Source organism: Phragmites australis, chromosome 8 (assembly GCF_958298935.1).
Source record: "Phragmites australis chromosome 8, lpPhrAust1.1, whole genome shotgun sequence".
In the NCBI taxonomy this organism is placed as follows: domain Eukaryota; kingdom Viridiplantae; phylum Streptophyta; class Magnoliopsida; order Poales; family Poaceae; genus Phragmites; species Phragmites australis.
In genome coordinates, this window is record NC_084928.1 from 7,174,464 (window position 1) to 7,245,532 (window position 71,069).

Sequence of the window (71,069 nt, forward strand, 5' to 3'; positions counted from 1 at the left end):
TCGTCCATCCACGAGGAATCTTGAGAACATTCAGCAAGTGCAGCGCACTCACCGGACGGCGGCACCCTGACAGGTCCCACTGAGGGCACCGCCGGGGTCCCCTGAATTGAGTTCGAGGTTTCCCCTTCGTCCTGTTCGGCAGGCAGGACGGAAGGCCGTGTGAGTCTTTCTTCAAAGACTCCGGCAGGGACGCGCGCACGGGAGGAGGCCAGGTGGGAGAGCTCGTCGGCCAGAGTGTTGTCGCAGCGAGGGATGTGCCGCAGCTCCAGGCCATTGAAGCGCTTCTCCAGCTTCCTGACTGCTGCCACGTACGCTGCCATTTGAGGATCCGTGCACTGGTACTCTTTGGATACTTGGTTGACCACCAGCTGGGAGTCTCCCTTGACCAGGAGGCGACGAATCTCGAGGCCCACCGTGGCTCGGAGGCCAGTGACGAGACCTTCATATTCCGCCATGTTGTTGGATGCGCGGAACTACAGCTGCACGACGTACCGGAGTTCTTCACCCGTTGGGGAGGTGAGAACCACTCCGGCCCCCGCGCCTTTCAACGAGAGGGAACCGTCGAAGTGCATGATCCAGTACCCGGGCGCATCGTGCCCGGGATATGCAGAAATCCTTTCTGGGACGACCTCGGGGACGGGTGTCCACTCTGCCACGAAGTCAGAGAGCGCCTGGCTTTTGATCGCCTGGCGACTGACAAAGTGCAGGTCAAATTCCGCCAGCTCCACCGCCCACTTGACAACACGCCCGGTGCCTTCTCGGTTCCGGAGGATAGGTCCCAGTGGATATGTGGTAACCACCGAGATCTTGTGCGCTTGGAAGTAGTGGCGCAGCTTCCGGGAAGCGATGAGCACGGTGTAGAGCAGCTTCTGAGCCTGGGGTATCTTGTTTTGGCCTCCCGGAGGACTTCACTGACGAAGTACACCGGTCGTTGTATCCGGCGGGCCCGGACCGCAGTCTCACCCGAGGGGCTGTCGCAGCCCCCAGGCTCGGCGGCGTGGTCGGGGTTGACCTGGTGCTCGGGCTCTACTCCCTGGTCGGGAGGAGCCGAGTGCTCGGGCTCGACCCCCTGCTCGGGGGGAGCCAAGTGCTCGGGCTCGACCCCCTGCTCGGGGGGAGCCGCGAGGACGGGTGAGTGCCCGGGGGCGGCCGGGAGCTGGGACCCAGCACCTGGCCCCGCGCACTCGTTGCGCTCCACCACCAGCACCATGCTTACGACATGAGGAGTGGCCGATATGTAGAGTAGTAGTGGCTCGCCCTCGGATGGAGCCACCAGCACGGGCGGCGAGGTGAGGTACTTCTTCAGATCGTGGAAGGCCTGCTCGGCCTCCGGCGTCCAGTCGAAACGACCAGTCTTCTTCAGAAGCTTGAAGAGGGGGAGCCCCCGCTCCCCAAGTTTGGAGATGAAGCGCCCGAGGGCCGCCATGCAGCCAGCGAGACGCTGGACCTCCTTGAGTCGAGCTGGGGGTCGCATCTGCTCGATGGCCCGGATCTTCTCTGGATTGGCCTCGATTCCTCGGCTAGAAACCAAGAAACCGAGGAGCTTGCCCGTGGGTACCCCGAAGACACACTTCTCGGGATTGAGCTTTAGGCGAGTAGTGCGAAGACTGTTGAAAGTCTCGGCAAGGTTGTCGAGCAGGGTGGCGCGGTCTCGGGACTTGACCACGAGATCGTCGATGTAGGCCTCGACGTTGCGGCCAACCTGCAAATCAAGGGTGATGCGAATAGCGCACTGGAAGGAAGACCCAGCATTGCGCAAACCAAAAGGCATTGACATATAACAATAAGTCCCCACCGGGGTGGTAAAAGCAGTTTTTTCTTCATCCTCTACGACCATGCGAATCTGGTGATATCTAGAGTTTGCATCTAAAAAACACAAAATATCACATCCCGCGGTTGCATCTACAATCTGATCTATGTGGGGCAAGGGAAAAGAATCTTTAGGGTAAGCCTTATTTAGGTCGGTGTAGTCCACGCACATGCGGAGCTTGCCGTTGGCCTTCGGAACGATAACTGGATTCGCCAGCCACTCGGGGTGGAGGACTTCTCGGATAAATCCGGCGTCAAGGAGCTTGCTGACCTGCTCCCGGATGAACTCCTGGCGCTCAGGTGCCTGCCATCGGACCTTCTGCTTCACCAGGCGTGCGTCCGGGCGCACAGCCAAGTGGTGCTCAATCACCTCCCTAGGGATCCCGGGCATGTCGGACGGTTGCCATGCAAACACGTCGGCGTTAGCCCGGAGGAAGGTGACAAGCGCGTTTTCCTATTTGCCGTCCAGGTCGCCACCGATGCGGACGACCTGGGAGGCGTCTTCGCCCACCACGACCTCCTTCGTAGGAACAGAGGCGTCGGCGGCGAGTCGGGGTTTGGATGAAGAGGGTCCCGGGACCCCTGGGCAGCCTTCGATCTCGGCCTGGGCTGAGACCAAAGCCATGTACGACTGCTCGGCGCAGGAAACGGCGCCACCGGAGTCTGCAGTCACGGAGATGGGGCCTGCTGGGCCCGGCATCTTGACCGTGAGATACGCGTAGTGCGCAGCCACCATGAATTTGGTGAGCGCCGGACGCCCGAGGATGGCGTTGTAGGGGAGGGGGAGCTCCACGACGTCGAAGAGGACGTTTTTCGTGTGGAAGTTGTCCCGACTCCCGAAGGTTACGGGTAGCTCGACCTGCCCGAGGGGCAGGGAGTGCCTGGGTGTCACTCCGCAGAATGGAAGCGACGGCTTTAGGCGCCTGGAGGGCACCTGCAGCTTCTCGAAGGCCTCCTTGGAGAGGAGGTTGAGGCCTGCGCCCCCATCGATCAGCACTCTGCCGACCTTGACATTGCAGATGGTGGGGGACACTACCAAAGGTAGTCGCCCCACGCCTGTAGTACTGGAGGGGTGGTCGGCTATACTGAACGTGATCGGAGCGTCCGACCACCTCAGGGGCCTGGCGGCCTCTGCGCTCGGGGTTGCCGAGCATACCTCGCGCCGCATGGTCTTGATGCCACGCCGCGAGGAAGGCGTGTAAGCGCCTCCGTCGATGAAGGCGATGGTATGCTCGGGTTCCTGGAAGCCGAGCTCGGCGTTGCCGGGGGCGGCCTCAGTGTCGCCTCCCCCGCGGGACTCATCGCGCTCCCGCTGGCGCTGCTCGACGAGGCCTTTGACCGTACGACACTCCGTGAGATCATGCCATCTGGTATGGTGGATGGGGCACCATTTGCCTGGCTCGGGCCCCACGGGAGCGGGGCCCCTCGCTGGAGCAGGAGCCCGGGCGGGTGCCGGGGCTCTTGCAGACGCTGGGGCCCTCGCGGGAGCCGGAGCCCTAGGAGGGGCCCTGACCGGGGCTCTCGCGGGCGCAGGCCGTCTGTCGGCGACCGCCCGGCGTTCTTGCCGACGGTCGGGCTCTTGGGCCGGCCTATGGGCGGGGCCCTGGGCCGGTTCGACAGGAGCGGCTTCGCGCTTTCTTCTCTTTTTCTTTTCCCGCCTGTCGGAGCAGGAAGAACTCGGTTGGTCGGCGGCGGGGCACGGAGCATGCCAAGCCCGGGCCTCCGCCGCTTTGGCGCACTTGTCGGCCAGTGTGAAGAGTTCCGTAGTGGTTTCGATTTCGTGCGTGCCTAGCTTCTCGAGCATCCACTCGCCGCGGACGCCCTGCCGAAAGGCGATGATGACAGCGTGGGGGGCTATCCGCGGGATGGTGTTGCGGACCTAGCTGAAACGCTGAATGAAGCGCCACAGCGTCTCCCCCTCCTGCTGCTTGACGGCGTGGAGGTCACACTCCAAGCAGGGGCGCGTGAACGTGCCCTGAAAATTAGCCAAAAACTGGTGGCAAAGGTCATCCCAGGAGCTAATAGATCCTGGGGGTAAGTTCACGAGCCAAGAACGGGCAGTGCCCCTCAAGGCAACATGGAAATAATTTGCCATCACCTTTTCACTGCCACCGGCCGCCTGGACGGCCGTAGTGTATATTTGGAGGAACTCGACGGGGTCGATGGACCCGTCGTACTTCTCCGGCAGCTCAGAGCGAAACTTGGAGGGCCATTTGACCCATCGGAGCTCACTAGAGAAGGCACGGTAGGCGGTGCCGTATCCCGTGGCGCGGGTGGCGCTCCTTGGCGGTTAACGCCGGCGAGCCGGGGAATCCTGGCGATCGTGGGCCAGAAAAGAGGAAGCCTGGTCCTCCGCCTCGGCCTCCTGCCGGGTCTCCCGCTGGCGCTCGAGAGTGACACGCGCATCTTCGTGGCCCCTCCGCTCGTTGAGACGCAAGCGGAGGTCCTGGGCTTCGGACGCGGCCAAGGGGGTGGCGCTCCGCTTGGAGGCCCCCCGGCCTGAGCGAACGTTGCCCGTTGATGGGCCGGTTCTGGCGGCCCCGCGCTGGGTGGTGGAGCGAGAACTCTCGGCCATCACCTGGCGGCGAGCAGTGCCGACCAGGGTAGCGACTTCTTGGATCCAGCGGCCCTCCGGGGTTTCCGGCGTCGCCTGAACAGGCGAATGCCTGAGGAGAGCGTGCGCCACAGGCAGCGCGCTCCCGGGGCCGGCTTCGCTGAAAGCGAGCCTACGCCGGAGAGGCATCCGGCGCTATCCAGAGGCGGACCTGGCGGCCGGAGTTTCGACCATCAGCTGGGGGTCGGATGGTGCACCGGCGGCGGCCCTGCTGGGCCCAGCGCCTTAATCCCCTTGGGAAGGGAACGCCGCGCGTGCAGATCGCGGCTGCTGCTGGGATGCAGCAGCGGCTAGGGCCTCCTGTGCGAGGGGCTACATTTCCTCACTGGAACTGGAGCCGGAACGCTGGAGGCGGTGTCCACCGGCCATTTTTCTTGTGGAAGAAAACAAACAAACAGATTCAGGGATGTTCCCCCCTACCTGGCGCGCCAGTTGTCGAAGGATTAACTCCTGTCACAGGGATCCCGAGAGACCCCTTTTTAGAGATTTGGCCGGGGGGATGATCCTGAATAAGTTCATCGGAGAAATGAATGAGAGTAGATGCAAAGGCCGGTGGTGGGAAGGATGACCTAGTGCAAAAAGAAGTAAATGCACCGGAATTTAGACAGGTTCGGGCAGCACGGGGGCGTAACACCCTACTCCTGTGTGGATGTAATAACTGTCCCGAGGAAGTCCCTCAAGGATGTTGCTGGTTACAAGAATATTGGCCTAACTAAGAGCTTGAGGCTCCTTGTTCTTCGGCAGGGACTGTCCCTTGTGCCTTGTATTCGTTTATGGTTCGGTGCTTGATGCTTGGGTGCTTGCGGTCTCTTGTTGGCTTTTTTTTGGATCCTCTTCTCTTCTGTGCCGCCGGCTCTTTTAAGTACCTGTCGGCCGAGACATGCCCCGAACGGGAAGGAGGGGGGCACAAGTTCCAAGACGCCATGACTGGGAAAGGCGTCATTATGTCTTCTGGGTGAAGTGACCGGAGGTGGAAAAAACGCCGCACGCCCGGTCACCTATCACCATAAATGCACTGGCAACGGGCGCCGCGGAGAGGGCCCACCGGGCAGCCGCAGAGCAACCCGGCGTGCCCGCCCTGTCTTGTTCCCCTGCCACAGCAGGGCGGTAGATGAAACGCCTTGATCCTTGCGATGTTATCTCGAGACAAGCCGGATGATACGGGACGGGACTCGTGCAATTAATAGCCCCACGCCTCTCTGCCAAAACATGGCAGGAACTGATGCTGCGGCGGGGGCAGTTGGATGTGTCAGGCCACGCACGCTCATTAAATGCGGCCTCGGACCTCTGACTGGCGGACACCTCACCGGCGGGCCCCTCGGGGGCCTTTCTGGGTCGTCGGGGCACCGAGTGCTCGGGGGTACTGTTCACCTCCCCGAGCACTCTCTCCCGAGAATGCCTATCCTTGTCCTCGGGGTACCGGGTGCTCGGGGGTACTGTTCACCTTCCCGAGCACTCTTGCACGATCCTTCGGGGAACCGAGTGCTCGGGGGCTGCCACGTGCAGCCCCGAGCACTCTCTCCCGAGCACTCTTGTATGGATCTTCGGGGAACCGAGCGCTCGGGAGCTGCCGCACGCAGTCTCGAGCACTCTCTCTCGGAACTTAGCTCTTCTGATCGTCGAGGGACTAGGGTGCTCGGGGGTGACCGGGCACCTCCCCGAGCACTTTCTTCCTGGTACTTAGACTCTGTGGATCATCGGGGAACTGGGGTGCTCGGGGACCACCGACTGTGGCCCCGAGCACCTTCTCCCGAGACTTGAGCTTTTCTCATCCTTGAGGAGGGACCTCGTGGAATGACGCCATGTGGCAGATGGCTGGCTGGGCCTCGGGACTCAGGGACCCCCGGTTCCTGATACACCGACAGCGGGGCTCGTTGGTCATTAGGGATTCGAACATGGATAGCCCATAAGAAATTAACGGCACCTACCAGAACTCGAAAACGCGCCCCCTACCCGCCGAGCCAAATGTCAAGGGTAAATCCCTGATAATGATTCTGGGGTATGCTTGAGAGTGGGTGCGTGATCGGTGTTCCGAGTGTATCTATGGAATGTGTGTGTGTTTGTTGCTCAAGAACACCAGAGTTATCCAGGTTCAGGCCCCTCGTAAGGTAATAGCCCTACATCCTGTGTATTTTTCTGCATCCTTCTTTTTCATAGAAGATATCCCCCTTTATATTCCAGGAGGGATATCACCTGTCCTAAGAAACGATATAAGCAATCATTACAAGCCTACATTTGTTGTGCCTGCCTTGGGTCCCTGCGTCTGTCGTCCCGTCCATCGGTCGTACCCCCGTTTATTGCGCCTGAAGAGCTTAGCCTGCCCTGTCCTGTCGCAGGCTTCCCACGCGCGCCTGCTGCGCCCCCCCCCCCTGTCACGTCTGCGTACCCATCCCGCAATAATTAATGTCTGTGGGACGGGATAAGGTAACTCTGTGCCAACCCTGCCACCTCAGCCGGAGTGGACTGCTTGGGGAAGGAAAATGATATGAGTAACGGCATTAAATGAGGTTTGACTGGCTTAGACGAGTATCTGCCCAGCGACCAGTAAGGACTGATCGCGCTGGCGTCGACTGGTCGCGCGGGGGTCATGGGTCAAAGATCGAAAGTGGGTAGTACCCATAGCTAACCGTTACGAGTCATCCCGATGGGGAACCCCTATATTCTTTACATCGACACCTACACTAATACCAACATTATTAACTAGGTAGGTGTTTGCATCCAAAGAGCTTTTAAGCTCAGGATGACATACGGACAAACAAACAGATATATTGTCTACATCATACAAACCAGATTTAGCCATATGTAGGCAATTAAACACATCCTTAACAACTCTGGCATTTGCCATTGAACAATTCACTCTTCTTCATGTACCATTTCTTTTCCAAATAATACTCCTCTTTAAGTAGAAGTATTTTGAAACAATGGATTAAATTCAGAATCAATCGCATAAACATCTCAAAGCTAATACACTCTCTTGAAAAACTGGCATGTCTTGATGAAAAATCAGGCAACTTAAAACTAGCAAACCACAAAGACATGACCTTGAAATGGCATTTTATAGCTATTCATATGAAAAATGGACATGCAGTGTACTTCTGCTATTGACTAATGTATTTATCAATTTCATTTTTCTTTACTAATTTTTAATGAAATTCTTTACTATAACCGTATGTGACCTCATAGTTTGCGTACCCATATGATCCCTGAAAACAGGCGCGGATCTCCCTTGATTCAAGGGCATTAAGTTGAATGCCTAATTTTTTTGCAAATAATAAAGTAGATGTATGTGTATTTGGCATATGTATAGGTATGCAATTAATTTGCTACGTATGACCAGTATCATATGTTTAAACTTGCTCAATTTTATCTTATGGACTTCTCAAGCAAATATTTAATATCTCTTAGTTATTAACTTTGACTATTTATTAAAGATAAGTGTATAGATAAAAGTTTTAGAAAAGTAAAAAATCTTGGGAGCTTTCAATTATGCTTGTTAAAAGAGATAAAGAGTATCACTATCCTATTATTTACGACCTTCTTAAGTTGGTGTTAGTTTTTTGTAGTAACTGCTAGTGTTGAGAGGATAATTTTAACAATAAATTATACAAATAATAAGCTAAAAATTAGAATATGAGACTAATGGTTGAATGACTATTTGGTTATATTCATTGAGCTCCAATTTTTCAGATAAGTCATAGACGAGGTTCTAATATTGCACTTGCAATCCATAAAGGGTGCATAGTTAAATCATACTAGTTATTATGTAATTTATATAATTATTTAAGTTTGTATCTAATATGGATAATTTATATTATATTATAGAATTTAATATTATGAATATTTTTTCATTGAATATTTTACATTACCGTCGAAGTTTGAATGCCTAATTAAAAATCCTAAGTCCGCCGCTGTATGGAAACTACTCTTATTCAAACAAAATCAGTGTATGAACTCAATCCACGACCTGCCGAACGGATTACGCAAAGTAACACAATCGTGGAAGCGAAGGTTCAAAAGTTCCATACGCACCACCGTTCCTGCACCTAGCTAGTATTACGTAGACCGCAGTACGGCACAGGAGTTGTTTTAGAACGGGTTTCTCTTTCACACGTGGCTTTAATTAGCATGTGATTAGAAAATATAGATGATCGTGATCTCACCTATCTTTAAACTCTACATTTTTAATCTTTAATATATAAATATTGTGCGAGTATGTATAAATCTACAAATTATACTGGTGTTTCTAAAAACAACTAAACAGAGTATGAAGTAATAAAATGGCAAACAAGACACAACTAATCTAACTAACCAAAATGCACTCCATAGCAAAAACAAGAAACAACAATAAGGCAAAATCAACGAAGAAAAATGCTCTTGTCCTGCAAGTCAATTAGAAGTTCACCAATAGTACGATCCCATCCATCCATATAAAAAAAGGGACGATAAGAACGAGCCTGCCATGCCATACCCATGCGTTCCTCCCCAAGTCCCCAAGCAGTTGTTGGCGTGTCACCATCGGCTAGGCTGTTTCGATTATCATATGCTTCGCATAGCTTTCGTCCACTAACTAACTAACCCCGGCATCACCAATGATTTAAACACTCGAAATTAGATTACCAGCCTACTTTAACCTCCCAAGTCGAAAAGGCGACACTTCTCCAACCCCACCCACCTAGAAGGTACACACACAAAGCAGAGGCCTTTATATACGCGCGCGCCATTGCTTCGTGTCATCCGACTCGCCATTTCGCCGACGACGACTCCTCTGCAAGGCTGGTCCAGTTCTTGGCTGCTAGTTCCCGGAGCCTCGAGCGCCGGCGAGCGTGCAGTGCAGTGCAGCGACGAGGACGAGCCACGCGGTGACTTGATCATGGGGTTGAAGAAGCGCTTGCTGGGGTGCTATGGATGTGGAGACGAGCCGGAGGCGGCGCCGCGGCCGAGCAGGAACGCCGGCGGCGGGAAGCGGGTGCTGCGGCGGTGGAGCACGGCGAACCTGAGGTCGCTGTCGCTGCAGGACCTGTCGCGGAAGCTGGAGACGACGAGCCTGCACGCCTTCACGCTGGACGAGCTCAAGGCCGCCACCAAGAACTTCTCCACCACCAACTTCCTCGGCGAGGGCGGGTTCGGCCCCGTCTACAAGGGCTTCGTCGACGGGAGGCTCCGGCCGGGGATCGAGCCGCAGCACGTCGCCGTCAAGTACCTCGACAGCGACGGCGTCCAGGGGCACCGCGAGTGGCTGGTACGTTCACGTCGATCCCAGCACCACCTGCCTGATGTACGTTAATCGCGTGCCGATTAATCAAGTGTTTTTGTTGGCTTGTCTGTGATCAGGCTGAGGTGGTGTACCTCGGGATGCTGAGCCATCCTCATCTGGTGAAGCTACTGGGCTTCTGCAACCAAGACGACAACAGGATGCTGGTCTACGAGTACATGCCCAGGGGCAGCCTCGAGAACCACCTCTTCAAGAGTAAGTACTACCAGCGCATCATCTCGAGGAGCAATGTTAAAATTGTTGCTACTGATCGATCAGTTGAATAACATCTTGTGTTCATACGGCTGCAGACCTCCTTGCGTCGTTGCCATGGTCGACGCGGCTCAAGATCGCGGTCGGAGCGGCGAAGGGTCTGGCTTTCCTGCACGAGGCAGAGACGCCGGTGATCTACCGCGACTTCAAGGCTTCGAATATTCTTCTCGACTCGGTAAGTTTCATCAAGTCCAATCTCATATTTTCAGCATGAACAGTTACCGTACAGCGCATTCACCTGAAAATTGAACAATATAATGCCGACCTCTTCACTGAGCAATTCAGGGAAGAACGAAATGAATGCAGTGATTGCCTGATTGGGTGTTTAGTCGTTATATCAAGTTAATATATATATATATATATATTACATACAAGGGGACTGAATATGTTATTGTTTCTTACCTACATGCCAACCATGCCAATCGCTCGCACGTTGTCAACTGTTTCGTGTCAAAACCTGCTTGCTTCTTTAAGAATTCAGTAAACGAAGACACTCGTGCTCAAACCTGTTTTGTTTTGCAACTACCGACAAATTACTAGCAAACGTCTGTTTTAGTTATTTCTAGATGCCGGTCGTTAGGAATAGTCTAATTATAATATTGTGGCTAGTTTGGAACCTAAAGTTTGTAGCAGTTTCAAAGTGCAAACTGGTATGTGTGCATTCCAACCACTATTGCAATGTACTAGTAGTACAACATTGATGAAGTCAAATGTACAAAAGCACAGCACTTTTCCTTAAAACAAAGCAGCTAAATGTAACACATACTACTATACTAGTATTTTGGACAAAAAAAAGGTTGATGGATGCTGACCTTAAGATTTGTCACGATGATTTTCAGGATTACACTGCAAAGCTCTCTGATTTTGGCCTGGCGAAGGAGGGGCCGCAGGGGGACGCGACCCACATCACGACGCGCGTCATGGGCACGCACGGGTACGCGGCGCCGGAGTACATCCTGACGGGCCACCTGACGGCGAAGAGCGACGTGTACAGCTTCGGGGTGGTGCTCCTGGAGCTGCTCACGGGCCGTCGCTGCGTCGACAAGCGGCGGCGCGGGCGCGAGCAGAACCTGGTGGACTGGGCGCGCCCTCACCTGCGCCGCGCCAACAACCTGCACCGCATCATGGACCCGAGCCTGGAGCTGCAGTACTCGGCGCGCGCCGCGCAGAAGGCGGCCCAGGTCGCGCACCAGTGCCTGCAGAGCGTGCCCAAGTCGCGGCCGCGCATGCGCGACGTCGTGGACGCGCTCGAGCCGCTGCTCGCGCTCGACGACGACGTGCCCATGAGCCCGTTCGTGTTCACGGTCGGCGCCGAGGCGGCGCCGGCGCAAGTCGAGGCCGGCGCGGCCGATGCCAACTATGACGAGTCGGAGCTGGGCGGCCGGCGGGGCAAGAGGCACGTCATGTCGCCCGTGCACGCGGAGAGCCCGCTGCGCAGCCGGTACGCGAGCGCGGTGAAAAGACCAGAGAGCCCTCCAACCCTGAGCAGGGTATGAGTACATAAAGCAAAGGGATAACGATTGGCAAGTGTAGATAGATGACAATTTGTTCCTGAATTCTTTTGTTATTCTGTTTCTTGGTGATGTTATTCTTTCTCCCAAGAATTTGAAGGGGAGAAATTTTATTTGTTTTTGTTGCGTTATTATACTGCCGAGATTACCTCAACTAGTGAGGTATTTGTATGCCGAAAGTTTTAGGCAACACGTATCGCAAAAGATGTTAAGTAGGATCATTTCCTCTGAATTTTCGTCTACGAATGCGTTAGCTCATGATGATCGGAGGCAGGTATGGGAACACAAAGACTTCCGCTTTGACATAGAAATGAAGTGGTACAAGCAGCGGCGAAGCCAGAAAATTTCGACTACTAGTAGATGTTCATATTTTTATCCCCTTGGTCCAGTTCTTCCTTTTTACAGTATTTTTGTTGAGGACAAAAAGAAGGAGAAAAAAATCATAAAATCCTCACCTATGCATCGCCTCAGCCAGCAATTGCGCACCCATTTTGCTTCTGCGGTTCCGCCCGTTCGCGCTCTCCGCCTTGGGCCCCGGCGGTGCGACAACGTCGGTGGAACTCTTTTGATCCTCCACCACGCTTGTTCTTTGTTACCTTTTCTGCGTGACTCATAACATTCGATGCATCATATGTATTCCGGATTGTATGTATCGTACCCAGAACGATGATTCCCTGTCACATTTTGCCGCTTTTGTGTCACTGTGACATTCCCTTCCGGAGGCAGAGGTGATCCAGCAAAGGTTCAGTATAACGTGCCCTCTGTAGAGAGATTTGGCCTCGCATAAGTATAGCGCTCGCAGAGCCATGATAATGTCTCTTAGAATGATCATTGCACACGGGGCTGCCTAGGAAACTTGCTGCCACCCCTTCCCTGTATCGCCGATTCCTAAGGGGCTCACTGTCTTCCTGTACTCCACGGATCTTCGCTTCCCGGGAGGATCTTGCGGTCCGAATGTTCGTGATCCGCCCTCGTCACGTCGCCCCCCCTGCATCCTAACGTTCATTGATGCTAGGAAAAAGCGTTGGTCCTCCTTCCTCCCCTCTGTCCACCCTTCCATTCCCTGCTCCGAGATCCATGCAAAGCTCTTTCATGTTGTATTTTGTACACTTTGAAGAAAAAAAACTCAAAACAATTTGTATATGTATATATTTGTAAGTAACGTATCATATGGATTGAAATGGAATGGTTAGGGGTGTCCACCATCCACCACTAGGGGTGTGGTAGTGCCCTGCTCAAGATTCCACGCAAAAAGCCCCAGCATTTCGCGGTGTCTCCGCGCGCCTGTGATGCGTCGGGCGCATGTCCACGTCGGCGTCCCCTGCCGCCGGTTGCCCGCGGCCCGCACACTCCGATGCCTCGTTGCCCTTTCCATGTCCTTTGTGTCTCCTCTGTTCGTCACTCTTCCTACAAATTCTGATCTTAAGAACCTGTTCACCTCCGTTTCTTTACCACGGTAAAAGTGACGGCAACTCATCAAGTCTTTACAAACAGTAGAGACCGCATGTGAGTATGACACGACTGTACCGTAATCCGGTAGCTCTTTCTCTTTCACTCAAACTTCTACATGGTGGCAGAGGTTTCCAGTTTCTGTGGTGAGATCGAGGCCTTCTCGAAACCAAAATTTGAAAAATCCTATCGTACAAAAGATTCTCTATACGTGTCTACATTTTATTTCCTCTTTAATCTAGCTATTAAATTATAAGATAGATGATATAAATAAGATTTTATAGTATTTTTCTATACAGAGTGTTATAAAATTTACTTCTGCCCTCCTCCACCCGCCCGCCCGCCAGTTGGATGTTTCACGGAGCCCACCGCCGCCGCCGCCGCAGTTCGCAGCAGCAGAGCGCAGGGCACTGAGCACTGAGCACGTAAAAAACCCAACAGAAGCGATCGGCAGGCGAGTCAAATTGGGAGACCCGAACGTTGTCCTGTTCCGCGGAAGCAAACCACTAGTTCGCAAAGTCCGCCTCGCCCCACGCCACTCTCCCGGATCCTCTACGCCTCGTGACATCGCCGCAGAGGACCACTTCCGCCATCACGCCCAACCGACTCGCCTCCCCTGCTCACCTTCAAATACTGAGGTCGTTTGCAAACGCTTCCCTCCAGCTAGCTCCCTACTCCCCCCAGCCTCCTGCTCTTCTCCTCTCGTCATCGGCCAAGAAACGTGTTCCAGGAAGCGGTGATGGTCATGCCGTCTTCTTCGTCGTCGTCGGTGCTGCCGCCGGCGGGCGCGCAGCCAGTGTTCTCCGCCGAGGCAGCGTTGTCGGGCGGCGGCGGCGGCGGGCAGCAGCAGCAGCAGCTGGCCATCAGCAACATAGTGCTCCTGGCCGCGGTCATCTTCCTCTTCATGGTCGTGCTCTTCGTCTTCCTGCTCTACCTCTACGCGAAGCGGTACCTCGGCGCGAACCCGCTCCTGGCCCCGTCAGCGCCCTCCTCGCGGTTCCTCTTCGTCGCCGCGTCCCCGCTCCCGGCCTCCATCCTGCGGTCCCTACCAGTCACGGTATACGGCGGTGGCTCTCCCGGAGGCGCCGCCGGCAAGGAGGCGCTCGAGTGCGCGGTGTGCCTGTCCGAGGTGGCCGACGGAGAGAAGGTGCGGACGCTGCGCAAGTGCTGCCACGGGTTCCACGTCGAGTGCATCGACAAGTGGTTTCACTCCCACGACACGTGCCCGCTCTGCCGCGCGCCCGTCGGCGCCGGCGAGACGGACGCTGCCGCCGCGGGGCTGCCGCTCGTGCCGCGGGAGGAGCCCGCGCTCGAGTTCCCCATGTTCGCCACCAACGTCCTCTTCTGGGCCACCCACGACGAGGTAACCAACGCCGGCCTCGCCATGCCGCCGCCGCCACCCATCGCCGCCGCGGTCTCCACGAGCTCCTCGGGCTCCGGCCGCAGGAAGGAGAGCCTGGTGATCGAGATCCCGTCGCGGTCCGTGCCCGTGATCGCACCGATTACTTCACCGCTGCCGGCGAGCACGATCCCCGGAGGCGCGGGCGAGATGAGGTCGCCGGTGTCGGCCCGGCTGAGGTCGCTGCGCCGGCTGCTGAGCAGGGGCAAGCAGGTCGTGGTGGGCACTTCCTACAGCCCGCGTGGCGCCGGTGACGTCCAGGGGTTCGCCGGAGCTGAGGCAGCCCTCCCGCCCAAGACACCTCCGTCGGCGAACTGATTCAGAGTTCCGAGCACCGGGACGCATATGGCTCGCCAGGCCGATCACCGGAGCGCACACATTTGTTCATTCTTTCTTTCCCTTTTTATTTAACCAAAATGGAGTTTTGGCAGAAAAAAGGTTCTGATGTAAACTGAGGAAGACATTGGTGTTGATTGGTTCTTGTTGTTGGGGAATGAATGACAAATTTGTTCATATGTTAATCACGAGATTGTTCTTGAATCTTGACTCGCTGGCTTTGCTTTTCAGGATATTTTCTTCGGGAGGTGCATGTGTTTCAGATGAACTCTGCCTCTTCAGCAAGTCGTCTTTAACAAGATGTAAAATAGATCACTCGTTGCTGTCACTCACTCACTCACTATCCTCCTCAGGATTAGGATACTAGAAATGATCTATCTAACTGCAGCAGGAACTGAAAAGGTGAATTGAGCAAGAAGGTGCTCCAACTGCATTTGTGCCCAGCAAAGTACTTCAACTGTATGCCGAGCAGAGTACGGAATGCGAAGGACACAAGGTCTGCGCTTTCTAAGCAAAGAGTTGGTTCGGGCTGACCAAAACTTGTCTCAGTAGTGAAGGAAATTCTATAAGATTTTATCGTACAGAAAGTTTCTTTTGTATATGTCACGTATCTTTTTAATTTCTTTCAGTTACACATGTTAACCGTTGGATAAAAAAGAACGGTGTGGATCAAGATCTTGTAGGATCTTTTAATAAAAGATCTTATAGAATTTTCTTCCCCTAGATTCCGACACCCGCATATCTTGTTGTCGTCTGAAATAGGCATTGCAGCTACATCGCCAGTTTGCGGACTTTCAGTGGCTTCGGCTTTCACCAAGCATCGCCTCGCCACAGATTCAGAATTCCAGTTGCTTCGAATGTCGCCCTAACACAAATCTGAAACCTCATGAGGCAGGCTTGAAGTTTGTTTCTGTGAAGCCATTCTTCTCATTTTGTTCCATTCTATCATCGCCTGCCGATCGAACACGTACGCTGTCGAACCCATCCCCAAGCACTTCTCGGCTGCTACTGCCCGAAGCCGGACGCATGGCCAACCGCAGCCGCACCGACAGCCTTTGCGTTGCCACCTGCATCTAGGGATGAAAGCGGGACGGGAAAATCCCAACCCGTCCCGCAACCGTATCTCGTTTTATCCCAGTTGTTTTTGTTTTTTCGGTTTTTTTGGTGAGAATGAACGGAAACGGGATGGACTCATCCGAAAATGGGTCCGCAAATGGGTGAGGTATCATCCCACCCATTTTTATTCAGGATTTACCAGTTTTCGACCTGTTTTGAAGACAGGCGGGCAACACGTCGATGCAGCCTAGCCCACATCCCACCATGCGACCAGGCCAATGCACTTACGCACCCAATGCCCACTTGCCCAGTAGCCAGCGCCCGTGCAAACGCAACCCTAGTCGGCTCCAAGCCTCCAATCGCCTTCTGCCCTTCTTCAAGCAGCTGCCGCCAATCGCCCTCCAATCCGTTGGCGCTCGCAAATCTGCCGCCGCCTTCTTCATGCCGTCTGCATCGGCCCGGCGCCAATCTGTGCGGCCGTTCTGCACCACGTACGCGTGTGGCCGTTTTGCGCCATGTCCGTGCGCTGCTGTTCTGCGCCATGGACACCCTGAGTCGCCGACAGCCGACGAACGCCGCCGACCTACCCTCGCCATCTCCCCTCCTCGGCTCGTCCTGCTGTCGTGCGCCACGGAGCCGCCGAAAGATGAAGCCTACCGGAGAAGGTCGTTCCGGCTCGAGGCCATCGGAGAAGCACTTAGGCTTGGGCCGCTTGCTACTAGCACTGCTGGCCCCACCTTCTTCTGTCAACATCAATAGTTCCACTTCAGGTAAACTGGAGAAACTTTTGTGACAGCATACGCCATGTAGTGGTTGTGTTCATCTAATTGTTAATTGATATGTTTAAGCATCAAGTGGAAAACAAAGATGAAGCATGCTATATCCAATTGTTATTTGTTCTATGAAAATACAACCTTCTTTCTTTAAAATATACAGTTTTGTGAGCATAAAATGCATAACTTGGAACTCAACACGGTATGTCGGTATGTGAGATATCCAATTGTAGTATATGTTTGGGGTAGTTCGATCTATAATATGTTTCAACCAATACTTCAAATTTCTTGCTACTTGTTGTATATGCTACTTGTTGGTTTGAACTGTTTTGATCTTGAAGGAAAACAGAGGGAAAATAAACAGATCATGATTCCATCTTTGAAAGGTCAGATCCAAATTTCAAACTTGGAGATATGGGGCACTTATAGCTCTGGGTCAAAGTATTAAAGGAAAACAACCACATACAGTAAATATCTAGGGACATGTTGTGAAGTATTGGAGTATAAGTGGCATACTAGAAGTTGGATCATATGCTTGCCAACTGATAAGAATATGCCTTCTAGCACTAGGGATATATTGTGAAGTATTGGAGTATAAGTAGCATACTAGAAGTTGGATCATATGCTTGCCAACTGATAAGAATATGCCTTCTAGCACTAAAGCTTCTCTTGTTGTGAATTTCTGGCGAATAAGTATTATTTTGCAGCATGATGTATGTTTGGATCATAAAAACAAGTTGGCATAATAGCTATCATTTAACTGTATAAATATAGAAAAAGTTAGTTTAAATCAATATTCTCTAACTAGCGGGTTTAAATCAATATATCTGTTCTGTTTTATTTTTTACACAAGCACATAAACAAACTGGGTTCTGTTTAACTTCATACCGGTTTTGGCAAAGCTAGAAGGAAAATATCATCACTTCTTCCTGTCTGAAATGCACTGTTCTTTAAATTTGGGTAAAATTCACAAGTTGAGTTGTCTTTTCGTTTCTCATATATGCTTTTTGTATGCATTTTGAGGATGCTTCTTCTAGCTTTCAAGATGTGAATCCAATAGCATATAGATGTGATTTGTTATATGACACTTGTATGTCTGATATCCACGTGTATTTTATTCTTGTCAGGCTCGAAGAGAAAGGCAAGCAACGGTTGCAGTTGAGAGGGTTTCTATTGATAATCAGGGTGGTACACAAGGGCAGGGGCAGCAGGGTGATGTTGTTCATATTGATGAGGAGGAGACTGAGACTGCTACAAAGAGATCAAAGAAGTGCACATCTGATATCTGGCTATACTTTACCAAGAAAATTGAGATAGTAGAGGTGAATGAGAAGAAGTATGAGCAGTTGTGGGGGCGTTGCAACTTCCCAAAATGCAGGACTAAATATAGAGCTGAGAGCAATTATGGAACAACTGGATTTCAGAACCATCTGAAGTCAATACATAGTATAGTAAAAGGGCAGCTGCAACTCAAAGCTGGAAAGGATCATGGAAAATACATTAGTGTTGTTGAGCCCTACAGGTATGATAAAGAAGCTAGTGTCAAGAAGTTGTATTTGACAATAATCATGTATGAGTACCCTTTTAATATTGTTGAGCATGATTACTTTGTTGAGTTTATTAAATCCTTGCGCCCTAGCTTTTTAATCAATTATCATATCACTGTTAGAAAGGAAATAATGGATATATATTTGGAAAAAAAAGGAGAAGTTGTATATATATTTTAAAGGTGTTCATTGTGCTTTAGTGCAATCATGGACATGTGGACATCATGTCAGAACAAATCATATATATGTGTCACCCTACATTGGATAGATGATGATTGACATATTTAGAAGAGAATTGACAGTTTCTTCAATGTAGAAGGATGACATATTGGTGAAAAGCTGGCACAAATCTTCAATGAAGTTATGGTTAGATGGTTTGTTGAGAAGAAATTGTTTGGCTTGACTTTGGACAATGCTAGTGCAAATGAGGTGGCAATCGATGATATAATTTCAGATCTCAAAGAGAATAGTGGTGCTTCTTTAGTTTGTGAAGGTTTATTCTTTCATGTTAGATGTGCGTGTCACATACTCAATTTGATTGCTAGAGATGGTTTGAGTGTAATTTCAAAGACAATTGAGAAGATTAAAGTACTTGTACTAGCTGTCAAGGGTTCTCCATTGCAATGGGAGGAACTCATGAAGCGAGCTACTGAGTGTGGGTTGGATACAAAGAAGGGTATCTCACTTGATGTTTCAACTAGGTGGAATTCAACCTATTTGATGTTGAGTGATGCCTTGTACTGCAGGTCTGCTTTTATGAGGCTCAAGTTTTCAAATCACCGTTGGTATGAGAAAATTTCTCCATCTTCAGATGAATGGGACATGGCTATACAAATTTTTCAGTGCTTGAAAAAATTCTATGTTCTTACTGAACTTCTCTCTGGTAATTATTACCCTACTGCAAACTTGTTTTATAAAGATTTCTATGAGATAAAGGAATTGCTAATGAATGGTTTATTAGTGAAAATTCCACTATTAGTGAAATGACAACTGTTATGAGTAAAAAGTTTGAGAAATATTGGAAGAAGTTTGATCCTAGGTACAAGAAAAAGTTTGTAGAATTCTTCATGAAAAAGTTCTATGGTGATTACTATCTAGTTAAAGTTGAAGAATTTGTTAGTGTTATAAAGAAGCTATATCAATTTTATGCTAGTTCAGCACCTGTATCTTCAAAGGCAAAGAGTATTGTGAATGAACATAGTACCTTAGTAGAGCCATTAATGGAAAATCAAGATGCTGAACTTGAAAGCTTCTTATATGATGATGATGGTCCTGATAATGATAATTCAAGTGAGTTGGATAAGTATATGGTAGAGCCACATTTGAAGTAAAGTCAATTTGACATTTTAGGATATTGGAAGAACAAAACATAAAATTATCCTATTCTTTCACAAATTGCTCATGATATGATGGCCATACAAGTGTCAACGGTTGCTTCAGAGTATGATTTTAGTGCTGGTGGTCGTGTTATTGATTCTTATCGCAGCCGCTTTGATCCTGAGATGGTACAAGCATTAATTGCATGAAGCATTGGGTAACTGCAGCAAGAAAATGTGAAAATTTAAATAGTTTGTTAGTTATAATTGTGCAATAATTTACTTCTTATGTATTTGTCTTTGAATTTTCAGATTATAAGAATGTTGCTTCAATTGTGAGTGATCTGGAGGTTGTAGAGGTCTATTCTGAAACAGTGTTGCATGAGGTATGAGCATTTATTTTAGCCAAATAGAGCTGAATGTCATACTTATTTGAGGTCTTTGTAGTTTTTTCTTTAAAAAGATAGTCTAATTATCTCCTTTCCATGAAATGCAAAATTTCAGGAGGAGAATGAACAAATAACTGAAACCGAAAGTGACCCCGATGAGATGAACGATTTGAAGGAGTTGTAGGCCGACAATGATGGAAAAAGAAATGTCTTGGTGTCTTGCTATCTTATATTGTTATCTAGCTATCCTATCTTTTGAGAACTTTATTCATCGTATGTCTGATTGTATGTATGGTTAAATACTTAAACTGTTGTATGTGGTCATTTTGATATGTCATGTACTCTGAGTGTGGACAAAGTCTTGAACTTGTTAAACATTTAAAATGTTGCATGTGGACTGTGGTCATTTTGGTTTGTCACTGATTTTAGGTTTGCAAGAATTGAAAAAGGTAGAGGCTTAATAGCCTAAATGTATCTTTGTTAGCCGTTAAGGATTTCAGGTTTTGTGAACAACAGCTTGAAGAACTTTCTGTGAGCCTTCGAAGTAAAGTGATAGAAAAACCATTAGAGGTAATGTGCAGATTATAACCTTGACAGTGTATTATTGCTTCATTTAAAACCAGTGTTTGATTAGTTGATTGCTGTTATATACTATACAAATTTAAAACCAGCGTTGGATGCATTACTCATCGAGGTAAACACTAGTCTCTTTTCAGGTTTCCAGCTTAATCTCAACCATTAGTCTGACATTTATCGGTTCCTATTTTTGTTACCATTTAACAGGGCATTGACAAGAGAATACATTTCCCAGGGTTTGCTTCATCCTGATCTAAGCAACTTGTATCATGCTTGTGTTGTTGTATCTTGCTTCCTTTTCTTCTTTTTGTTTTTTCATGCGGGATCTGTAAGTTGACTCTTATGCTCCATCACACTGTTGTGCAGCATAGGAAATTGGAGATGTACTGACAATAACCCATAATGTACATATGTTAGCACTAATATGCATCATTCTTTTCCTTTGAAGGGGAGCTCTGAGGTCATGGAATGAGTAACATGTTTACAAAGCTTAGCGACGGGAAAGAAAGTACGACAATTTTTATAAAAGATAAATCTAACAAAACTGGAGGAAAACAAGTAGTGTCTCAACAGTAAATCATCCCTTTGTATTGATCAGTAGCCTAACAATATCCATGCCAGTTGCAAATGAAATGCAATCACACCTTCCCAATTTTAATAACTGATTTTCGTCTGGTACCGACATATTTTCGTTCGGATTTGTTCTTTTCGTATAACCGGCAATCCCATAATCGTTTTCGTTTTCGGCTTTCCCGTTTTCGTTTCCGTCCGGTTGACAAAATGTGAAAATGAAAACGCTTAAGATATTTTCCCCAGAGTTCCCATCCGTTTTCATCGCTACCTGCATCATCGCCTACCACCAAGCGACTTCGTAGCCTCATGTCGCCCCGCAGCGAATCGCGCCGGCGCTGGAAATCCAACCCCCACCATGCAAATCCCGCCCCCTACACGTCAGGTACCAGGCCTTAATAGGTCGCCACCTTTGGCAGCCCAAACAACAGATGTTATCCCGATAAAAAAAACTGTTAATAAACCAAAAACAATAACGAGCCATATTTAGCACAAGTAATCAGCACCGTCTTTTTTACCATATTAGCCACACACAAGCACAAAGTATCACCCCTGACTCTACTTCAATAGTCATAGGTAGCCAGCACAACCAATTTCAATTAGGGTTTTCTTACTAGTAAATAAAATTTATCAGAAGTCATCGGTAAATATGATTTATTGGATATATCAGATATATTAGATAAAATTCTAATAAAATTTAAATATAATACTAGTAAACATTTTTTATGGGTTCATTGGTAGACCCAGTAAACCGGATACATCGGGCATACTGTACGGATTTTTTTTCCCATTTTAGACAGCAATGTCAGGATATCCCCACGATGAACATGGACTGTGTAGCCCGTAGTCCCCAGGCCACCTGTTACAGTTTGCTTTATCATCTGCAGTAGACAAAGATTGCCCGCATTTAATCATCTGCATGTAAGCATCAAACTAACTGAAGATTGGAAAAGGAAAACAATCAGTTGTACGGTGTATTAAAAAAAAGGCTTGTGATTGGCTGATCGCCAACCGAGTCTGTCAGTAATCACGCCAGCCAATGACAATTCTAGGAGAAACCATAAGGTTAAACTCGAAGAAGAAGCATCCGGCCAGCCGCGACCGCGAATCGACGCCAGCAAGTAGCCGGTGCTCCGGCATGCTCCAAGGGATCCCTCAGGCACCACTGACATTTAGCAAGATCAATAGCCTTGGTGCCCGGCCTCCATGAAGTCCAATGCGCCGCGCCATGGCCCAAAGGTAAGCACGGCGTGAGTGCGTGACTGCCGGCTGCTGGTGACCGGGAACTCCGGGCCATTCACCCACTCCATCGGAGAGGGCGTCGCACCCGTCGCCGTACTCCGCGAGGGTTGCGATACTCACCTTGGACGAGGAGAACACCTGTCCGAGTGGGCCGCGCACGGCGATACTCACAGCGCCGGGTCCCCGAGATTATGCCATCGTCTATCTTCCCGTGAAGGATTTTGCTTCGAACGACTGCGCCGGCCAGTAGCTCCGGCTCCGGTGGTAATCGTGCGGCGACAATGGGGCAGACTGGGCGGCAAGGCTGCGGGGGCGCACGCCGGGGCCGTTTGTCGTGGAAGGTGGCAGTGGCACCGGACGGTGGCGGGGTCTGGGAGGTTAGGAGCGGACGGGGAGGAGGTGGCTCAGTGCCTCAGTGAGGGTGCGGACACCGCGGTTACGGGGAGCGGCCGTGGAGGGTCCGCCGGCGAGCGAGGAAGAAGTGGTGTAGCGCGTTAGAAGCCTACGTCAGCTGGTTTGAGGGAACTTACATGGTGTAAACGGCCATGGCCATCATGCCGATTAGTGCTGCTGCTGCTTCGAGCGTTGTCTCGGTGAGGAGCCGCACGGCGGGCTCCGGGACAGGTCCATTGCCGCCGGCACGTCCGCCGCCAGTGCCGACGTGCAGGTAAATGAGCGCCATTCCCAGAAAGAACGTCACCGTTGCAGAAGCAGGCAACGCGCGGACAGCAGCCAGACCAAGCGCGCGAGCTTGCGCGCCGCCGTCCACGCCACCTGAAGGCTGCACGAACAAGAAGAACTCGAGGAGGCAAACCGCCAAGCATAAGATGAAGGCGACGAGCTCCGAGAGTCCCCTATTGCCGACGCCGCGCCGTCGGCGTGGTGCGCGTGGCGGCAGATGAAAAGCGACGGCTGTGAAGAGGGCCTCCATCACGGCCAACGGCAGCAAGACCTGGAGTACAGCGCCGTCGAGCGGGGAAGCCTGAGCGGATGTCGCGGTGGTAGCTGACTGGTCGAGGAAGGACGGAACTTGGACGGCGATGGTCGACATGAGCAGGGCAAGGCAAGCGATCTCCAGAGTTCTCGTCACCATGGGGGTTGGTTTCTTGTGGGGGATCTTGATTCTTAAAGGTGTGGGGAGGTGAGGGAAATGGTGCTACGGTGGCTGGGTTTCCCCGATGGGCGATGATGATATTTATGGAGCTGGGGAGTTGAGCATCTCTTTTCTTTAAAAGAAAGGGGAGATGGAATTTTTTTTCTTTAAATTAATTGAGTGATCGTATATTTAAAAAAAAAAATATAAGTTAACATCAGACATATAAAAAAATTATTGTTTACATCAATCAATCTAGAAGTAATTCTACTATTATGTAGACTGACCAGGGACGAGCCCGTGGCTTACGATGAACCCGGAAGATACCACTTTAGCCCGATCTGATGTGAGCCGTTGACTTAAGACTGGACAGCCGATCTGATCTGAGAAAGATCTTGCCTGGCCCTCGCACCGTACGATCCAATGATTTTCACCTAGTTCCAAGTATACATATAAAGATTAAGGAACCAAGCATATATACTATAATGGAAGCAAGGGGAGAAAGACAAATATTAGCACCTGCTGGCATATTATATCATGGTATAATCTTTTAGTGAGATTATAATAAACTTAAGATGCGATACCAGCACAGCATGTAGCAGTTTATTCCTAAGTTTCAGGTACTATGATATTCAGTTTACGAGCAAAAGACCAAAAAGATGGCTGCATTTATCGTTTCAACAGCATCCTCTTTTGCCACGTTTATAGTGTGGGTTGCTCCAACTGTTCTGGTATTCTGGAGTTTCTCATCAAGAACACCGACTGCAATGACTTCAGAAGCTCCAAAGGCTTTCGCTATTGTTGGATAATCCAGCTCGGTTTAGCTCCTATTTCTTAGCTATTTTCTTTTCTGAATAAGTGAGCTCGGTCAATTCAGTTCGAGCGCGTTTGTAGCAGCCTGACGCATGCCAAGTTCATGCAGTGGCTTTCCTGTTTTCTAGCTGGTAGTGGTCACCGTGCGCGCAATGCTCTCGTTCGTGGGATGGCGCGAACCAGTCGGAGGTCGTGGCGCGCACGACGTAGTGGAGTTTGTGGCTACGGCCTTTGTAATCATGGTATATATATTTCGATCAATAGAGTCCAAAAAAGAGGTGGTCTTAGCGGCACCAAACTCTTGTGTTCCAGTGTGTGTTCGCGTTGAGTTTCTGTGCGGGTTTTTCATCGACCCAGGGTAGTCTTCTCCGTCTCCGACGACGGTCGCCGGTGAGCAGGAGGCCACAACTATTCTGGATTTTCATGTGATTTCATAAGTTTGACATACGACGATATGTGAACAAAATACCTACTTTGACGATCTATAGAGCATGCCTTTAAATTAGTAGTCGCGCCCTCAGATGACGTGTGGAGGAGATCGCTCCGTATGTCTATTTTTCTTCCATTCGCTCACAGGCTAAACCCCCAAAATCTTTCAGTGTTCAGTTTGGTTTCCGTTCGTTAGCAAGTGTCCGGCATCCGTCAAACGAACATCGGAAGCCACACGTGAGAGAAGATGGTGATGCTTCTGTTTTTCATAGTCACAATTAAATAGAGAAACATGGATGGGAAACATCCTCATATCATACATCAGCTAACCTTGATCCAACCCCTCCAACTCCAAATGCAGCTACTGAATCACCAGCATGCATTACAGCAGCATGCCTCAGGGTACTATACGCGGTAAACACTGCACGTCCAAGGATTGCAGACTCTATGTATGGCTATACCATAAACGAGATTGAAATATATCTTAGTTTATATATGATAGGTTATTAATAATGTTAGATTTAAAATAATTTTAGTTGGTACGAGATTTTATATGTGTGATCTTATTTATAGCTAACTAAAGTTTAAATTGAAGCAGACTATTTTAAATTTTAAGAAATTATACCTCACCGGAACATCCGGTGTGTGTTTTTTTAATCACATCGGAGTCCGCTGTTACGGTGAAATGAGCACTGTAGCATTTTCAGGACTGAAACAGAAATGTAAGCAAACAACGGATGGTACGGTGATGGACTTTGGGAGCGCCGGGGTATTTTTTGCAGAGAGAAGATTTTTGACGCCAAGTTTGATTATGTATATCGGAGTCTGGCGCTGAGATTATCAACATCGAAGAATGCATCGGACCTTTTGTTACAGAGAGGTTGCAGAAGAGTGATTAGGTGAATTGGCACATTCCGAATTATCCAGTGATGGACATGAGATTATTGAAAGTTTTCATTGGACCTTTTCTTATAGAGAGCAAATTTTTTCTGGAACAGATAGTGTTACACACATCGGATGGTCCGGTGTTTAAGATCATAATACACGGGAACATCTAGTGTTCACGTTTTCTGCAGGATGTGCTCTGAGTTTAAGTTTTTGATTTTGTGTTAAGCTGAAGATATTTTGAAGTATGGAGAAATGTGTTTGCTTGTTTCAATGTGTGGAGGTGATGAATGCAACTTGGCGATCGAGAACAGGTGATCGGGGCTAAGCGGGTGCTTGGTACCGAATGATCAAGAAGGGTCAGACGGAGTCAAGAGTGATCCTAATTGTACACATAAAGATCAAGCAAAGCATGAAATAGATGATGAAGATGATGTATTGACAAAGTCAAACGAAGGGGATGCCGGTGCAAGTGATAAGGTGACCCGAGGGATTGAGAGCAGGAGAGACTTGCCAGTAGTCAAGATCACAAGATGGAGAACACGCGCCATCATCGGAGCGCTTGCTTCAGTGGAAACAAGTGGTGGCTAGTCACACTTTGAGAAGCGTGCTAGGATTTTACGGTTTGGTCTCAGAATCGTGAGGAGTACGTGACACCATCATGAAACTTACGTCGAGGCGAAGCTAAGTCGTAAAGACACTACAACCGTCCGATGAATAGAGAAAAAAATAGACTAAAATACTCTCGGTGGTTAGTTGAAGTGTACTACAAAAGAAAGATATTTTGAGAAAAAAACTAGAAAAATTAGGAGTCAAATTTTTTAGGCCTATAAATAGAGAGGTAGGGCTATGGGAGAGGATAAGCAAGGTATTTGAGTCTCTTGTGTCACATACATAAAAGCATTGTGCTAAGGTTTTAGTGGAGAAGAGTATAAGTATTTAGCCTATGTAATAGGTGAAAGTTTTTAGAGAAAAATCTTTATAATCCGCTTAAAATAGAGCTGATATCTTTGAGTAATAAAGTTTAATTTATTTAATATGCTTAAATTCACATCTTTCTAGTTTTTATTTCTCTTGGTTCCCTTGTCTTGTGTGTAAGTTTTTCTTTTTCAATTTTGTTTTTTATTTTGATTTTTGGCTGAATTTTTAGCACCTTGTGAGGTCTTTTTTTTGTTACTAGAGGTATAAAATTCGTATACACACGTTTATGTGATAGGGTCTTGAATTCTCTTGTCTCTAGACAATCAACTTAGAGAGTTTTATTGCTCGGTGTTCATCATTTCTTCTTTACTAGTTACAATCTTTTGAGTGCTAAGACATTAATTGATCTTAAATAGAATATATGGTTCATATACTATTTGTGTAGTTGTGTTGTTTCGATTTTCTCTTATTAAAACTTATCTCGATTTTTACTTTCGATTGAGTTTTGAGGTACATTAGGTCATCTAAATAGAAGAAAATCATTAATTTCACAAAAATTTATTAAAACACTTATTTATTTCCCTCTAATCATCAATCTCATTACTACCCAATGTGTTAGGAAGAACTGCTAGTGCACTGGCTGGCACAACACAGTACTCTGCAAGGCCACCCATACTGTACATGTACACTGTTTTCCCTGTAGATTGAACACTTCTTGATACTTTGAGCAAAACACAATTATACTGCAGCATTACTGATGAATGATCAAAAGAAATATTCTCAGAAGCGGACCGGCTGGTAGTACAGTGACAAAATTCTATAGATGAAGGGAATTGGTGGGAGTTTGACTCTCATTCTGTATTCAAAAGATCTCTAAAGTAGACCGAAAAATAAAAAGACGTCTGTAAAAAAAATATTCTCATATTACCATTGCCGATTAGAAACAGACGAGTTTCACCATCATATAGAGTTCCTTTAGCACGATTATATGCAAGGAAAGACGCACACAGATCTTATTGGCCCTGTATCAAATTAAAGCACATGCATATAATCAAGAAAACATCGATATTATAGCGAAAAGGTAATTTTTTTCTTTAAATTAATTGAGTGATAGTACATTTTTAAAAAATTATATAAGTTAACATCAGACATATAAAAAAATTATTGCTTATATCAATCAATCTAGAAGTAATTCTACTATTATGTAGACTGACCAGGGACGAGCCCGTGGCTTACGGTGAACCCGGAAGATACCACTTTAGCCCGATCTGATGTGAGCCGTTGACTTAAGACTGGACAGCCGATCTGATCTGAGAAAGATCTTGCCTGGCCCTCGCACCGTACGATCCAATGATTTTCACCTAGTTCCAAGTATACATATAAAGATTAAGGAACCAAGCATATATACTATAATGGAAGCAAGGGGAGAAAGACAAATATTAGCACCTGCTGGCATATTATATCATGGTATAATCTTTTAGTGAGATTATAATAAACTTAAGATGCGATACCAGCACAGCATGTAGCAGTTTATTCCTAAGTTTCAGGTACTATGATATTCAGTTTACGAGCAAAAGACCAAAAAGATGGCTGCATTTATCGTTTCAACAGCATCCTCTTTTGCCACGTTTATAGTGTGGGTTGCTCCAACTGTTCTGGTATTCTGGAGTTTCTATCAAGAACACCGACTGCAATGACTTCAGAAGCTCCAAAGGCTTTCGCTATTGTAAACAGCTGCAGAAGTTTGACATACGACGACATGTGAACAAAGTACCTACTTTGACGATACTATACGTCACTTTGCTGGTCAGGTGCGAGGTAGAGCATGCCTTTGAATTAGTAGTCGCGGCCTCAGATGACGTGTGGAGGAGATCGCTTCGGATGTCTATTTTTCTTCTATTCGCTCACAGGATAAGGCTATCTCCAATAGAATCCTTAAAATTTTATTCTCTAAAATACTATTAGAGCATCCTCTATCACTATTGCAGCATCCCTCATTCCCTTCATCTCCAACAGAATCTCCTTATTTCATTCTCTATCTTCTCTTTCCTATATTATAATATTTTACGTCCAACCGACATAACCGCCGTCGCAGCTTCACGTTTCACTGGTTCTGCTACGGTCTAACATTATTGCTACAAAATAATTTAATTAGTCAAGGTGTACATGTAAATGTGGTCGGTATTTTTTCGGTGTTTACTATTTTAGACCCGTAAAATAGCCCTACGCTGACATTCAATTGTGGTATCTTGCACTAGAAGGAAGCTTCCAAAGCAAGGAAGAAACCAGCTTACGGCCGAAGCCTTCAAAGTAGTGGCTTGTAGGGGAAGGCTAAGCAGTTTCTTCCCTTGGAAGGTTCGGCTAGGCACTATATATAGGAGGAAGAGGACCTCTCATTTGCAAGCCACGAAATGGAGCCTCATGCAGCATGGAAGCAGTACATGAGAGAGCTATGTTTCTCCAATGATTCTTCCGATGAGGAAGACGATTTGGTCCTAGCGACTCTTACCGCATGGCATGCGGACGTCGAAGCTTCTCGCAGAGGGCCGTGGGGCGGGTCCATCCCCGGGCACCAGCGCATACACATGAATCGGATAGAGGGCCACAATCGGTTGTACAACGACTACTTTGCAGACTCCTCGGTGTACCCCAACTACATTTTTCGTCGCAGGTAACATTGTACATTGGGGTATCCGTTTCAAAGTAGTACGTACGTACGATGTGTGAAGTAGTAATGGTCGGTTGTCGTGCAGGTTCAGAATGAAACGTGACCTGTACTGCAAGATTGTGAAGGAGGTTGAGGACCATGACCCGTGGTTCCAGCAAAGGAGGAACACTGCAGGAGAGCTTGGGCTGTCATCCTTGCAAAAAGTAACTGCGGCTTTCCATATGTTAGCATACGATGCTCCTGCAGATTCTCTGGACGAGTGCCTCCGGCTAGGGGAGAGCACCATCATTGAGAGCATGAGGCGGTTCGTGCGTGCTATTGTCGAGGTGTTCGGTGACGAGTACCTTCGTGCTCCGAATGAGGAGGACACTGCTCAATTGCTGGATATGAACCAGCGTCGAGGGTTTTCCGGGATGCTTGGAAGCATTGATTGCATGCATTGGAGGTGGAAGAACTGTCCCACGGCATGGTCCGGTTCTTTCAGGGGCCATGTCAATGCACCGACTATCATTCTAGAGGCCGTGGCGTCGCAGGACCTATGGATTTGGCATGCCTTCTTCGGAATGCCAGGTTCATTGAACGACATCAATGTGCTGCACCGGTCACATCTCCTCGACAACCTTGCTGCCGGTATAGCACCCAAGGTACACTACTCCATTAATGGACACCATTACACAATGGGGTACTATCTTGTAGACGGCATCTATCCGGAGTGGGCGACGTTTGTGAAGCCCATACAAGCTCCAGTTGGCAGGAAGCGGCAACACTTCATGGTGCAGCAGGCGGCTGCACGAAAGGATGTTGAACGGGCATTTGGAGTATTGCAGTCTCGATTTCCCATAGTCCGTGGAGCTGCGAGGTTCTGGGATCAGGAGACCCTAAATGACATAATGACAGCTTGCATTATCATGCACAACATGATAATCGAAGATGAGAGACCGGAAGGGGAAGTCGAATAAGTGTACGAGGGTTCAGGCGAGGATGCGGTGCCGTCCCACGAACCAACCCCCCCCCCCCCCCACTTGAAGCATTTAAGCATTTATGCAAAGGTACGGGCGAATTAGAAGCCGACCGGCTCATCATCAACTCCGGGACGACATAGTTGAGCATCTTTGGCAGCTCCACGGAGGAGAGTAGGCCACACCTCGAGTACTTTGACGAAACAAATGTAATATGTTTGGATGTAGTTATCTTTTCGCATTTCGTACTTCCGTAGATGCTTGTTGCTAAATTTCTATCAGTTGTATTAAAAATCCACAATCGGTGGTCCTAATGAAAATGTTCTATTTGAATTCCTAATGGCATGTATCAAATCGAAATGGCAACATCCAGGCGCATCTGCCCACCATGTGAAACAACATCATACAGGGAACCATCCAGGCGCATTTGCCCACCATGTGAAACAACATCATATAGGCAACCATCCAGGCAAGCAGCCCTGCACACCAAGTCATTGCAGCATCATCGAGGCATCCAAGTCCACATCCAGGCAACCATCCAAGGCATCATCCAGGAAAGCATCCAGGGCATCATACAGGCAACCATCCAAGGCATCATCTAGACAGCATGCAGGCGCATCAGCCCTGCACAGCATGCCGAACACAAGGCTGCATCTTCACCCAGTTCCAGAAACAGATGCAGACCGAAATGGCAAGACAAATGCTGATAGTTGTAGAAACCATACAAAGGTGTAATTTATACAGCATGACAACATTGACAATACGCACCTGTATGCAGTGGAACCGAAGAAAATGTATGAAACATGACTGCAGTTCAATTACTTGAAGTTCAAAGGTACTATGGAAATGAAGAAAATGTATCACATAGCTGAAAAATTTCTGAACTCAACGAATACAAGAACCTGCATATTAAAGTACTTAATGAAACATGTCTTGATATTGGCCGGCAAGCCTCAAGGGGCAGATGCAGCACGGTGAGCAGCAATAATACTTTAGCGCAGGCTCTTGTAATATGCCTACTGGTCCTCATCCATCTGCGAAATGTCCATGTTCATTATCTCCCTCTCCTCCCTGATCTTTTCCCTCACCTCCTTGACCTTTTCCAGCTGCACACGCTCCTCAAGGCGTAACCTCTGTTGCTCAATTCGAAGCATCTTCGCAAATCGCTCAGCTCGTTCCTTCTCAAGTTTCTCCTTCATTGTAATTTGTCTGTCAAACATCTCTATCACTGATGTTGAGGCCGAGTTCGATGAGATGAATCGCGAGCGAGCTCCTTGGCCTTGTTGCGTCCTGCTGGCCGCTTCTGCCAGGTGCTAGCACTGGTAGGAGTGGCAGCAGGCCCGTCCCCTTCGTTGACGTCGGGAGAAGACTCCCCGTGCTGCGTAGATGTCGGGCTTGCCACTAACGCCGTCTTCTGCTTCTTGTGAGACGCCTCCGATTGCCATTTCGGATGATGACGTAACTCCACCCAGCAAGGCAGCAACGTGAACTCCTTCTTTTCCACTGATTGGAACATCTGACATGCCGCCGCTATCTGAAAAGGGAACAAGTCCGTAGTTATTTGACACATTCACTGCAGAGAACGTACACGAAGCACATTAATGTTGCTTACCGTGTCTGGTTCCGTCATCCCACTCCTCCTATTACGGAGGGCCTTAGCATAGTGGCCGCAGAACCATTGCACCATGCCGTTGATGAAGGTCCACCTTCCCTGTAGAGACTTCTTGTTGCGTGTGCTTTGGAAGTCCTTGTGCTCGTGGAAAAATATCTCGATCCAGAAAGCCCCCATACTTTGGTTGCTCCCCACCACGGGATCCATACTCACGTTTAGCCATGCCTTCACAAGATGAAGGTCCTCCTGGATGGTGTAACTGCTTCCACGACCACCTGCAGCTGGTAAATCTCCCTGTCCTTTCGGTTGCTGCTCTTGTGCCAAAGGAGGCTGGGTCCCGAAGATGTCGTCCTGGGTAGGCGGCACCACATCATCCCAAGGAATCTCATCTTCGTCACCACGAAGAAATGGGGCGTACTCCATACTGTCCCTGCAATGCGTGACAAACGTGATGAAATACAAGAACCCGGCCCATTAGTTGACAAAGACAGTACCCATTCAAAGTTAACCAACAGTAGATTCGATTATCGGAGTACAAACCACCAACTAGTTCGGCCACTACACTCCACAATGCTTTACCACATACCCTACAATAGAATACATGATGCACTTCACTGAAGACGCCAAGACCTATCGGATTCTACGGACATGGACTCCACTGAATCTCCGCACAGCAGGTCATCAGGGCTCCAATCCACAGGAACAACGTCATCGTCGTCAACGTCCTGTGAACTGGACCCTTCATCTTCTACATTACAGCCCTACAAGACATGTTTGCCCTCGCCTTCGGTCCGCAACGCATCTTCAACTTGGAAGACGAGCTGCTCCAAGTCCCCCGCAATGTTGTCTACCTGAAGCAGAGCTCGGTTCAGGTCGACATCAGCGGGGGTGTTCTCCGTACTCAAATTGTCCTTCACCACGTTCTTCAACTCGGCTGCCATTTGTTGGACATGGTCCTGCATTTTTGAGACAAGAACGGCAAGCGAAGCAGCGTCCATCTACAACCAACGATAGGGATGCCTAAACTGAGAAACTAATATTCACTGCAAATCAAGGATATTTTATGTACATGTCGTTGTCAAAGATCAGTACAGCTTGATGAGCAACTAAATTGCCGGCTTTATTTGCAAAAACCCGAGCCCCCACTATAGGTACCAGGTAAACACGACACTTTATCATCCTAGGAAGAAGGAACCATGTTGCTTCCTCTACATGTACACAATTAAGGGCATCCAGTTCATGACCTAACACAATGTGGCAAATATATTGATCTTCCAATGCATTACAGCTTCCTATCATGTAGAGGAACCAAACCGTGTACACACATCTACATTACAACAACTGGCACATTTTCCCTCCTAGGACCATAACTTTCCTATTGACCTAACCTTTGCCGACAAGCAATCCTACTAGCCATACAAAGACCATAGCTCAATTACAGCCATACAAAGGTCAATTGCAATTCCTACAAACTGAACAAACACTGTAGCACGATTTGAATACATTGATCATGGACATCTAGGTTCATTGATTCAGTCAAAGTGGCATACAACAATCCTATCAAAACAACCGTGCCACAAAAGAATCCTACATTCTGTTGGACAGAGATGCATCTCCTGAAAATATAGGCATAAAAAGACCATAGCCATGCCAACTATCTGAACATTTGCTGCAATGAAACACATTGTTCATATACACATACATTCAATTCGACAGTAGATTGTTCAGTACCTACAGGCCTCAGCAAAGTTCATGCCTACATTCCTGTTATCAAACTCTATGCACCTAGGGCAAAGTAACAGCATTCAGTCATAGTTTTTTTGCATGTTTTGCAGACCTACAAGCTGCACTCAGATGGACTACAAGCTCATACAATCACATTGGCACAATTCTGTCAACTAGTTCATCACATCCCTTCGAACCCCAACTCCACACTAATTGACAATCCATTTGACAACCCACTGATTGCATATTCAACAAGCATCATGCACTGATACAAGTTGCACTCAAAGGAACTATATTTCATCTCAAAGATTGCATATTCAACAAGCATCATGCACTGATAATGGTAGATCTACCAAATTAATAAGGCCGATTCCTATCAAATCGAAATCTCAATCTTTGGTTCTTGAAGCCGGAACAGACATTTGGGCATACACTACGAACTACATGGATCTATGACGCAAATCGCTAAAATATGCAATCCAGCCGGCGACCAGCTCACATAGCAACCAATCCCTAATCAGTCCCGCCATCGAGCAGCCCACGCTCCGGCCGTCGGCCACACCCATCCATGGACCTAAGACCGGAGTACGTACCACAACCTTGCTGACGACCTCGCTTCGGGTACTGCCGCCGAGCACACGGACGGTGGGGAAGATTGAAGCGCCATCGCTGGATCTGTGTCGCACTAGTCATCCGCTGCGGTGGACGATGCGGAGTCTCCCGGGTACCCGGATGGTCCTCGCTTCCGCCGGAGTCCGAAGCCGCCCGACTCACCGCCGCACGGGCTCGCCAGCTCCACTTCCGCCGCTCCGCGGGAGCAACCGCCACTTCTCCACTCCGCTCGCGCACAGGGTTGAGGACACCGCATCGCTCCGTATCTTTGCCGACACTGCGCGCCACCCCGCATCCCTGTTGCAGTCGATACCACGTCTGTTGGAGTCGCTTGCGGCCGACTTCGCTCCGTAAAACTGACGCTACAGTAGTTTGCGGCGTGGAAACGGGCTCTGTTGAAGACGGTCTAAACCCCCAAAATCTTTCACTGTTCAGTTTGGTTTCCGTTCGTTAGCAAGTGTCCGGCATCCGTCAAACGAACATCTGAAGCCACACATGAGAGAAGATGGTGATGCTTCTGTTTTTCATAGTCAGAATTAAATAGAGAAACATGGATGGGAAACATCCTCATATCATACATCAGCTAACCTTGATCCAACCCCTCCAACTCCAATCGCAGCTACTGAATCACCAGCACGCAATACAGCAGCATGCCTCAGGGCACCATACGCGGTAAACACTGCACGTCCAAGGATTGCAGACTCTATGTATGGCTATGCAGAAACGAAATTAAAATATATCTTAGTTATATATGATGGGTTATTGATAATATTAGATTTAAAATAATTTTAGTTGATATGAGCTTTTATATGTGGGATCTTATTTATAGCTAACTAAAGTTTAAATTGGAGCAGACTATTTTAAATTTCAGGAAATTATACCTCACCGGAACATCCGTTGTGTGTTTTTTTATCACATCGGAGTCCGCTGTTACGGTGAGAGCACTGGAGCATTTTCAGGGCTGAAGCAGAAATGTAAGGAAACAACGGATGGTACGGTGATGGACTTTGAGAGCGTCAGATTATTTTTTGCAGAGGAGATTTTTGACACCAAGTTTAATTATGTATATCGGAGTCTGGCGCTGAGATTATCAACATCGGAGAATGCATCAGACCTTTTGTTACAGAGAGGTTGCAGAAAGGTGGTTCGGTGAATTGGCACATTCCGGATTATCCGGTGATGGACATGAGATCATCAAAAGCTTTCACCGGACCTTTTCTTATAGAGAGCAAAATTTTCCTGGAACAGATAGTGTTACACACATCGGATGGTCCGGTGTTCAGGAGCATAACACACCGGAATATCTAGTGTTCACGTTTTCTGCAGGATATGCTCTGAGTTGAAGTTTTTGATTTTGTGGTAAGCTGAAGATGTTTTGGAGTATGGAGAAATGTGTTTGCTTGTTTCAATGTGTGGAGGTGATGAATGCAACTTGGCGGTCGAGAACGGGTGATCGGGGCTAAGCGGGTGCTTAGTGCCGGATGATCAAGAAGGGTCAGGCAGAGTCAAGAGTGATCCTAACTGTACACATGAAGATCAAGTAAAGCATGAAATAGATGATGAAGATGATGTGTTGACAAAGTCAAACGAAGGGGATGCCGGTGCAAGTGACAAGGTGACCCGAGGGATCGAGAGTAGGAGAGATTTGCCAGCAGTCAAGATCACAAGATGGAGAACACACGTCATCATCGGAGCGCTTGCTTCAGTGGAAGCAAGTGGCGGCTAGTCACACTTTGAGAAGCGTGCTAGGATTTTACGGTTTGGTCTCAAAATCGTGAGGAGTACGTGACACCATCACGAAGCTTACGTCGAGGCGAAGCTAAGTTGTAAAGACACTACAACCGTCCGATGAATAGAGAAGAAAATAGACTAAAATACTCTCGATGGTTAGTAGAAGTGTATTACAAAAGAGAGATATTTTGAGAAAAAAACTAGGAAACTTAGAAGTCAAGTTTTATAGGCCTATAAATAGAAAGGTAGGACTATGGGAGAGAATGCGCCAGATATTTGAGTCTCTTGTGTCACATACATAAGAGCATTGTGCTAGGGTTTTAGTGGAGAAGAGTATAAGTGCTTAGCCTATGTAATAGGTGAAAATTTTAGAGAAAAATCTTTATAATCCTCTTAAAATAGAGCTGATCTCTTTGAGTAATAAAGTTTAATTTGTTTCATATACTTAAATTCACATCCTTCTAGTTTCTCTCTTGGTTCTCTTGCCTTGTGTGCAATTTTTCCTTTTTCAATTTTATTTTTTGTTTTGGTTTTTGGCTGAATTTTTAGCATCTTGTGAGGTCATTCTTTCTGTTGCTAGAGGTATAAAATTCGTATACACATGTTTATGTGATAGAGTCTTGAATTATCTTGTCTCTAAACAATCAATTTAGAGAGTTTCATTGCTCGGTGTTCATCTTTTCTTCTTTACTAGTTACAATCTTTTGAGTGCTAAGACATATGAATTGATCTTAAATAGAACATATGGTTTATATATCATTTGTGTAGTTGTGTTGTTTCGATTTTCTCTTATGAAAACTTATCTCGATTTTTACTTCCGCTTGAGTTTTGAACTACGTTAGGTGATCTAAATAGGAGAAAATCATCAATTTCAGAAAAAATTGTTAAAATACCTATTTATTTCCCTCTAATTGTTAATCTCATTACTACCCAATGTGTTAGGAAGAACTGCTAGTGCACTGGCTGGCACAACACAGTACTCTGCAAGGCCACCTATACTGTACATGTACACTGTTTTCCCTGTAGATTGAACATTTCTTGATACTTTGAGCAAAACACAATTATACTGCAGCATTACTGATGAATGATCAAAAGAAATATTCTCAGAAGCGGACGGGCTGGTAGTACAGTGGCAAAATTCTATAGATAAAGTGAATTGGTAGGAGTTCGACTCGTTCTGTATCTCAAAAGATCTTCAAAGTAGGCTGAAAAGTGAAAAGACGTCTGAAAATAAAAATTCTCATATTACCATTGCCGATTAGAAACAGACGAGTTTCACCATCATATAGAGTTCCTTTAGCACGATTATATGCAAGGAAAGACGCACACAGATCTTATTGGCCCTGTATCAAATTAATGCACATGCATATAATCAAGAAAACATCGATATTATAGCGAAAAGGGATGTCATGATCCAAAGAAGCTGTACTTGACACAGTAAAAGCAGTTCCCACAGGGCATTATGAACGCACCAACGACATGACGGGAACCTGGAATAATTTCAGGAAAGAACCAATCAATTCGAAAACAACACACTGTATCAGAAAATAGACAAAACTCGCGCAACGGCCACTTGTTATATGATTGCAATGACAAAATGTTGCAAGCTGACGGTGATGGTGCGGGATTGTGGAGGGAGGAGAGAGAGCGGAAGAGTGGGATCCGGGAGGGTGGTTGTAGGCTTAGGGTGGTTGTAGGCTTAGGGTGGTTGTGTGATGGATTGGAGCCAAGAAAGGGAGAGGGGAGGGGTGGATGAGGGTTGCGACGGTACGTGGATTGTTCGGATGTGCGGGTTTTAGGGGAGGGCGGAGTGCGACGAGACGGCAGAGGGTTCACTATCAGAGCTCGGGAGGTATGGCAGGACGTCGTGACTGCTGTGGACAGACTACTACCTATTTTTTAAATAGCAGAGAAAGAAACGGGAGATTAACATTTTTTTTTAAGAAACGGAATATGAACATCTTTTTTTAAGAAATAGGATATGGACATGACATTTTTTTAAAGAAAGGGGAGATGAATATTTTTTTAAAAGAAACGGAAGATGGACATCTTTTTTTTAATAAGAAACGGGAGATGGACTTTTTTTTAAAGAAACGAGAGATGAATATTTTTTAGATATGGGAGATCGCTAACTACTATAAAAATAATTTAGTAGGAGCCTCTGTATAGACGGTTTTGTGAGCCGTCTATGTAAAGATTATTACAAACGACTCTAAATAAAAATCGTCTGTGATAATGATGAGACCCCTCCGAAAGTGGGGGATGCTTTTAGTACAGACGGCTCATATTTAAAACTGTTTATAATAAAAAGAATATCACAGATAGCTTCAAATACGAGCCATCTGTGATATTAATACAACAACTTGTATTTGAAACCGTATGTAATAAAACAAATATCACAGATGGCTCCAAACACGAGCTGTCTGCAATATTAATACAGACGGCTCCAGAAAAGAGACGTTTGAGAAAATAGTCGGTGAGACGTGGGACACTTTAGTACAAACGACTTCAAACATGAAGCCATCTGTACTATTAGAATAGTACATCTTCCCCTACCTCCGAATTGAAGCAGAATAGTGGCGCCCAAATAGTGAAAACTAGTGCGCCACTTTTGGAGGAGAGAGCGATTTTGACAAAAAAAAATTGTTAGATTTCGGTGAAACTTGAAGATTTATTGGCATTTGTCACTCCAAGGTAATCATTATGTTCTATTTTGGTTTAGATGGTCTAGATCTTGGTTTTGAGAGCTAGCTAGATCTAGATCTAGATTTTTTCCATAATAATATAGTTTTATTCTATTTATTAGATAATGTAGATTTATGTTTTAATTTAGTTTTGAGAGATCAACTATATCTACATCTAGATTTAGAGTTTTTTCATGATGAACTAGAATATATTAGTTGGTCTAGGTATATATGAAACTCAAAGTATAGATGAAGGTTTAATTATGTGTTACTATAAATGGCTAACTTTAATCTAGTGTTGTAGATAAATTTTAGATTTTTGATATATAAACATAAAATTATCGATAACTATAGTATTTAACAACAAGTTTTGAATTAATGTTACCCTTATTTTTAGTATTCATATATATAATTAATATAATAGTAATCATTAATTATTTTTAAATTAATTATTATTTGTATGGTTCATTCATGCATGCATGTATGATAGCTCTATTTTTTTTGACGAAAAACTTGGTTGCTTTATTTTATTAGGTTGATTTGATATTAATTTACTTCATATATTGAAGATGGATCGTGGCTGGATATACGGTTCACATACGAACTAATGTACCTTGATGGTGGGATGACTTTTCTAGTAGATGTTGAGGAGAATAGATTGGAGAATGTTGTTAAACTTATATATTGTTCTTGTTGCGATTGTAAAAATGAAAGGTCATTTCTTAGACAGAACGTAGTCCCACAGATCCAAGCGTGTTTGATTATCAGGGACTTGAAACAGGACTACACATGTTGGACCAAACATGGTGAAGAACAGAATGTGTTATACGAAGATGTTGGTATCGTCGAAGAACCCAAAGTTGACGTAAGAAGAGAAGATGACAAGGAATTTGGTACATATGATGGTGACTATGGTGCTGCAGACAATGATGATAGATTGGATCAGATGCTATGCGATGCAGACGTGAACTTGAGTACTCATCGAGACTTTAACAAATGCATATGCTTGATTGAGTACTCAAAGAAGCCTTTGTTCCCTAGATGCAAACTGGAATACACAAAGTTGATATCCGTGCTTGAACTGCTTAAATTGAAAACAAGCGATAGTTGGTCAGATAAAAGTTTCATGATGCTATTAGAACTCGACATACTTTTAGATGGAAATGAGCTACCAAAAAGCATATACGAAGCAAAGCAGGTTCTTTGTCCATTGGGGATGGATGTATAAAGAATACATGTATGTTCGAACGACTGTATCCTCAACCATAAAGATCTATTAGACTTGCATTCATGTCCAGTATGCAAAGTATCTCGATACAAGCATAAGAGTCAATCAGACGACAACGAGGTAAAGAAAAGAATTTGTGCTAAGGTGGTATGGTATCTGTTCATAATTCTGCATCTTAAGCATTTGTTTGTGAATCAAAAAGAGACTAAATTGTTGTGCTGACACTCAGAGGGCCGCAAGCAAGATGGAAAACTAAGGCACCCTGTTGATTCTCCCCAGTGGAGAAACATCGACACGATCTTCGATGATTTTGGTGCAGAACCGAGGAATATAAAGTTTGCTTTGAGCACGGACGATATGAATCCTTTTGGGAACATGAGCAGTAGACACAACACTTGGCCAGTTGTTCTTAGTATTTGCAACCTACCTCTTTGGTTGTGTATAAAATAGAAGTACTGGATGATATCGCTGCTTATCCAAGGCTCGAAACAACCTGAGAACGATATTGACGTATACCTAAGACCATTGATGAAAGATCTAAAAATATTATGAAACGAATGGACATAAGTATGGGATGCATACAAATATGCTACGCGCCTTATTGGTCTGCATGAGCAATGATTTGTCTCCACTACTTAACATTTCGGGCTAGAGTAAACATGTAGACTCGGTGTGCCCGCATTGCTTAGATGGTACCGTGAGTATGTAACTGCCCCATTTGCATAAAACGGTGTTCATGCGCCACCGTATGTTCTTTAATAGGTATCACCCGTACCGCAATATGAAGGAACAATTCGACGGATTGAGAGAGAGATTTATGTCTACGGTACTACAGTGGTCAAGAGGTGCACAATATGCTTAAAGATCTCGATGTTGTGTTTGGAAAGGGGAATAAAAAATCTAAGGATACCAGTAGTATGTGGAAGAAGAGATCGATATTATGGGCGCTACCGTATTAAAAGCACCTTGAATTAGAAGCACCATGAAGTAATGAGCCGTATATACAAATCTTTGTACAGACGGTTCAAAACATGTCTATATAAATCTGATTTGTACAGACTCTTTTCACATACGGTTAAAAAAATATCTCGTATGGATATTACGAACAGTCTATATAAATAAATTCTTTAGAGTGGCTGCCCCTTTCCACTTAGTTTGGTAATTTACTAATACTCCGTGATGATGACAACTGCATCTATCTAGCAATAATTTAGACATCTTTTATCCGCAGGAAAAGAGAGGAAGCTGGTAATGGTTATAGAGAGTTATTATCTATTAGCTAAAAGAATATATTTTTAAAAATTTATATAAATTTAGATAACTTACAAGTACTAATCTTTCATCTCTTTCTTCGAGAGTTAGTACTTGAATCATAACATACTCTATTAGCTAAGGACCCGAGCGAAGATGACGTTGCGTCAGGGGAAGCACGCGTCAAATTTGCTCTTCAAATCATATCAGATCACATCATCTCAATATTATATTTTCTAAACTATTACGGAGAGGTTTCATATGATAGGTTCACACATGTATGACTAGGTAGTTAATAACAAACTTGAAACTTTAGTAGAATGTAGTCTTTTAAAAAATTCACATCTTACCGGTGCTAGGTTCACATTATGGCTGTGTGCATTCTGTATGTCTTGACATCTTATGGATGCAGAGATCAACTTAAAATATCGCCGATGCTTGAACATATCCCTGATCTGCCAATGGGAAATGCTCAATTGTTCTAGTGGCATTTTTCAAAAGTCTATCCCTATTTGTCAATGTTTTTCTTAGCTCTGTTAGAGCCAATTACCATTAGCGCAAAAAAAACTGATTTTTGTGTATAACGAGAATTTTTGCCCTCATTATCAATGGAACCGCCAAAACAAGACGCAGGATGGTCGGCGGCATCTTTTCGTGCCATTGTGTTGGAGATGAAAAAAAAAAGTATTCGTTGCAGAAGCCCCCTAGGCTGTTACTTTCTTGGATTGGAACTATGTAGCACCCTATGTTTATGCTTACTTCTAAAAATCAGTAAAAATGTTTTTTTTTCAATTTACAACAATTCCAAACTGAAGTGCGTAACTACGAGTAAAGTGTGTAAATACGAGTAAAGTATTCCCAAAATATACATCAAATTTAAATTTCTCGAAATTTGAAAACGTGCACAAAATAAACCATGTTGTGTGTTGGTGTTTACTGACTTCTCTTGGATTTTTGTCTGTTGTTCAAAATTGAATCATTTCCTCTCTAATTAATTCCTAAATCAATTCTAATTCTAAATCTCTATCAGGCCAACACTCCTCTTCCTAGATCTCAGTCCAGTCTGACCCACCTCAAACCCATTTTTCCTTTTCCCTTACTTCTCTTTTGCGTCAGGCTCGATTTCCCTTCCTTCTTACTTCTGACCCAAAGGATACAAAGAAGCAGAGGGGAACCCAAAAACGCGATCCAACAAACTATATGGTTTCTTCTAGTCGAGTCAAGGTTAGACGGCCGCCATAAAGTTGTACTCATTGATCTTTTAAGTTCATTAAGTTTCGATGGATCTTGATCCAGTCAGCAGCGCCTAAGCCCATGTGGACACTGCTTTTGTACACAGCCAGATGACCGCCGTGTACTTGGGTTACAGAGTACTATTTTCCTTCTCTTTTATTTATTATTTAAAACATCGATATAATCTCCAACAAACATATTTAACTATTATTTTTTATAACTATTTCTTAATAAAAATTGATAAAAATTAGATAATATTAAAGTATTTTTCATGACAAATTCACTGCTATCATTTTCATATGTCAAATCCTAATAGTTTTATATATATTAGTGGTCAAAGTTTTTAAAATTTAACTGCACACATTCTAGAGCGACATCTATTTTAGAACAGAGGTAGTACAAAATTGTATTGGAAATCTGGAACAAGACATACCCAAATTGAGCGCGTATGGCGTCCCTTCCCTTGGCTTTCAAGAAAGCATGGGACCATCCCTATTTTTGGGATAGGATGATCCAATTTTCTGTTTGATTGAGATGGATGAGATGAGCTAGTTTTCTGTTTGGTTGGTGGGATTATAGTGGATAGGATGAGCTATATTATAAAAGTAGGTTTTTTTTGGAGAATTTTAATTAAATATTGGTTCAAGCTTTTTGATCAAACTAATTAAAACAGGTTGTTAGTGAGCTCTAGTTTATTCATAAAAATATTTAGAATTTTTAGACTACTATTTATACTCTAAATAAAATTAAACAATTGAACAAAAAAACTGGATGAGCCAATCCGACTATTTTCACCGAACCGAGCCATCCAGCATAACGAGTGAATATTCCCTGATATGGGATCGCTCCGTCCTTATCATCCGCCAACCAAACACCGTATTTCCTGGATGGCCATCTCTGGGATGACTCCATCCGGCCATCCAAACACACGCCAAGAGAAGCAGAGAACACACGGAGGATAAGGTACCACCTTTTTGCGGATAGCCTTAAGGAACTGTTACAGTAAAATCTCTTTTTTTTCCTCAAAAAAATGGCATCAGAGATATTGATATTATTATAAAAAAAATAGTTGATATAGTTTATGAGAAAAACCAGACTCAAAAATCTTAATAACTACACGATTAATTTAGAGTCAACCAGTGGAAGACGTTCAGTAGAATCTCCTTGACTCCCTTTGCATTTGGATAGTCGCTCCTTTTGAAACCTTGTGCCGTTTTGTTCTCGGTTACCTAGGGCTTGATATGTTGTGCTTTTCTTGTGAGTGTAGCTGGTTGTAGTTACATGCTTCCTGTATCATGGGTAGTTTCGGTGACACAGGAACCAGGGGTCCCCGGGTCCCGAGGCCAGACCAGCAGGTTGCGCGTGGCAACCTCCCGCGGGGATGATCTCCCCGAAGCGCAAGAAGACTAGGTCCCGGGAGAGGGCGCTTGGGGCCATGAACAGTGGTCCCCGAGTACCCGAGTTCCCCGATGATCTGCGAAGATCAAGTGCCAGGAAGAGAGTGCTCGGGGTCATGAGCAGTGGCTCCTGAGCACTCAAGTCCCCCGACGACCAGAAAAACTGAGTACCGAGAAGGGTGTGCTCGGGGCGGCGAACAGTGGCCCCCGAGCACCCGAGTACCTCGAGGACCCAAGGAAGGTAGTTCTGGGAGAGAGTGCTCGGGGCTGCGAACAGCGGCCCCTGAGCACTCGGTTCCCCGAGGATCTGAACAGTCAATTCCGGGAGAGAGTGCTCAGGGCCGTAAACAGCGGCCCCCGAGCACTCGGTTCCCCGAGGACCAAGAAAGGGCATATCCGGGAGAGAGTGCTCGGGGCTGTGAACAGTGACCCCCGAGCACTCGGATCCCCGACGGCCTAAGAAGTCCTTCATCGGTGGCCCACACAGAGGCCCAGCGGTGAGGTGTCAACCAGTGAAAGGGCCAATGCCACATTTAAGAGGGCGCGTAGCCTGTCACCTCCAACTGCTCCTGCCACGCTCGGTGTCAGCCCCTGCCACGGCTTGGAAGAGAGGCGTGGGGATATTTAATGCATGGGTCCCATCCCGCGTCATCCGGCGCGCCTCGGGATAGCATCGCGAGGCCCAAGGTGCCCCTCCTGCCGCCCTGCTGTGTCAGGCGAACAGGATCGGGCGGGCACGCCGGGCTGCTCTGTGGCTGCCCGGTGGGCCCTCTCCGCGGCGCCTGTTGCCAACGCCATCATGACGACCGAGACCGAGCGGGGGGCGCGTTTTCAACCCCGCCGTCACTTCGCGTCGCATCCCATAATGGCTGCTTTTTCATTTATGGTGCCTTGGAACTCGTGCCCTCCCCTTCGGGGTACACTACCGCCGGCGGGTATTTAAGAGGAGCCGGTGGACACAAAGAAGGGCGTCGAATCCTGGTCGGGACAGCGCTGGTCGCCGGGGCTTCGGCCTGCCCCCGCTTCACCTGCTCGGTGAGGGCAGCGAGGGCCTGCTCCCGGGCAGTCAGCTCTGCCTCCCACTTGGCGGCTTGCTCCTCCCGAGCAGTTAATGCCGCCAACGCCGAGGTGGCCTCTGCTTCACGGCGGGTAAGCTGCTCCTCCCGGGGATCCTGAGCCGTCGCCGTGATTTCGAAGTCGGTCTCGCGGATCGTGACCTCCTCCTCCCGATGGTGGACTTCGGCGCGACTCTGCTCGAGTTCGTCGTTCCGGTGGGCTAAGTCTGCCTGGGAGGCCTCCACCGCCTTCTCGCGCGGCAGGATGGCGTCCTCCCGAGCACGCACCAGCCGCTCCCAGGCGAGCAGCTCCGCGGCCCGCCGCCGCGATATTTCCCCCAAGCGGGTGGCTTCTTCCTGCACGGCGACGGCTTCTTAGTGTATCTCCTCCAGCGCCTCCCGCTCCTCGGCCACCGCCCGCTTCTCCCTCTCATGGTTCGCGCGGGCGGAGGCGATGCGGGCCTCCAAAAGCCGGCTGACCTCCGCCAAACGCCCCCTCTCTTCAACGAGGGCGGCGCGGTCCGCCTCAAGCTGCGCCCGCTCCCCCGCCACGGCCGCCTCCAGCCGCTCGATAACCTCCCGGGCGCTTCCTAGCACGTCCGGGAGGGGTTCGGCGGCCTGGCTGGACGACGGCTGGGCGTTGGGTCCTCTGCGAGCCCTCTCTGTAGAGGCTCTCGGGGTCCCTTATTGCTGCCACGTTGGAACCGTCCATGCCGAGGGCATTCGCCCTGCCCTCGAAGTACTCGGGGCGGGCTTGGCCGGCGCCGGCTGCTCGGGCGCGGCCGCTGCCCTCGGCTCGGGGCAGGGTGGGGCCTGCGGCTCTGGCTCTGCCGGCGTGCTCTGCGGCTCTGGCTCTGCCGGCGCGCTCTGCGACTCCGGCTCGGCCAGTGCGATCGGCTCAGGCGCGCTCGGCTCGAGAGCAGGAGCCGGCCTCGGCGCCTTTGGTCGCCTTTGGTCTCCGGCGGTGTCCTTCGGCGGCCTGAAAGCAGACAAAGGTTAGTCCCCTAGCTAAACCCGGGTAAAACGTGCTCGGGAAAGGAAGGAAACTTACGCTGACTTTGGTCCATGGTATTGCCATCGTGATTCTGGGATCTTGAACTCCGGGCTCGGCGGCTTCGGCCCGGAGTCCGCCCTCCTCCTCTTCAGCAGGGGGCTCTGAGGGGCTGCCCTGGAGCCTGTCTCTGGCAGAGGGCCGGCTTGGGCACTCGCTGTAGACGCGCTCCCATGCCGGCCTTGGTCTCCAGGCTCCAGCGCCCGAGGCCTCGCCTCCGCCGTGGAGCCCGTCTACGGCTGCGGGCCGGCTTGGGCACTCGTTGTACACGGCTCCCGCCGCGTCGGCCTTGGTCTTTGGGTTCCTACGCCCTGGTCCTTGCCCCAGCCGTGGAGCCCGTCTCCGGTAGCAGGCCGGGTTGGGCACTCGCTGTAGACTCGCTCCCGCGCCGGCCTTGGTCTCCGGGTTCCCAAGCCCTGGACCTCGCCTTCGTCACGGACTCCGCACCGGACGACTGGCAGTCCTGGCCTCCCTCCTTCGCGCCACCCGCCGACGGCAACGACGAGTTCGACGGCTGAGGCATGAACGTCCGGGGGCGTTTTCCCTTGTCCCCCGGGGCCGCCGTTCTGCTGCCAGCGGCGCCTCTTTCGTCGGCCTGATGGCTGCTGCCTGCGGCAGCCCCACGGCTAGCCTGCAGCCTGCTGCCCTCGACGCCCCTGCCGCTGGTCTGCGTCCGGCCGCCCGCGGCCTCCCTGCTGTTCGCCTGCGGCCTGCCACTTGAGGCGTCCCGGCAGCTGGTCCTCGACGCGCCGCCAGTCTCCTCGTCCACCCCGGGGATCTGGATGGTCCCGGGGTTACGGCGCCCCGGCCGGTCGACCAGACCCTAGGCGTCGAACTTGGGTAGCGTCGCTTGCAGCGCCACCCGCCCCGGTTCCGCGCAGAGCGCCAACTGCTCCCGGGGTAGCACCGCCCGGGTCAGGTCTTCCACGCCGGTCACCACCCAGAGCAAGCCCGCCAGCGCCACCTCGTCCAGGTCCTAGTCCTCGCCGATCTGGGTCCTGGTGATGTCCTGAGGTCCGGTGTACATCCAGCAGGGGTGGGCCCGCTCCCGCAGAGGTGCCAGGCGGCGGCGCAGATAATCCGCCACCACCATCACCGACGTCAACCCCGCCTGGCGCAGGTCATCGATGCAGTTCAGCACTGGCCGCATCCGCTCATCCCGCCGTCTCCAGATCGACCTTTGGGGTTCCGCCGCCACCTCCGGCAACGTGAGGCGGTCGTGGGGGCTGACATCGACGTAGACCCAGTCGTGCCGCCAGTCGTCCCACTTGCTCCGCAGCACTTGGGGGATGTACAGCTCCGCCAAGCCGTCTCACAGCCGGAAGTTGCAGCAGCCGGCGACGTCCGCGGTGGAGAAGCCTCTCTTCTACCCGGCCGGCCGCAGGACGAAGAAGTGGTGGAACAGCGCCACCGATGGCGGCACTCTGATGAACATCTCGCAGAAATGCACGAAGATAGCCAAAATGACCACCGAGTTCAGGCTGAGGTGCGCCATCTGAATCCCGAACGTGTCGAGGATCTGGAGGAAGAATGTCGAGAAAGGCGGCACCAGTCCAGCCGCCACGAAAGAGACGAAGATGATGACGCGCTCTGGCCGGTCCGTGATGGGCGGGAAGTTCACCGGCGTCACCACCGAGGCCTCCCGCTGGCCTTCGGGCACCATCATTTTGCGCACCTTGTCCGCCCCCTCCTCGTTGACGATCCGTGACTCCGGCAGTATGCTGTCGACCCCCTTGTCATGGCGGCTGCTTCCTGCCCTCGGCATTGTTTCAGGGTGGGGAGTGTGCTGGAGCGATGGGGGAGGAAGGGCTTGCTACGGGCCAAAGGGAGGGTGAAAGCTTTGGAGCGCAAGGAAGAAGGCGAAGGCTTGATCGCAAAGATGGCGTAAAGGGGGGACGGTTCACACCCCTCTCCTTTTTATGTCTTCGGGATTTCAAATGATGTCTGCCGCGGTGCGTTCGGCGAGATGAAATTCCTCTACCGGCGTGAGCGCCAGGCGAATCTCCCTCGTCCTGCACGGTTGTCAGCGGTTGCCAGGCACACTATCCTCGATCTGCGCGGTTGCCGCGCGCGCCGCCCGTCTCGTTATCACGATCCTTGGAAGTTGGGTGGGCGCGCGCACGTTCGGCTTCCCCCTGGGCCGTACGGAAGGCCCAGGCTAGAGAAAACCGACGCCTGTGAATTGGCCACGTGGCATTGGTGCTGGGTTCAGCCTCGATGAAGACGAGGGCCCCATCCGCAGTCTTTGGGCCATCGCCTGCCAATGGGCCCGGGGGCTGCTGTCGGTGACACAGGAACCAGGGGTCCCCGAGTCCCGAGGCCAGACCAGCAGGTTGCCACGTGGCGACCTCCCGTGGGGATGATCTCCCCGAAGCGCAAGAAGACTAAGTCCCGGGAGAGGGCGCTCATGGCCATGAACAGTGGTCCCCGAGTACCCATGTTCCCCGATGATCTGCGAAGATCAAGTGCCGGGAAGAGAGTGCTCGGGGTCATGAGTAGTGCCCCCGAGCACCCAAGTCCCCCGACGACCAGAAAAGCTGAGTACTGGGAAGGGTGTGCTCGGGGCGGCGAACAGTGGCCCTCGAGCACCCGAGTACCTCGAGGACCCAAGGAAGGTAGTTCCAGGAGAGAGTGCTCGGGGCTGCGAACAGCGACCCCCGAGCACTCGGTTCCCCGAGGATCTGAACAGTCAATTCCGGGAGAGAGTGCTCGGGGCCGTGAACAGCGGCCCCCGAGCACTCGGTTCCCCGAGGACCAAGAAATGGCATATCCGGGAGAGAGTGCTCGGGGCTGTGAACAGTGACCCCCGAGCATTCGGTTCCCCGACGGCCTAAGAAGTCCTTCACTGGTGGCCCCCACAGAGGCCCAGCGGTGAGGTGTCAACCAGTGAAAGGCCCAATGCCACATTTAAGAGGGCGCGTAGCCTGTCACCTCCAACTGCTCCTGCCACGCTCAGTGTCAGCCCCTGCCACGGCTTGGAAGAGAGGCGTGGGGACATTTAATGCACGGGTCCCATCCCCCGTCATCCGGCGCGTCTCGGGATAGCATCGCGAGGCCCAAGGCGCCCCTCCTGCCGCCCTGCTGTGTCAGGCGAACAGGACTGGGCGGGCACACCGAGCTGCTCTGTGGCTGCGCCCGTTGCCAACACCATCATGACGACCGAGACCGGGCGGGGGGCGATTTTTCAACCCCGCCGTCACTTCGCGTCGCAGCCCATAATGGTTGCTTTTCCATTTATGGTGCCTTGGAACTCGTGCCCTCCCCTTCGGGGTACGCTACCGCCAGCGGGTATTTAAGAGGAACTGGTGGACACAGAGAACGGCGTCGAATCCAAACAGATCCAGTTCTCTTCTCTGACTCTCTCTCTCTCGGACGGGAACGAAGACCGAAGACAGAAGAACACCCCAGTACAAGCACAGAAGCTGAGACCACTGAAGAACAAGGAGTCCGAAGCTCTAGGATTGACAAACATTCTTGTAACCCGCAACATCCCTGAGAGACATCCTCAGTGCATTTATAGCATACATACAGGAGTAGGGTGTTATGCTCAGTGCGGCCCGAACCTGTCTAAAAATCCCTCCAGTACATTTACTGCATTCAGCATTCGATCATTCCATCCCACCTGCCATCGCATTTGCGCCCATTTACTTCACCCGCAAACGGATTCAGAATCATCCCCCCGGCCGAATCTCAAAGGGGGTCCCTCCGGATCCCTGCTTTAGGAGTTCACCCTCCGACAGGTAGTCTATGTCGGATCTTGATCTCGGAATCATCTGAGCCTTCTATATTAGTCACTATATCAAGTATCTTATACGCATAGAATTTAATAGAATAATATCAAATATATACTTTGAATAAAATAATTACCTATAAAGAACAAACAATGATCTTATGAACTAGGATCCACGGTTGGCCAGCCAGGCAGAAGGGCCTACAATAGAACAAAATGAAACAACCCAATGCTACATACAACTTAGGTGCGGGCGTGATTTTAGACTTCTTCTCTTTAACTTTATCGGGATCGAGGTTGATCTCCATCTCAATAATCTAAAAGTAGCAATACTGAGTATGAAAAGTATTCAACAAGTCCTAACACTAATTCAAGAAGTTAAGTATATGCATAAGAAAAGTAACCAAGGAATAAGCCGTAGGGTTATAGTTTGTGGGTAAAGCCAGTTTTATATGCAGTATGAATTCAATGTAACACTCAGTTTAGAATAGTTAAACAAAAACCATATTTGATTGATATTAAACAGTTGTTAGCCCTAGAGGAAAGCTATCAGTTCCCCTGCAATGCCCATCGTTTAGTTAGTTGACACCTACTCCAACCAGTTTCTATGACATACAACCGGCTTTGTCATAAACACGGGCACATTGTCCACTCACATATCAAGGGGTACGAACACCACGAATCTAATCATTGTGAATTTGTAACTTCGCATGTCTATGATCGTGGACATAACTATTCAAATAGATTTACACTATACAGAGGTTATATACTGTACCTACATGATATACTCAGCATCCAATCGGTTGTAAGCGAAGGAGCAATTCATACCGAGACCCCATACCCATCCAACATGTTGCTGTGATAACCACATACGGAATTTCAATGACCAGGGGCCTAAAGTTTCATTCCCCTCTAGTAAATGGCTCGAACCTAGCCATTCAATATCACCAGCCATACTTCAATGTACCGCAAGTCTTTTTCCTAGCTCCCGTTACACCCCTGCCTCCAAGATGGGTATCGAACTCAGCTGATGGGGTGTAAAATCATGTCTTATCTATAACAACATGCAAGGTTGCACGAGATGACTTAGCAAGCAACTCAACTATTTGATCCTTACATGGTCGAAGTAAGCATCTTCATATCAGCAATCCTCCCTGAGGACTTATTACCGGGAGACATCATTCTTAAGGAATATCCATATAAGATAGTCTCCAACTTCCAGAGGAATATTCTTTTGCATGCTTGTTTTGGAAAAAAATGTACTACCTTTTTATCATCAAGGCTGCACCAAAAAAAAAATCCTCATCCTAAAGCGGCCAAGTAAAGACCACAAGTGCAACAGCACCTTTTCTTAAGCAAATAGCCAGATCTATACCAACTTTTCCCAATTTATCCTAGAAGAATCGGACTGCTCTTGGGAAATGAAGTATCAACCCGAAATATGCCAAGCAAACTTAGCACAAGATCAGCAACGGAGCTCATGGATCGGCCGGCGAGCGCAGAGTTGGGAGGCAAGAGGGGAGAAGCTGTTCGTGAGCTCGTGTGAGCCGGAGTCTGGAGACCCAGAGTTGTCTCCTCAACTAGGGCGTGCAACAGATCAGGATGGGTCGGGTCCCCGTGGGTTTTAAACCCGATGGGAGTGAAGATGGGTTCTAAATTAGCTCGATAGGGGTTACTCATCGGGGACCTGACTGTTGTTCAGGTCGAAAGCGAGGGTAGGTTTTTGCCCGTGGGCGTAGGCGGGCACCCGATAATGGCAGCCCAGACACTAGCTCAGCCACCCCTGCCAGCCCAGCTACCCCCACCTAACTTAGCCCTATCTGCCCCAAACGCCCGCAGTCCACACCATCGCTCTCGCTACTCCCGCCCGCCCACTGGCGCCCTCCACTCCTACAGCGCCATCACGCCCCCGCCCCGCCCGCTTCTGCTCCCTCCGTGCCATAGAGCACCGCCCGAGCCTGCCCGCAGCTGAAGGTGCATCTAGCCCTTAGGTGTGATTTTGGTAAATAATGACAATACCTATAGAATAATAATTATGTTAAGAATTATTTGTAGGTTGTTCCATAGGAGATGTATAAGTGATGAAGCATGGATTCATTGAAGAATATCATAAGATCAAAGAGATGCATCAAAGTCATTGAGCTCTAGGTGATGCTCATTTGATGTAGAAGAATCTTAAGTGAGAAGAGACCTCAGAGTTTGAGGATGGTCTCAAGAATATTGACAATAAGCGTGAAGACAAAAATTACTTGTCGAGATCAAGTAACTAAAGGTATTGTATTGTCAATTGAGTTTTATGGACTAACTCATATGCTATGTGCTTGAGAGTAAGTTGGGGTTAGGTTCCATATGAAGGTAAATATTCAATTGAGATATTCAATATACCGAGTTGGAAGAGCAAGATCAAGACAAGCTTAGTGGACAATTTGTGTACTTGATGCTTACGGTTCATACCTTGGTGGTGAACCGGATGAAGATGATGTGAAAAGAAAAGTCTTCCATGCTTGGTGTATGGGAAGCAATCAGGTGAACTTCATCAAGCTTCCGGAAGATCAAGAGAGGATCGAGATAGGAAGTGAGGATGAACATCGTCATCAAGCTCAAGTGAAGAGTTCATGACAAGCCTAGAAGAAACATCGGGACTCAGATGATGTGTTCGTCAAGTCCAACGGGATGGCTAGCTCAAGGCAAAGGTATACTATAGGGCATTTTTTGTTTTACCGGTCAAAGGTGTTTGGAGAAGAAAATTGACCGGATTTATAGGATAAATGTCGTACTATTAAGAGGGGTTGATGTGTGTTTACTTAAGATTTCTGTGGTGCTAAAATTGCTCAAACTTGTATTTCATATAGAGTTGAAAATTATAGTTTGAGAAAATCCGTCGAAAAGACTACCCTTGGGAGCTTCTGAGGGCTGGTAGTTTGACCAGCCCAGGTGGCGGTCTGACAGCTGTATATGAATTAGAGCAGTCTTACTCTTTTTTGAGAGTGGCGGTCTGACCGGCCCTTTGGGTGGTCTGACCTCTATATAACTTCGGTGGATTTTAGATTTGTTCTCTTGCCTTGTCTAATTGGCTTGTCTCATGGTCTAACTGCCAAGGAACAGAGGCTCTGGAACGCTTCTGCTCGGTGGGCGGTCTGACCGCGGGGTCAGCCGACCTGACCGCCAAGATTGTGACGGTCTGACCGCCAAGATTGTGATGGTCTGACCGCCGGTTTCTTGCCGGTCCAACCCTGCGCATACAGAAAAGGTTTTTGTGTTGGTGGTCTGACCGAGAAGGGCGGTGGTCTGACTGCCAGCCTGTGTCAGAATTAAATTCGACTGTTGTTTGTAGCCATTGTACGAGGGCGGTTTGACCGCCATTTGTACTACGGTCTCACTGCCACTTGCGCAAAACTGTCAGAACCACAGTAACGGTCAGTTTTATTGAATGTTTCTCTTTACTCTAGCACATAAATACAACACCTTGAGCTCTTGCCCTTGCTCTCCCTCTCTCTTGGCTTAGTGATTGCATCTTTGAGAGGTTGAGAGTATCTAGTGCATAATTTTAAGAGTTTGAGCAATTAGGCACTAGTGATCCTTCAAGCAAGCATCACCGGCTTATTACTCTTAGGGGTTGCCGCCTCCTCGACGGCTTGGAGGCTGTGGCACCGTTGATCCCTTCAAAGAATCTTGTGGAGGAGCCACTGTGGTGATTGTGAGAAACTTTGTGCATGTCTTGCCGAAAAGGTAAAGTACAACTCTAGTGGAATCGAGGTAGTGAGTGGTTAATTGGATTAATTAGCTCAAGCTCAAGTTGCTCGTAGAGAGCCTCTTCTCATGGTGAGAATTGCATACTTGATAGAGGAGCGGTTAAAGGCTTGAATCCACCTCAACGTGGATTAGGGGTGATCGGCAAATTACCAATACTACAGGATAAGTTTTGGTTGTCATCTCTCGTGCTATTTACTTCTATGTTGTGATATTTACTTCCATGCAATTTACCTTATGTGATTTATATTTCTAGAATCATAATTGCTTACATGTCACCCTAGGTTGCAAACCTTGACATAGACATAGAACTGGTCATTTTGTTGAGACATAGAGTTTGGGGGTTTTATATATGGTATAACCGAATATTTTAATTCAGCATCTTTATCGGTTAAATTGATAGATAGTTTTTAAGACCGTCTATTCAGCCCCCTCTAGTTGGCCTCTTTGATCCTACAAGTGGTATCAGAGCTTGATCTCTCTTTTTAGTAGACTTAATCGTTCCGAGAGAAAATGATGACGACTAGTTCTAAGGAGAGGTAAATTATGCTCATTGGAGAACACACATCATTTCTTATTTTAAAGTCATGAGTCCAAAAATATGGTAGGTCGAAGATGTGGGCTTTTCTCATACTTTGGATGACCATGCTCCGACAAAAGGGAAAAAGAAATGCCTACATCTCGATGCTATAGCTACTAATGCTTTATTTAGTGCTTTGAGTGTAGATGTGTTATATGAGATATGCGATTTAAAGAGTTCTCATGGTATGTGGATCAAATTGCAAGAAAAATATGATGAATCCAACATAACAAATGATGATTGCAATGATCAGTTGGTGATTGTGGATGATTCTTCTATCTCAAGCTCAAACAATGAAGATGATTGTTCTTTTTCATGTGCCTATGTTGATGAGCTTTTAACTCTATGTACATCACCATATTGTTTTATGGCCAAAGGTAACAAGAAGGTAAAAGTTATTGATGATGATGATAATCATGAATACTCTTATGATGATCTTGTTGAGATGCTAGAAGGTATGTGCGAATATATTGGCGAAGAGAAATCTAAAATGAGATATTTAAAGAAGAAAAATGCTTATTTGAAAGACTTATGTGAGGAGCTAAAGCAGTATCATGAGGATATCAAAGAATCTCATGAGAAGCTAAAAATGTCTCATGAGATTCTTAGTGAAACTCATGAGAAGCTCAAAGAAGCTTATGATTCTCTTGTTGTCAACGTATTCGAAAATACCAAAGTGGACATAGGTATTACATGTGATTTATTTGATGACATGCCATGTGTATCTAGTTCATTCATTGCATCTAAAATTGATATATCTACTTCTTGTGATGAATTACTAGATATACCTTGTAGCTTAAATATGGATGCTATTTCTTCCTCTATGTTTTTTGATACTAACCTTGTAGAGGATAACAAAGAGCTAAAAGATGAGATGAAGAAATTAATGAAGCAACTAGAAGGATGCTATAATTCAAGGACCGCTCTTGATGATATCTTGAATTATAAAAAGAAGCATAGATGATAAGAGTGGACTTGGTTTCAATGCTAAGAAAAAGAAGAACAACAGAACAAGACATAATAGAAGGCATTAAGATACAAAGAAGATGAGCAAGAAGAAAGAAAAGAAAGGTCTCGCTCACATCTTGTGCTTCAATTGCAAGGAAATGAGACACTTTGTCTTAATTTTTCATAGCAATCTTGATGAGAAGACAAAGAAATCAAAGAGGCAAACCGGCAAGAAGCAAAATAATGTGACTAGAAGCAAAAATATGACTTGTTATAATTACCGAGAGAAATGGCATATTGGTAAAAATTGCCCAAATGGTAACACTCCTAAGCCCATTCTTTTCAATGATCATTATTTGTTTAGGGAGGCTAGAAATGGTACCGTAATTGCTAAGTTTGTTAGTTCACATAAACTTCATACAAATGCTATTTAGGTGCCTAAATCTCTTGTGACTAACATTCAAGGACTCAACATGGTTTAAATACCACCAAGTACTTGAATTGTTTAATAGGTACTTGAAGAGGCATCGAAGGCTTGACTCGTTTGTGATGAACTTTCTACATTATGAACCAATGTCATCTCGGTTACAAGTATTTATATTGAAGTATCTAGTCTCTAGCCTTGAATATGTTACATTGTTTAGTTGTGCATAATATTATTGTTTGTTGCTCTCTTATGCATCATGCTATGTTTTAACTTTTGGAGCATATTTGTTTTTTTTAAAACACTCAAATATGTTGCTAATTGAATCTCATAGTTCTTTATCCAATCTTTATGAGGATATTAAGATTAAACATATTTCTTTAATTGACAAATTAGATATTATGCCTCTAATGGATTTAGATATGTCATGTCCTTTTTCATTTATATATCTATGGACAAATCCACTAATTCTCATATTGATGATGCTTGTACTTCTAACTCTATTTCTTATATAGCATCTTTGGAAGAAAGAAAATGTTGGGCTAAGGGCTTAACATGAGAAGATAACTAGAAAGTATGTGAAACTACAAGAAAATCATAATGAGGTTTCGTGCACTCATAAAAATCTTGTAGCTTCTCATACCGAGCTAGAAATAGCTTATGAGGTAATTCTCACAACAGTAAAATCAATGAACCTCATATGGACAATAGCATACCTTCTTTGTATAACATAGATTTCATATGTGCTAGTCCTAGCAATTTATTTGATGCGAAATTTAAATCCAATGATGAATTTCCTATTTTCCTTATTGCTCTAACAAAAATTTTATCTGAAGTTATGTTCAAGTTCTGAAAAATCTGCTTCCAGCGGTCTGACCGCGAGGCTATCGATCTGACTGCTCGAGTTATACAGAGAGGTTTTCGAGTCCTCTGCTTCCAGCGGTCCGATCGCACCTTCTCCCGGTCTGACCGCTAGAGCCTCATTTGATATTGCTTCTCTTTATTTGAATTCTATTTGGATCTTTCAAGAAATTAATGGATTATTACATCATAGGGAGTATTATACTTTGTGCATATTACTTACTCATGAATTGTGAATAATTGAGGAATACCACTTAGAATTGATTTCATTACTTATCTAGTATATATGTGGTATGTCAAGCTCATTTAAGACTCAATGTCTCAAAATATCCATTAATTGATGCATATTTGATTTTAATTGAAACTTGAGATCTTCATTATGTTTTATGCTTATCTTTTCTTGTCTCAAAATTTTAATTGGAATCATTTTCTCATTCAGATCAAATCAACTAATAGCCTTATGAAAATTTTCTTATGCTAGTTGATCTTGTAAAGAATGTGACATGAAGCATGATACTTAATTCTAAACTTTAATCACATGCTTCTTTGAAAGAAAGTTGATCTATGTTATCTTGCAATTACTATTTTGAGATATCTCGATATACCATTGTATTTACTTAAAATTGGTAATTATAAAAGTTGTAATATTTGTTGATCATCCTCCTTTCAATCTCGTGCTTCTAATGATTGGTTTCTTTTATGAAATTTATTTATAGAAGCTAATATTATGTTATCTCGTCACTTGTATCATTTTTCAATATACTTGGTTGAGATAAGCTTTTGAGCATGAATGCAATTCTTTCATTTTATCATATGCTCAATCTTATTGCTTAGTTCATTTGTTGAACTTCGTGAATTATCATTTATTGATCTTGTTTCCTAGATGTATTTTGGACACTTGTTATGATTTATATGCCTTTTTGTCTAAACTATGTCTTTATTGGATCTTAGAAGTGATGAGCATGCTTGTTTAGATTTAATATCTATAGCATGCTTGCTTTCTTTGATCCAATATATAGAGTAAGCCTCTCTCAAAAGCTCTTAATGGATAAAAGTTGCATATTAACTTTAATTGGTATCTAATTCATATTTATATACATCATTTTTGATAGAGCTTACTCTATGTGTTGAAGTTTTTGCTAACCTTTATGGACCCAATGAGTTTGGGATCAAATTGTACTTAAATAAGTTTTAGGTACAACGGAGATACATTAGATGCTTGACTCATTCATAGACAAGGTCTTTTCAAAAGATCTTTTCAATTGAAATTTATGAAGGACTTCATCTTTCAATTGATATCTATAAAGAAGATCCTTTCCTTAAACTTCAATTGTAATAAAAAAAGAAGTATCATATTAAAGTAAAGCCAAGCAAGAATGAGCAATAACTTACTACATAAATCCAATGCTTTTAGATAACTTGTTCTTAATTCAACCTTGTGTAGGTTACATCATAGTATGAAAGTAATTTGCGAAAATTTGTTTTTTTTTTGCAAGTGCCTAAAAGATTCTTTATTGCAAATATGAGTAATTTGAAGTAGCATATTTTTATGGTAACTCTATAATCATCTTTATGATTAATCCAATCCCAAATATACGAAAGAATTAATATCAAATGCTTTAGTTGCTTTTATATGCAATATTGATGAAGATTGCAAAATTTATCCTTTTACTTGAGGTTTATTTGCTTTGGTTAGAAACATCTCAACATTCGCTTTTTAAGTCGAGTTGTGTTGAACTCTTTCATCTTAGTCCGTTTTGAATGGCCTTGCTAAACACATAAGCTTATAAGATGTAGACACTTTGTGATAAATAAAATACTTGTTATAATGTCAATAATTTTGCTATATTCAATTTGAGCATAATCCATTGCTTTTGTGTTTTGGATATTATTTTCGAACTCATACTTGACTTGCTTTCAATTGAATTTGTTTCAATTGACATCTCTTTCAATTAGTATGGTTTGGATTTTTATTTAGAATCTCTTTTCACTCTTTTTGATCCATTGTATGGTGTGATCTCCTAAATTATTTGTAATTGGATAAATGCATTTGATTTCACTCAATCTATGAGAAATGCGCACTTTTTGGGGGAGCTCATACTGTAAGTGGTAGTACATTAGCCTTCGATGATTTCTTTGTGGTATAAGGCTAATATGTTTTGGTGAGAATTTCTTTTTGGCAAGTTCTCCAAAGCTCTTATATTTTGGCATTGATGCCAATCGGGGGAGAATTTGTAAATATTATATTTGCTAAAGGGCTTTGCTAATGGAGGAGTTTTGAAAGTTATATCTTTACAGAGGAAAAGTTTTTGCATGCATGTGTTGCATGGTTAAGTTGCATGCATATTTACTTGTAATATGTATAAGCATGCCTTTATGGTTCTTATGTATAAAAAAAACTCCGTCTAAAATTTGAGATAGACAATATATACAATGATATTCAATATTTATTCACACATGCATAGATTGTGGTGGAGTTTACTCTATACATAAGTTTAGTTTTGCTAACATCAAAATCATTGTGATGTTTGATGCTAGTAAAACGAGTTTTGGTAAATTCAAACAACTTTGTGATGTTTGATACTACCAAAATATGATCTTAATATACATTGTATCTTCGGATTAGATGTATATTAATAACTTCTTCTTTTAAATATAACCATCTAGTGAGATTGTCATCAATTACCAAAATGGTGGAGATTGAAGGTGCATCTAGCCCCTAGATGTGATTTTGGTAATTAATGACAATACCTATAGACTAATAATTATGTTGAGAATTATTTGTAGGTTGTTCCATAGGAGATGCATAATTGATGAAACATGGATTCGTTGAAGAATGTCATGAGATCAAAGAGATGCATCAAAGTCATTGAGCTCTAGGTGATGCTCATGTGATGTAGAAGAATCTTAAGTGAGAAGAGACCTCGGAGTTTGAGGATGGTCTCAAGAATATCCTCAATAAGCATGAAGACAAAAATTACTTGTGGAGATTAAGTAACTAAAGGTATTGTATTGTCAATTGAGTTTTATGGACTAACCCATGTGCTATGTGCTTGAGAGTAAGTTATGATTAGATTCCATATGAAGGCAAATATCGAATTGAGATATTCAATGTACCGAGTTGGAAGAGTAAGATCAAGACAAGCTTAGTAGATAATTTGTGTGCTTGATGCTTGCGGTTCATACCTTGGTGGTGAACTGGATGAAGATGATGTGAAAAGAAAAGTCTTTCATGTTTGGTGCATGGGAAGCAATCAAGTGAACTTCATCAAGCTTCCAGAAGATCAAGAGAGGATCGAGATAGGAAGTGAGGATGAACATCGTCATCAAACTCAAGTGAAGAGTTGATGACAAGCTTAGAAAAAACATCGGGACTCAGATGATGTGTTCGTCAAGCCCAACGGGATGGCTAGCTCAAGGCAAATGTGTACTATAGGACATTTTTTGTTTTGCCAATCAAAAGTGTTTAGAGAAGAAAATTGACCAAATTTATAGAATAAATGTCTTACTATTAAGAGGGATTGATGTGTGTTTACTTAAGGTTTCTGTGGTGCCAAAATGGCTCAAACTTGTATTTCATATAGAATTGAAAATTATAGTTTGAGAAAATCCATCGAAAAGACTGCCTTGGGAGCTTCTGAGTGCTGGCGGTCTGACTGGCCCAGGTGGTGGTCTGACCGCTGTATATGAATCATAGCAGTCTTACTCTTTCTTGAGAGTGGCGGTTTGACCGGCCCTTTGGGCGGTCTGACCGCTGTATAACTTCGGTGGCTTTTAGATTTGTTCTCTTGCCCGGTCTAACCAGCTTGTCTCACGGTCTAACCGCTAAGGAACAGAGGCTCTGCAATGCTTCTGCTCGGTGGGCGGTCTGACCGTAGGGTTGGCCGGTTTGACCGCCAAGATTATGATGGTCTGACCGTCGGTTTCTTTCCGGTCCAACCGTGCGTATACGAAAGGTTTTTTGTGTTGGCGGTCTGATCGAGAAGGGCGGGGATCTAACCGTCAGCCTGTGTCAGAATTAAATTTATCTGTAGCCGTTGTACGGGGGTGATCTGACCGCCATTTGCGCTGCGTTCTGACCGCCACTTGCGTAGAATTGTCAGAACCATAGTAATGATCAGCTTTTGTGTAGATGGGTATAAATAAGAGCATGTCTGGTTCATTAAATATCTCTCTTGACTCTAACACATAAATACAACACCTTGAGCTCTTGCCCTTGCTCTCCCTCTCACTGTTGGTTTAGTGATTGCATCTTTGAGAGGTTTAGAGCATCTAGTGCATAATTTCAAGAGTTTGAGTAATTAGGCACTAGTGATCCTTCAAGCAAGCATCATTGGCTTATTACTCTTGGAGGTTGCCGCCTCCTAGACGGCTTGGAGGTTGTGGCGCCGTTGAGCCCTTCAAAGAAGCTTGTGAAGGAGTCACGGTGGTGATTGTGAGAGGCTTTGTGCATGCTGCTGGAGAGGTAAAGTGCAACTCTAGTGGAATCGAGATAGTGAGTGGTTCATTGGATTAATCGGCTCAAGATCAAGTTACTCGTGGAGAGTCTCTTCTCGTGGTGAGAATTGCATACTTGATAGAGGAGTGGTTAAAGGCTTGAACCCACCTCAACGTGGATTATGGGTGATCACCGATACCACGAGATAAACTTTGGTTATCATCTCTCGTGCTATTTACTTCTATATTGTGATATTTACTTCCGTATAATTTATCTTATGTGATTTTTATTTCTAGAATCATAATTGTTTACATGCCACCCTAGGTTGCAAACCTTATATAAATATAGAATTGGTCACTTTGTTGAGACATAGAGTTTGGGGGTTTTATATGTGTTATAACCGATCATTTTAATTCCGCACCTTTATCGGTTAAATTGATAGATAGTTTTTAAGACTGTTTATTCACCCTCCCTCTAGTCGGCCTCCTTAATCCTACAGCAGCGCCGTTGAGCCGCCTCCCGCACTCGCCCGCTTGCCACTCCCGCAGCACCGTCGCCTGCCCACTGCCGCCAAGCCACCACTTGCCGCTCCCGCCCGCTCGTCTCTGCTCGTGCATCACCGCCAAGCCACCGCCCGAGCTCGCCCATAGTGCCACCGAGCTACCTCCCATACCCGCCCATAGGGTCTCCATCGGGTTTTAGATCTCTATCGGGTTCAGAGCTGGAGGCGATTTTTCATCATTAATGGTTTTAGGGCAAATCAGATTTTCCGATTCGAATTTCGAATCAAATATATTCTTACTATACCCAATTCTAACTCGCTCCGTTACCAAGCCAATCCTAGACACCGAAGTTATGGTCCATCACGTGGAGGGAGCACCACTCGGCACCATACACATCACTGTGCGTCTGTACTGCGCCACCACCGATCAGACGGGGGAAAGAAAACGAATGGCACATATGTCACGAGGATCCAAGAGGGAATCTAGGATGCTGGTATTATCTGTGATTGGTTGAAGGAGCTAATATAAACAATGAGATGTTCAGTTAATTCAGAATATGAATATACATTTAATATAGACTATTCAAGTTTGAATTCTCTTATACATAAATTTAAGTGTCTATTAAAAATAGTTACGTACATCCTAAACGTTTTAACCTCTCCTTCATGCCGGTGTTAAAAATTAGATTTCCATTATTAAAAAATATAAATAAGTTAACAAGTAACGAACATGCAAGCATATATATATATATATATATATATATATATATATATATATATATATATATAGGAAAACTAGTATGTACTCCTGGGTGTATGTACTCCCACCTCTCATATACCACTTTTACACGTGTGTTATACTTCTTTATCATTTTAAATATACTTCATTAGTAATTATAAGATACTACAATACAAATCTCACGAAAATTTTTATGAAATTCCATGATTTTTATCATAATTTGCGTATATACTTCTTTTATGTATAAAAAAGAGTATATAGCAAAAATGAAAGGCTAACATTGAATTTTTTTTTCATACAACTCATATTGGAGTATCTTAGAATTAGTATTAGAGTATACTAAAAATGATAAAAGAGTATAAAGTGTTTGTTTATGTGGTATATTGCATGTGGGAGTACATACTCCTACGAGTATAGAATAGGTGTCCTATATATATATATAGGACACCTATTCTATACTCGTAGGAGTATGTACTCCCACATGCAATATACCACATAAACAAACACTTTATACTCTTTTATTATTTTTAGTATACTCTAATACTAATTCTAAGATACTCCAATATGAGTTGTATGAAAAAAAAATTCAATGTATATATATAGGACACCTATTCTATACTCCTAGGAGTATGTACTCCCACATGCAATATACCACATAAACAAACACTTTATACTCTTTTATCATTTTTAGTATACTCTAATACTAATTCTAAGATACTCCAATATGAGTTGTATGAAAAAAAAATTCAATGTTAGCCTTTCATTTTTGCTATATACTCTTTTTTATACATAAAAGAAGTATATACACAAATTATGATAAAAATCATGGAATTTCATAAAAAATTTTGTGGGATTTGTATTGTAGTATCTTATAATTACTAATGAAGTATATTTAAAATGATAAAGAAGTATAACACACGTGTAAAAGTGGTATATGAGATGTGGGAGTACATACACCCAGGAGTACATACTAGTTTTCCTATATATATATATATATATATATATATATATATATATATTTGTTTTGTATTAGTGCAGAACCTAAGTTTACTTCTGTATTTTATAGAGCTCAGTCGACCGCAAATGCATCGTCCATCCACGTAAAGGTAAAACTGAGAAAGGGCTAGTTCAGACCCATACGGCACATGGAACCTGTTTGCGGGTTCATATCATACGGAAAAAAAAAATTATACGACTCTTCACATAAAGATATTTACGAGATTTTAACCTATATTATCTTTCTTTTGATTCAACGATTGATAGCAAGAGAGAGAAAAATAAGAGCACGTGTCATATTAAGAGATAAAGTCCTTGATCCAGACTAGAAAAATTGTGGCAGAGAAAAGATTGAGCAACAAAAGCTGCAGCGGGCAACCTTATATTTTTTCCGTAAAGCATTGTATTTTGCCATCCTTTTCTTCCACCTCGTCTTCCTCTTCTAGAGTGGTCTATCTAGTTTGCTTGCCAATCTTTAACATTCCACAGTGACCTTTTTGGCTTTTGTCGATGGATGCCGCTATTAAGAAAATGAAGTGTCAAGTATTTATATAAAAATTATAATTTTCAATGCAAATAAGACTACAAGTGTTTAAAACTTGTAATTTCTAATATTAACAAAGACTATATATGTTTAATATAATTAACTATCTTGTCAGTACTAATATAAGCAGCGATGCTTAAGTAAGCATCTCATCCTCTAAACATATGTGCTACTGTAGTAAAAAATCTGATTTTTTTTACAAGCACATACTCTAAGCACTCCTATTATACATGCTCGTAGTCTACAACCTTAATCACCTCGCTAACTTGTGAGGTTTGTCTAAATTATTTGGTTGGCTTGATGCCATAGGAAATGGTTCTTGTTACAACTTAGGAAAATTCAGCTCCAGCTCACTGCAACTGCAAGTTGATTGTCTATATTAAGCTGTATGTATCAAATAGTTCAACCAAAAGCTTAAATTGATAAAAAAAAATAGATAATTTACTTATACTTCAACGCTCTCTTTGCATGTAGGCTTCTTCAAAAGCCTCAAACGTAAAAAAAAAATTGGCTATAATTTTTTATTTTAATTGCATCTATCAGAACTCGAGCTCAAGACTTCTAACCATGATACCATATTGAGATACATGCACCGATCAATTTCAAAAAAATTAAGCTGATAAAAAAAACAATTCACTTATATTTTTTATACTAGCATTCTATGTTAGGATCGACCTGCGACAGGATCTTTCCCTTTCGAATGAACCCAAAGACTGAAAGCAAATTCTATAAAACCTTCATACGAAAGATGTACATAAAACCCTGATCACATATTCTTTGATCCAACAACTAAGTAAAAAAATACGTATTATAAATTTTTTTTATAAAATCTAGTCCTATAATTTTTGCTTATTCAAAACCGGATATAACCGGCTGATGTGGTTAGCACTGCCGATCGTCCGCCGCCCGGTCGGCCGATCCGCAACTCCGCGTCAGCGTTGATCGATTTGCCCGCGTGACGGGGTTAGGTGCCCAAGCTGCCGATCAGGCCAAGCTTTTGACCATCCATGTGCAGCAACCCTTGTCACCATCACGCTTCCATTCAACTATCACGTCGCGGCAGCATCTGGATTCTGGCCACTGCCAATCACCGTCTCCATCAGTCCCCTTCTAAGGGCCAAAATCCAAAAAATGTTTTAAGGGATCTTCCGGACCATTCTTTTTGCCTCGAAAAATTTATGAACCCAATAAAATCGGAGAGTAACGGATGTAACTTTTTTCTAAATATCCGTAGAGTAAAAAAAACGTCGAAATCGAAATCTGTATATAAAATTTATGTCTATTTTACCGAAAGTCACTCTGTATCACCTATCAAATTACAATTTAGAAAAAATCAATCATAAATGATGGGTCGTAATCGTGACTCGTTATTTATGACCTTTGGCAAAAAATATTAAAAGGATAAAATATTCGGTTTCCTTCATAACACATGCGAGAGTGAGGTGATAAGGGGCAATGCACGCGAGTGAAGTTCACGAGTTTGATTCCTATGAGAGGTAGAGTTTAAAAATAGTGTGAAAAAATAGCATGTTACACGTGGCGAGTGATGATAGCCTCTGGTTGGAATGACTAGGGTAAAAATATATTTTTTATGATTTTTTTCGTGTAAAAAAAATGTTTATCAGTCAGGAGTGATGGGTTATAATTGTGATTCGTCATTTATGATGTTTTATAGGTGACGGTAAGTGACGAGTCAATTTTGTTTTACAAATCCATGAAATTTCCATTATTTTTTATGCTCTGCTATATAGGTATTATATGTTACTGAAAAAAATCTCAAAAATTAAATATTTCATTCACCTTGAAATTTTGGCGAATTTTAAATCTCTGGTCTCAGCCCACGCGGTGAATTCTCCTAACGGCAGACACATACGTCCGTGCCCAGCCGCGCTTGCCTGGTTCGTTGATCATATCTCCTGGCCTTGAAGCAATTTCTTGAAGACTCATGTGATGTGACCTTCAAGCATCGCTTAACTTCAGTTAGTCAAAATTTAGTTGTTCAGTGATTTGTGTCGATTAGGAAAGTAGAAGGTTCTATCATAAAACAGTTGTTCTGAAATTTTACTTTCATTTCTGAAACGTTGCGTCCTTTCTGTAGATGTGTGTTTGAGATGGTGGTTTGCACAATTTGTTTTTCTTAAGCTGGTAAGCTTCAACAGGTGGTTGGAGTTCAGAGAGGGGATACTTCGCCACTGCCGGGACCAGAAGACGTGAGTTTTGCTGACGAGTGATGATAGTGTTTGAGAGTTCTTTTTTTTTCAGAATTATGTTTGAGAGTTATTAATTTTTCGTTGTGAGATACCTAGAAATTAAATACTTGGTGTGTGGTGGACCTGGTGGTGCCATGGTGAGTATGTGTTAGTTTATATCACTGAAAAAGCTAGACGAGTCGCCGGAGCTGATGAATTTTAATGGAAGCTTCGGTTTTGTGAGATCACGTGTGATGAAAAATTAATTTAGTGATGAAATTAGCAAACTAAAATAATTTAGCATAATGTCACATGTGATGCACATAAGTTTCTAAGATGTTGCTTGATATGCTTGTGATATCATAGTTGTTTGAATACGTTTTTGTTAGCGTAGTTGTGATTTTGATATAGATATAATATACTTACATGAGTAATGTTGTATGGATTGATACTGAGTTAAGTTGGGAAAAATTGTGCTCGTATGGTTATCATGTTTTTCTATGTGTAGGTGTTCTTATAGGGCGAACATGATCGATGTCGGGATCAGAACTAAGTTTAGTGAGGAACTGATATCTTAATGATAGAGGATGTTATGCGGGATGTTTAAGCTAGAGAACAGGTAATGATAAGACAATATGTGTAGGAGGCACATGTGGGGTCAGCGGTTTGACCGACTGCATGGTGAACGCGGGTGGCAGTCTGACTATAGAAGTTGGAAGCTAAAGTGTTTTCGGCGGACTCAATCAAGAGTCTAACTGCCAGGGTGGCAGTTTGACCGCGACCGGGTGGTCAGTCTAACCGCTAGAAGAGGTTTCGGGAGAAAATCTTCAATTCACGTGGTGTAATCTCTCCGACAGAAGACTACTCAGGTAGAATGAGTGTTGTTCATGGCTAGCGGTTTGTGGTCTAACCGCTTGGCATGATCCAAATTGGTTTCAACTTGGCACTTTTGATTCCAAGCCACAGTCAGCTTGGGAGGCTATAAAAAGATGGGCTCACGACCAGAGATGGCACCAAGACCCTGAAGAGAGCTTAAGGATTAGGTTTATGAAGAGAGAACCTCTTGGAGGCGGATGTTGATCTAGAGAGATATAGTTGAGAGGATTTCAACTAGAGAGTGAGGGAGAAGCGAGAACCCCACCTAGGATTTAGGATTTTGTAAAATCTTTGTAAGGATGTTGTGGAAATGCATCTTTTGAACATATCTATGTAATAAAGATCAAGTCTTATAGGTTGATGAGTTGGTGATTTGTTTCTTCCTCTTTTTTCTTTGTTTTACTTTTCCGTTTTGGTTTTTATGGATCTTTTGGTTTATTATAATTTGTCTTGGTTTGATCCATCTAAAGCCCTCGTAGGGCATCTATGTAATTTTCTAAAAAGCTTTATTGGTTAAACTTTCATAATTCTTACTTAATCATGAAATTATGGTTTAATCAAGTTCATTATCACCATTTGTCACAGTTTGCTTTGGGGGTTCATAAATCTTGATGTAGATATCGGATTCAGACCAAGGCTTAATTTGGAGCTCAACATGTCCAATCTTTTGAATTCCCGATCTTTTCTGCAGAATCTCACAAAAGATGGGGCAGTTCAGAACTTCAGATACATACATAGGAGTATCAACTACAGTACATATAATATGACGGAGATATACCCAAATTGGAGTGGCATTATCCCCTGCACTGCTTTGGCTCCTCTGTTGTAGATGTCTCGAATAATTTCTTAATAAGTGTTAGCTCACCTTTCCGAAATAAAAATTCATAAAAACTGACCACCAATGACGGATATGAAAAACTCACAAAGGCATGGCACGACCAAGAAATATCATTGTAAGCAGTTCAATATATTTTTATTTTGTATCCCCACAATCCCATGAAGAGTAGATAAATAGGGCCCTCAACAAAATCAAAGAGAGTACTCGTAAAGAGAAAAAAAGTGTGCAATATAACTTTGCAATCCCATGGCTACCACTCACCTCACAATAGCATAGTCAACAGAAACTAGCCGGTGCTACAATCAGATTGCAACAGTGCTACACAAGCTTGCATAGCAAGCAAAGATGACACCAGACACGACAAACTCCTAACAAGTCTCAAATTAAAGAAGCCTAAGTTGTCAATCATGATCTTACTGTATATAGGTTTATTTAGAGCCAAAACCCATGGCATCATGTCTTATTTCCAGGCCGTGGTATGATCAAGATGGAGTGAAGGATTATGCTTAGGCCTTGATTGCTACCTGCACACGACAGAGACAAACAATGAACAGCCAGATAAATTCTCAGAATGTAACCAAATCTTTTTAAAGCAAAGGATTTGTACTAACACACAGCTTGAACAGAAGCCAGGAAAAATGTTGTATATAAGCAGATAACAAAAAGGGAAAAAATGTAATAGGAGCCCTACAAACTACCTAGAACTAGATAACCCCAACTTGCCCCTTCAAATCCACAGCCAACTGAAACATCAAGAAAATGAAGCCTAGAAATGCATACCAGCCATAACCTGCTCAGCTCATGACGCTAATCAAGTTCCGCTAGAAGTTCCAAGTGTCAACCTGTTAATGGAAAGTAATGGTTCCGGAGCCCAGCAGGCAAAAGCCAACTCATTTCGACACTTTCAGATGCCAGAACACTCACACAAGCACCTCAGATTAGTAAAACCCAGCAATGATCAGGTACAGGCGCAAGATTGAAATTAACACCACCACACATTCCGGTATTAGAACAATCAAATTAATGATGATAGATCATCCAGAGACAAGTTTTGATCAAAATAGCCACACACAAGTTCAAAGTATCACAAGTAACCAGCACGACCGTATTAAGTACAAGATTCATCTTTCAATTGCATGTGATAAAATATTAAAATCCATTCCTCGGTAGATGCCATTGCCAGAATATCTCCACCACGATGAACCCGATCAAACTTATAGCCCCCAGCCCCCTGTTCCAATTTGCTTAATTTTACCATCTGCATTAAACAAGATTATTGATCACATTTTATCATCTGTATCCAGTATGCAACCAGACGAATTGAACATTGCAAAAAGGGAAACAATCAACCGGCAAGGTAATTGTATAGCGTATTAGTGTATCACACATTTTTTTTTGAATGCTTGTCGAATATGTATACATGATAGGTTACGGATAGATTTGAATTGTAATTGAGTGGGATTAGGATTAGAGTTGTAGTCAAACTCCTAATTCCGGACTTTTAAATAGAAGACACCACCGTTGTAACTAATGACAAGACTGAAACAGTTGGGAAGGAACGCCCGTAGTCATGTCCCGAGAATATAGGCAACTTGACCGAACCTCGCTAAAAAAAACATTATATCTTATATATTGATCTTATGATTAGCTTGATAATCCTGATAATACTTTCGTTAAAATCCTAACAAAATCAACCGTCAAGCTAATTGTATAGCGTATCGGTGTATCAAAAAAAAGGCTTGTGATTCACCCGCTGCGCCCGTGCCAGCCAAAGGTAAGCACTGCGTGTCTGCCGGCCGGCTGCGGAAGACCGGGATGTCCGGGACTCCGGGCCATTCACCCACTAGATCGGAGAGGGCGTCGCACCCGTCGTCGTACGCGCCTACGCGGCGAGGAATGCTCAGCTCAGCTCAGCATCAGCTCACCGTGGACGAGGAGAACACCAGTTCGAGTGGGCGCGCACAGCAGACACCACCACACATCTATATTCACACTCGTATCGGCACCGCCGCCCGAGGCCTTCATACCAAACCCGACGAGTCACCGAGATTGCACCGTGGCCTTTCTTTCGGAGAACGCGCTCGAACGAGCGCGCCGGCAGGCCAGTGGCTCCGGCGGCAATCGTGCGGCGACGAGGGGCCGGCGGAGGCATGAAGCGTCATCTAAGGTTTAGGTGTTCGAGGTGGGAGGTTTCTTCCCCCACGGCTATAGAAGTCGGGTGGTACATCGACCCGGTGGTCGGTGGCGGCGGTCGACCGGTCGGCGAGGCTGCAGGGGCGCGCGCCGTATGCCGCGGAAGGTGGCACCGGACGGTGGGCGGGGTCGGTAAGTTTAGGAGCGAGCCCGTAGTGGAAGAGGAGGCGGGGATGCGGGGACAGCCACGGCGCGGGCGGCTTCGGGAGCGGCGGCGAGGAGGGAGGGCGTAGGGGACTAGGGGGCACCGGCGAGGGAGGATGAAGGGGGTGTAGCGCGTTCGCAGCCTGGGAGTTTGAGGGAACTTACTTTGCGTAGACGACCATGGCCATCAGGCTGATGAGTGCTGCTGCCGCTCCGAGCACCATCTTGGGGAGGACCCCCAAGACTGCCTGGATTGGTCCGTCCTCTGCGACGGCACCTCCGCCGCCGGCGCAGACGTGCACAAAGACGAGCGCCATGCCCAGAAAGAAGGTCACCGTCGCAGCAGCAGGCAGCACATGGACCGCAGCCATACCGAGCGCGCGAGCGTGCGCCGCGTCGTCCACGCCACCCACAGGCTGCTGGACAAACAAGAAGAACTCGAGGCGGCCAATCAACGGGCATAAGATGAAGATGATGAACTCCGACAGGCGCCAGTTGCCGGCGGCGGCGGCGGCATGGTGTTGGTGCCCGTAGATGAACGCCACGGCTGTGAAGATTGTCTCCATCGTAGCCAACGGCAGCATGACCTGGAGAGCGCCGTTGGACGGGGCAGCTTGAGCGGGTGTATTGGTGGTACCCGGCTGGTCGGAGAAGGAAGGAACTTGGACGGCGATGAAAGACGCGCAGAGGGCGAGGAATGCGACCGCGGTTGCGCTCACCATTCTGTTCGGTCGGGGGGATCTTGAGGTGGCGACGACGGAGGAGGGCTCGGCGCCGTCGCTGGAATGGGGAACAGCGATAGCGTGTTAGGGTTTAAAGCCTCTGGGATCGGGGGAAGAGGAAATTATTTGTCGATGGCTACGAACTGGGAATCTGTGTCCACTGAGCGGTCACGGCCGGGCTGGTGACCGATGCATGCGGACGCAACCATGCTTGAAATGCATCCCATTTGCCGAAAGATCGGTCGGACGTCCAATAATATGCTATTCCCCGCTCGCCCACCCGCCGCCCAGTCAACCAAGCATATATGCCGACGCGGACGCGAATCGATCGCTCGGGCCGCGAGGCGACGCACGAAACTTCTCTGGTTTACTCCGGCCGGGATTTCAATTTCGTTTTACTTTTCGGTTTTGGTTTCGTTAACCTTTTTCTCTTCCTCCTTTTTCTTTGTTTTACTTTCTAGTTTTGATTTTTTGGATCTTTTGGTTTATTATGATTTATCTTGATTTGATCCATCTAAAATCCTCATAGGGCATTTATCTAATTTTCTAGAAACTGTTATCGGTTAAACTTTCATAATTCTTACTTAATCATGAAATTATGGTTCAATCAAGTTCATTATCACTATTTGTCACGTTTTTCTTTCGGGGTTCATAAATCTTGATGTAGATATCGGATTTATGCCATTCTTGTTGGGTTAATTCCATAACTTTGTCTAGTTTATGCTATTAAAATTTGAGAATAATTGGAGCTACGAATTTAGTTCTACATCATTTTTAGTAACATGTTTGCAATCTGGCTAGCATTGGAATATGAGAATATATTATATTTTTTATTAGGTGAATTAAAATTTTAATTTGGCTCCTTCCAATTATTCACCTACTAATTGCCTAACTAGTGAGTAATTGATCCTACAGGTTTAGCGGCGGTACTTGTTCTAGAGTGATGATATGATGCCTAAGAGCATCTGCCAATTGGCTAGCTATAGTCAATTTTGACGATTGGGTGAAAAAATCGGCTCCAGCCAGCTTGATATCGGACTCGCCGAAAATTGGGGCTCGCTATCATCTCCTCCTCGCTCGTCAAATCCAGCGAGGAGGATAGCGCCTCCCTCACTCGCCATCGACAACTGTTGGCCC

At 45.7% G+C, this 71,069-nt stretch overlaps 5 protein-coding genes and 1 long non-coding RNA gene across 11 annotated transcripts in view; 3 read left to right on the top strand and 3 right to left on the bottom strand.

The window, feature by feature from the left end:
• Positions 1 to 9,293: 9,293 nt before the first annotated feature.
• On the top strand, positions 9,294 to 11,679 carry LOC133926481 (serine/threonine-protein kinase RIPK-like). The gene is made up of 4 exons (XM_062372447.1): positions 9,294 to 9,662; positions 9,755 to 9,890; positions 9,986 to 10,122; positions 10,787 to 11,679. Exons 1-4 carry the CDS (start codon positions 9,294 to 9,296, stop codon positions 11,441 to 11,443), a joined length of 1,299 nt encoding a protein of 432 aa, XP_062228431.1. The 3' UTR covers positions 11,444 to 11,679.
• On the bottom strand, positions 9,558 to 10,890 carry LOC133926482 (uncharacterized). The gene is made up of 3 exons (XR_009911109.1): positions 10,760 to 10,890; positions 9,770 to 10,185; positions 9,558 to 9,693 (listed from the first exon to the last, which is right to left on the bottom strand). It is a non-coding gene; the product is annotated as an uncharacterized LOC133926482 (long non-coding RNA).
• A 1,671-nt stretch (positions 11,680 to 13,350) lies between the features above and the next one.
• On the top strand, positions 13,351 to 15,229 carry LOC133926483 (RING-H2 finger protein ATL3-like). 2 transcript variants are annotated; one of them, XM_062372448.1, is made up of 2 exons: positions 13,351 to 14,944; positions 15,031 to 15,229. In XM_062372448.1, exon 1 carries the CDS (start codon positions 13,647 to 13,649, stop codon positions 14,622 to 14,624), a length of 978 nt encoding a protein of 325 aa, XP_062228432.1. In that variant the 5' UTR covers positions 13,351 to 13,646; the 3' UTR covers positions 14,625 to 14,944; positions 15,031 to 15,229. The 2 variants fall into 2 exon arrangements, with proteins under 2 accessions (XP_062228432.1, XP_062228433.1); XM_062372449.1 differs by having other exon boundaries at positions 15,034 to 15,229.
• A 6,127-nt stretch (positions 15,230 to 21,356) lies between these two features.
• LOC133925815 (uncharacterized) lies at positions 21,357 to 23,321 on the bottom strand. The gene is made up of 2 exons (XM_062371564.1): positions 22,642 to 23,321; positions 21,357 to 21,750 (listed from the first exon to the last, which is right to left on the bottom strand). Exons 1-2 carry the CDS (start codon positions 23,202 to 23,204, stop codon positions 21,747 to 21,749), a joined length of 567 nt encoding a protein of 188 aa, XP_062227548.1. The 5' UTR covers positions 23,205 to 23,321; the 3' UTR covers positions 21,357 to 21,746.
• A 5,342-nt stretch (positions 23,322 to 28,663) lies between these two features.
• LOC133927567 (uncharacterized) lies at positions 28,664 to 29,879 on the top strand. Its single transcript, XM_062374030.1, has 2 exons — positions 28,664 to 28,923; positions 29,006 to 29,879. The coding sequence occupies exons 1-2, from the start codon at positions 28,664 to 28,666 to the stop codon at positions 29,877 to 29,879; spliced, it is 1,134 nt and encodes a 377-aa protein (XP_062230014.1).
• A 37,998-nt stretch (positions 29,880 to 67,877) lies between these two features.
• LOC133926484 (uncharacterized) overlaps positions 67,878 to 71,069 on the bottom strand; it is a 10,924-nt gene continuing 7,732 nt past the window's right edge. For 3 of the 5 annotated variants that reach the window (XM_062372451.1, XM_062372453.1, XM_062372452.1), the window contains 2 exons: positions 69,376 to 69,990; positions 67,878 to 68,131 (listed from right to left, as the gene is read on the bottom strand). In XM_062372451.1, coding sequence (XP_062228435.1) covers positions 68,125 to 68,131; positions 69,376 to 69,990 — 622 coding nt within the window. In that variant the 3' untranslated portion in view covers positions 67,878 to 68,124. Of the gene's footprint in view, positions 68,132 to 69,375; positions 69,991 to 70,076; positions 70,204 to 71,069 lie in introns of those variants that run through there. The other 2 variants (XM_062372450.1, XR_009911110.1) reach the window with 2 other exon arrangements.

Excerpts from the sequence above, each read along its gene's own strand:
- LOC133926481 (XM_062372447.1), top strand. The coding sequence starts at position 9,294 with ATGGGGTTGAAGAAGCGCTTGCTGGGGTGCTATGGATGTGGAGACGAG. Across the intron at positions 9,663-9,754 it reads AGGGGCACCGCGAGTGGCTG|GCTGAGGTGGTGTACCTCGG; the intron begins GTACGTTCACGT and ends GTCTGTGATCAG. Across the intron at positions 9,891-9,985 it reads CGAGAACCACCTCTTCAAGA|ACCTCCTTGCGTCGTTGCCA; the intron begins GTAAGTACTACC and ends ATACGGCTGCAG.
- LOC133927567 (XM_062374030.1), top strand. The coding sequence starts at position 28,664 with ATGGAGCCTCATGCAGCATGGAAGCAGTACATGAGAGAGCTATGTTTC. Across the intron at positions 28,924-29,005 it reads AACTACATTTTTCGTCGCAG|GTTCAGAATGAAACGTGACC; the intron begins GTAACATTGTAC and ends GTTGTCGTGCAG.
- LOC133926483 (XM_062372448.1), top strand. The coding sequence starts at position 13,647 with ATGGTCATGCCGTCTTCTTCGTCGTCGTCGGTGCTGCCGCCGGCGGGC.
- LOC133925815 (XM_062371564.1), bottom strand. The coding sequence starts at position 23,204 with ATGGTGACGAGAACTCTGGAGATCGCTTGCCTTGCCCTGCTCATGTCG.